The following is a 72,089-nucleotide window of genomic DNA, read 5'->3' on the forward strand; positions in this document are numbered from 1 at the left end:
TTTCCTCCATGCCCTACATCACCTCACTTATATCAGATGACGCACAGCACACCCTAAAAACACTGAAAATGTAAATGCGTCAAAAGAGGACAGCAGATGCCAATCCAACCACTCTTTTAGCATGGGGGGTCCAACTGCTGCGCTCTTGCTGTCAGCCGAGCGGCCTAAAGTGCAGTAATAATCTCATCAGTGCCATTTAAAAATCACAGCCTTTCATCATGAAACACAGTTCATGTCCATCAAATGCTTTTTTGGACGTCTGAAGTTATTTAGACAGTCCCAAATGTGAGTGGCATGCCAAAACAAACAATGAAATAAATAAATAAACACAGGCACCAGTAGCAATAGCATTAGAACATTTGTTACGTCAAAGACCTCTGACAGCAAGTCTCATGGACATTGGGTGGAAGGTAAACAAAACAACTGGCATGCCGCTGCCAACCTCAGGCCCCAAGGCAGGTCTGTACTTACTTAGCGGCTGCTGACAGCAAGGGAAATCTCAGGCAGTATGCTCTTCCATCCTGTGCCTGAAAACACGGCAAAGGAATACTGCTCATTTCACACAAGCGGGGGGAAATACTTTTTTCATGTGACTCAAAAACTGGGTGATTTAAAAAATGTTTATCCTTTTGCCCCTATTTTATTTCCTGTCTCATGATGTTCTCAAGATGTTGCCGCTGGCACCAATCAGAGCTGTAGCTTTGAATTCATGGAGGATTCATCTTTGTTGGCTTATTATTCAAATAATCACCACTTTCTAACGAAGACCAATAAACAGTCGATCAGAAAGAGCAAAGTCTTCCAGAATAAACATATATGCCAGAATCTTGTCATCCTACACTTGGGAGGTGGGGGGGCTTCTGATAGGCTCAATGGATTTCAGATGGACAGGAAGTGTAGGCTTTGAAAGCTCTGTAATTCCAGGTGGCCAGGGAGTGTTTTGGCAGGCCGACCTGCGCGAGGCCCACTGATCGCCAAGAAAGGGGACCTGGAGTAGGTGGAATGTTAATCATGGAGAGAAGAGAACATGTGCGACAAAGGGAGAGGATGGAAAACACATGTCCCATTTCACACTTATTTACCTTCGACTGCCAAACCCCTGCCAGATTAAAGGAAGAAGAGGTTTGTGTGTGTGTGTGGGGGGGGGGGGCAACTGCAAAGGTGGAACCCTTTAAAGTTTACCTCTTTGATGAAGACGCCAACTCTTTGATAGCATTTCAAACATTCCGGGGAGGAAAAGGGAAACCTTGGCGGGATTGAAACTTTGGCCTTGGTGGTGCAACGGTCCACTGACAAAGGGCTATGTGTAAAGACAAAGGGAGGGGATACTGATAAACTACTATTCAGGACAGAGAGGCATTGTACTGAATGCACATTTTACAAAAAATAATAAGACACCAAGGAAAAGAAAAGAAACAGATGCATTTTCTGTAAAAGGTACGAGCATATTGTTGTGTATACTTGAGATGAAGATTGTCTTTTTATGTTTGTGCCTGAATGTGATCAAAGCAAAACTTTCTACATGGGAATGTAATATATTGACATAAAATTAACTTCACTATTATTTGAAACATTTTGCAAAAATAGAATGATATATATATGAAAATGTTAATAAATCATAGTGACATGTATAGCAAAAATATTTTATATTCAATTTTCTTTAAAATATGTAAATATATGCTTGTATAGAATGGGATTTGCTCACGCCTGTAAATGTGGGTCCCATTTGCGTTATATAATCTGAATACAAGGTTATAAACTATTTTTAATCAATGATAATAAGCAACAGTGTTCTTAGGCAGCTTCATCTCATCTTATAAGTTGTTTGAAGCACATCTTCTGTTGTATTTTTAATGGCCGCTGCGAGGCTAGTTTCCCCTGCAGGGAGAATGAAGTAAAGTGAAGAAAAGTATGGCATGAAAGTACTTTGTCCTAGCTAAAAATAATAAGACAAAGTCCGTTCATACTGTACAGTTTTATAGTATGATAAAAGTGTATTGTACTGACTATATTAATGAGGAGTAAATGTATTGTGAATGCCACTGCACTTTATTGATCGGCAGAGTTTTGCATGCATAAAATTTTGTGTGTAAATCCCCCTCATTACCCTCACTTTTGTCATTTGGATGTTTTGACCTCAAATAAACGACATTAAGTATAAAAATAACCCCTCAGTTACTGAAATGCTCACATTCAGAAGACAAGTTTTTTTATCAAACAACTACAGACAGAGGAGGTGTTTAAATTGACCTGACACATTTGAAATATGTAATACCAGAGTGAGACATTATAGGTCTTAGGTGGACTGCTTCTCTTCTAGTTCTGCTGGACAGAAAATGAAATGCCCCACTGACAAACCTCATCCAGTGGAGACTCAACAGAGAGGGTTACCAGTTTTAGATTTTCAGAGCAGCTTTTTTTCTGACATGCCATCTTAAACTGGAGGACATAAGCGCGGTTTGAAAAGACTGTTAAAAAGCGAGAGTGTGATTGGAGTTGAAAAGTTTGCAGCTGTAATGGTGGCTGTTTGAGATAAGTGTAACTTATTTCATTTGTCGGCGGTGTCACATGCTCTCGCTGCTTTGAAGTGGCAAATTAATGACAAGTGAGAACAGTAGCCATTCTGCAAAGAGAATGACCCCTTTTCTAATGGCTGTGTGGCACAGTGAGAGAGTCATCTGTTGGCCCCATCTAATTATGTGAATCGAGCAGTTTGAAAAGTGTCTTAAGGCTGTTTAGGAATAAAAGGGACATTTAAATGCAGAGCACTTTGAAAATTACAGATCCTTCAAAATACTTTCCACGGACACATTGCTTCTCCGCCACTGAGTCCTATTTTTTCTTCGTCTCGTTAATTCTGTGCTTTGAGTGTACAGCCGGCATTCAGGCAGAAGAATTTGGAGATAGCCTCCCTCTCCAACCCCCCCAACGCTTCCCAGTTTCCACTTTTCTATCGTAAACAGGATTCTCCGAAACTTTTCCCTCTCCCCCTGCTTCTATAAAAAATTACATTCACGCAGGAAACAATGCATCTCTTGTTCTAGATGTATAACTTCAGTGTGATGTTCATATGCTACTGTCCACAGGCTGTGTTTCTAAGGACCCCTTGGGAAATTTCTGTGCATTTATATAATTTATCGATTAAGTCATGAATTTGACTTAATTCTGTATTGAACCTGCCCCTACTAACTACTCTATATTTAAATGTGAGTGCCATTCCAGGAAATAGAGGATGTGTATATTTGCATCTCACTAAGCCAGAAAATGCTCTCAAACATTTTATCTTATTTACTGTCAGAAACTTGGAATGAATGCATACAATTAGAAAGGAAAATGTGATTTTATGCCACAGCTTTCAGATTTGTTCTGCAACTGTGGACAGGGAGGAGTCCTCCATAAGAGCACAGGTGGACGTCACTTACTGGCTCATATCTGACACATACAATATATTTTATTCATAAAATGTGCTGATTTTATAGACAAAAAGTAAAGTAAGGATACTTTGGTTTACCACAATCTGTGGTAGCAAACAGACTCTTCCCTGACACGAAGGATAGTGACCTCAACCTTCAAAGATGATCATAAACCAAGAGAAGCTACCTGTACATCAGAGCATCTTATACTGCTTTAACTTTTAATATTTACTCTTTCAGGTCTTTTTAAATAAATGATTTGTTATGTAAATGAGGTTCAACATAAGGAGCCAATTAAAAAGGTTTTTAACTATGCCTGTGCAAATTTTACATTATTTATTTATTTATTTTTGTCATTTTATAGTTTGTAATAATGGTTATACATTAGCATGAATGTGTCAAACAATTATGCAGATACACAGTCGAAATGTATCAGCTATACTAACAAAGTCTCAAAACATCTTGTCCTGTCATTTTACTCTTAAAAGTCACAACTATTTTTTCCTTAGTGCACCTGTAAGGAGCTTATCTCAACATCCTGGAAAGCACTAGGTTTGATGAATGTTTAAAATGTCCTTTCCCAAGTTAATTTCGAGGTTAACCTGAACATCTTTTATTCAAAGCCTCGCTCTTTTTACTCTGCTTTGATTTTCCTAATTATTATTTGATTGCTCATTAGGCGCCGTGTTCGCCGTGCATGCATCTGCTCATGAAACCTTTTTTCGTGTGTGTGATTTTTCATATGTGAGAGGCACAGCCCTCTCCCTTTAATTACACCGCCTCGCCAACATTTGTAAACACTCCTTCGAGGACGCATGTGGACGTCTGCAAATAAAAGACAGGGCAGTTTACAGGATGTGTCTCAATGTAAACTTACTAACAGACGTACTGTATATAGAATATTTGGCAGAAAGAATCAGGGAAACAGAATCATTCTTTTCATTAAACCAAACCCGACCCTCTCATTTCTAGCAGCTGTCCCTGTGGATACACACCCTGCTTCCCTTCTCTTACGGGGTATGATGTGTGGATGAAGGCTCTTTCTCGTGCCATAATGACTGTACACTGAGATTTTCAAGGGCCCGCTCATGACAATCCCATTTTCTGTGTAATTTCATGGTTGTCTTCTTGAATGAAGATATTGGCTGCTCTGAAGCACGAGGTCAGAGTCTCCCTGCTCCGTTTTCTGGATTGTTCCGGAGTATGTTTCCCTTCACTTGATGAAAAGTAATTCATCATTTACACCCCTGAATTCTGCCACTTTTTTCCCTTTCCCCCCCTCATCATGCTACCGTCTCCCTCTTCAGTAAGAACTTTCTTCACCTCCCCTCCCCTTCGCTTTCAGATTCCCCTGTGATACCTATGGTGGTGTTGAGAGATAGATAGGTTCAATACGATGGCAGGTCAGCCATCCCCAGAACAGGTTAGCCCTCCCAGGCCTCTGCGCTGCCCTCTACCCGTGATAGAGTTTGTCACCTCTCTACCTCTGGAAGTCAAATCCTGTCAACTCAGGCATCCTTCAGTATCCCCGAAGTGGCGTTGGCACCCAGTGGGGCATGTGAGCTTAAAATTGATTTCCCCCCCCTTCTGTGTTTTTTTCTTCTGCCAGTTTCCCTTAAGGGAGGTGTTTGACAGCCAGTGGAAGCCCTCAGCCAATCACAAGGCTGCAGTGGTGTAAAAGACACCTCGGGAAACTTTCGCTGCGCCTCCTGGAGCCAGAGGGGGGCAAAGGTTTCTGACATGTTCAGGAGGAGGCAGAGGGTTGGGAAAGGGGGATGCTGTTGCTAAGAGACCGGTGATGTTTTTCCTTCAGTCCTACCTCTCCTCCTGCGTGGCCTCCTGACTGCTCTGCCAAAATTAATTGACAAACAGGGCCTCCAAACTCATTTTTAATTGTTTTCATTTCATCACAGGCCTTCCTGCCCAGAGAAAGTACAAACATGTTTCCTCAAAGCCCTTCTACTTTTGCAAATATTGTTTCTTCATGCAAAGTGATGTGATTCTTTTAATCATTGTACCATTTGGTGGACGATGAAACAACTGTGTGTATGTAGACTCCTTTGTAATCGTGTGCATGTGTGCACCCACGTTTATTAGTAGTTTTAAAGCGACTAGTGAGGCACGATGAGGGCTCACGTGACTTCCCTTTTTGCCAGCTGGTAACATCTGCAGGGTGTCCAGAGTCCAATCAGGGAGTCTTTAATACTGAGAAGAGAGGAAACCCTTGAGACTTAGGAGAGACAGAACCTGATCATCCCGTCTCATCAAGGCTCTGGCTCTCCTGTGACCCTTCCACGCTGAATAAAACCTCCCTGCACAGTTCCTCGGAAACTAATTCCTGGGTACTTAAGGAAATACAATGAGGTCAGATTGGTATCATCAGTAAATTACACCTACAGCTCAGGCACCACTGTCGGAATTAGACTCATTCACGAAATGGAAGCTCCTTCACAATGGCAGGACATTGTGTTAAGGTCCATAAGTTAAAGACATGATATTGCACTTCCAATCTCTGCAAAATGGGACCTTTGAACAAGTCACTTTAAAGTCTGTTTTTCAGATGCATTCAGAGGTCTGAACCACGTGCACGCAAGATTATTATTGCTGATTTCTTTGCTCTGCAGGAGTTAAATTGAACAGCAACTACAGAAGCAGTCATGGAGTATTAAGTTGTTTTTACCTGGAAAATGTGAAATAAACATAACCTTTTAGCTAAAAAGGTGTGAAGAAAATGCTTAATGCTTTTAATGTTTGTTGAAGAAGTAAACCTTTAATAGAGAGAAAAAGGCATATCTTCAATTATGGTTAATTACCATACTGATGAAGGTTATTATAAGTTTTTATTATTAAGTTATTTATCTGGAATTTACCTGTTTATTTTGCATATATTTTCAAATAGGGGAAATTCGATTTTTTTAAAATACCAATTTACCTATACCATAAACATGCATATTTATTTATCATTTTATGTCTTTTTTTTTTTTTAATTAATTTGTTTTTGTTTCCCAAAAATAAATGAAAACATACAAAAACAGACAGCAAAAATATCAAAACTGCACTGCACAATGTGCTAATAACAAAATAAAATGCGGGGGAAAAAATTGTTTTTTATATAGCTTTGAGGGTCTATGCTTCATTTTTCATCTTCCTGCTGTGGGAAACAGAAAGCGTTAAACTGATCTGCTTTTTAAAAATAATGGTGATTTTATGGTGGTTGATGGGCTAAGAAAATTTGATGACAACTAGACTCTAAAGACTGCACTACTGAATTTCCTTCCTTCCTTTTCACTTCCTGATAAGGTGACAGTTTTCAAAATGTTTCACTTTTTTACCCACTTTGACGTTCTTATAAAACACAGGGCGGCTTCAGCTCTTTCTGTGTTTTGATGAAAATATGACTCATGCCCTCAGCAGACAAACAAACTGACACACACACACACACACACACACACATCCACACACAGTTTGCGCACATCCTGCACATCTTCGCCTTGGAGCCACTAGAGCACCCAGGTGGCACAGAGGAGGCAAAGCAAGGCATCAGGAGAAGGGGAATAGCCAGAGATCTGTGCGTGTTTGCCATGGCTGAATGAACGGAGTGTGGCTGTGCGTTAAGAGAAAGAAAAAAAAAACATGCCCAGATGGATTTTCAGGGTTGGGAGGGGTTGTAAACAGGGGAAGAATCACATATCCTTCAGCAATGTTAAAGATAGCTGTCAGAGGGATTTGTGACTGCCTTCATGCAACGCCTGCTTCAGTCAGGTGCCACTCAGGTGATACATGGTGACATTTGTAGCTAGTGGAAAATAAATCACAAAGCATCAGATCAGAGTATTTTTATTTAATGGCCTTCATTGTTTTTTGGCATATTCTTTTATGGAGCGTTATTTTTTATATTGTAATTAGTTTCTTCTACATAAATGTACACTTCATTTTTAACTTCCTTTTTCACTTTTTTTGAGACAAACTGTTTGTACACTTAAAGAAAATACATTTATGTTTTGCAAATTTCATTAGGGGCATGAATCATAGATTAACTCTGTTATGATATAATCATAACATGTCATCTGTAATCTATAAAGCATCAATGTATCTGTGCAACAGAAAAAAGAAACACAAAAATTAACACACTCACCATACAAAGTGCTTTCGTTTTCACAAGATATGAACTGAACTGAAACTATACTCAGAGTGTAGAGGGACACAAAGAGTTAAAAAGTAGCCAGTGTATCACAAGAGATGAAGCCATATTGACTAGTGACCTGCTGTAATCATTATTCAACATTGGGCAACAGTTATATAAGGAAAGCCAGTATATATACAGCCAGTATAATTTCTTAAGAACCCCAACACAAACACTGCTCATCTGCTGGAGAAAAAAAGAACCCTGAAAAAGAGATTATTTTTGAGAGATTCTGGTCTTACAGGGCACACAAGCTGCCCGGGGTCAGAAAACAGTCTCTACAACTGCTTATCAGCACTTTGAAATTTGGTTTCAAATGCATTAGGTCTGTGTATGGGGACGACTGATGCCTTGACCTTCATTAATAGTTTCCCAGCAGTCAGCTGATCCAGCAACACTGCCAGCTGTGGCAGTTCAGACTTCACTGCTTTCCTCCCATTTTTGGATGCAAGCCCACCGTCTCTACCTTGAACAGAGAGTTTACATGATCATTTGAGTATTGTGCAAGTTCCCTGGTCTTTCAAAACACCATATCTGAATTCTGTTCATGACTGCCTTTCCCGTTTTCCAGTTTATATCCAGCAGATTTGTTCCACAGCTGTGGACTCTACCTGTTTTGAGCACCAAGAAGACGCAGGTAAATTATCTTCCCCTGCATGACTAAAGGAGCCCTTCTCTAGAGACTTTCACAGAGTCTCAGTGTCCATTACCCCCCTGCCACCCGGCCAGCCACTTCTGCAATACTACCTCATTTCATACATTAAATGCTTTACCTTCAGCAGTGTGAAAGCTGCTGGGTTATCTGTCCTTCCCTCCGTCTTTCCTGCTCTCTCACCTCACCCTCATGTATGCCTCATTTTAACCGCTGTGAACAGGCTTGTTGGTTTCCGGCCCCTCAAATGAGATTGTACAAGAGTCATATTCTGAAAAATGATCCTTAACCCTGGAGTTTATGGTTAACGCGGCTTGCAGGTGCAGCACCTTCCTTATCCCTTTAGTGCTAGTGGTGCTGAAGTGTCGCTGTACTGCCATCAGCACCAGTCCTGCAATGATTTACTGCATGTAAGGTAAAGCTAACACTACCAGTATTACTCTATCTCAGTTGACATATAAAATGAGTGTGTTTTGATTCACTGTATTCACTGTAAAGATGTGAACATAAAATGAAACATTATTTTCTAACAAATATTTTTTCACATGAAAAAAAAACTGCTGTGTTTACAATGATCCCAAACCTATTTCATTTATGACACTAAAACTAATGAAGCAACTGTGAAATAGACCAAATAAAAACATTATTTTGTGTTCTTTTTATGCTCTTCTTTTAAATGTTTATTCTTCAGAGTGAAATAAGCCATGGGGGAGAAGAGAAGACTGTTTAATCTTCTTGTAAACATCACTGCAAACTTGGATGGATCTGAAATGAAAACAAATGATTAACAGTGGCTCAAAGCAGGTCTTTCAACAAAGTCACATGAGAAACTGCCACATCAACTTTTGTTGTCACTATTTTGCTAAACAATTTGTGCAAAAATTAAGTTTCCAGAAGACTTCCTTTATTACACTGACCACAACTCCAAGTCTGCTCCTGCACAAACTCAGAAAATTGCAATAGGAACTGTTTTAAGAAAGTATAGTTTCCAGTTAGTCTGCTACTAACTTCTTCCTTTTCCTCCAAAGTAAAAGAGAAATGTGTTAATATCACCTAAGCTGTAACTCTACGCATTTTGTCAGCTTAAAAGCCTTGACAGTTCTCACCTGTTTATTCACATTCAAACAAAAATTCAGACCTCCAGATTGAACCAACAATACTGTCACTGTGACACTGAGCCTGTATCACCAGCACTGCTGCATCCATGGCTTGCACAATTCTTTCACTTCAGTCTTACCATTCCAGTAGGAAAAGCTCTTCCTCCCTCCTCCCCTCTTGGTTGAGGTGAATGGGGTGTGGGGGTGATACATGGCATAGGAGGCACATGCGAATGATAAGGTAAACCTCGTGGGACGACATGAAGTTGTTCACAGTGGTACGCTGCTTTCCTGCAGCCACTGATGAGCCTGATACGTTTAATTGGGGTGGTCCATTTCCCAACCAGCCTCCCCCCTACACCTCCTCCCACCACTCTTTGGATCCACTCCTCCTTGTCATTTATACCAGAACTATGACTGTAGGGTGGGTGGGTGGGTGGGGGGGGAGTGAAAGGGGAGAGAACAAGATCCATCCACAAAACAGAGATAAAGAAAAAATGTAATACTTCCACATTTTCCAGTGCTCCTTTCATCATTATTCAAAAATTAGTTTTTAATGCAATGAGTAGCTCCAATCATGTTAAGGTCTGCATGATTCTGATAGTATCATAATTACAATTAGATTACATTACCGCAATCAGAGAAAGGGGGGATCGTTAAGAGAAGTAATATAAATTGCTTTAGTTTTACAAGTACTGAGCAAGCAGAAATTTGAATTAATCTCCACTTAAACATCTTCCCCCTTACAGAACTGCAAAGCATGCTGGTTTCTTCCAGGGCCATCAATACAAATTAAGGGAGAAGTATGATTTTTTCCCCTCTGTCTGAGGGTCTTAACATTTGAAGTTTTACACTGAGAGCTAATGTTCACTTCACACTACAGTGGCGGTTTGGGTTCAAAACTTTCTCAGCAGGAAAGGTAACTCCTTTGCTTTCAAGAACGAACATTTGTGGATTTACATGTCAGCCTGCTTGTCTTTGTAGTAATGTGTATGTTTACAACAGGGTACCCCCAAGTTAAATTTAAGACTTTTTAAGACCTTTTTAGTACCACCTAGGATGAAATTTTATACCAACTTCACGGCTGTATAATGGAAAATCTGTATGAATTCTAAGCCCGAGAAAATTATTTTCAAAGTTACGTAAATTTAATAAAATATTTTATTATAATACATTCATATTTAACACACTATAGCTTTTTGTGGTTTGTTTGTACTTTGACAAGATAAAATTAATCAAGGACGTCACTGCGTCACAAGGACACACTTAATTTCCTGCATTCTGGAGACATTTTCTGCACCAATTTATGGTAGAATTGTCTTTATTTATATAAAGTTATTCAGGTGACAATTCAAAGAATATACTAGAAAGAATATAATGCACTACTCAGCAACTTGTTTTTTTAGCTTAAGAAACTTTTTTTGAACAATGTACATTTGTTTCTTCTATTGCATTGCATGTTTTCTTATTGTGCAAATAAATCTTTCTCAAAGTATTTTCATTTGTTTTTTTAACATTTCTTGTTGCAAGCCATTTTCAGAACATATTTAACAAACACTTTAAAAAAAAGTTCTGGAGACATGTCCCCAGTATCCCCAGTGTAAATGACAACTATGAAATGAATACAATATTTGTGCACCAAGAGTTCTTAAGGGGTGAAATCAAAAATACCAACAAATTGTGTAGTATGAGTTGTTGCAATTAGTTACACCTTGGCTAGATAAGGTAATGTAATATAATGTGCCAATTGCTTCAGTGATTTTTAATTATATTCTGTGTTTGCATCTAAAGGCTTGAAATACAGTATTATATGGTATTGGCTTGAAGGCAGCGGGAATAAGGGCTCTGGTTTGGGTGATGTAAGTTTAATGTGTGTTAACGTTAGCTGGATGTTTCTATTCACATAACTTTACTCTACAACAGCGGCGCAACGCCGACACACAGACACAATCCTCGTCTTATACAAACCAGCCTCTCCGTTGCTGTTGTAACATTAACTGACCAGTAACCTGCAGAGGGTCTTCCAGCTCCACTGTTCCATTAGCGCTCGCCAAAGTGTGACTGGCTCGCACTCTGACTCACTTGTTGTGCTAACCTCAGCGGTACTGCCCGGATGCCAGGGCTGGATGCCAGAGGTCTTGCACCGCAAACCCTCCACAGTCCAGAGCATAAAGCTAAACACTGACGTAAACAGGAACATTACCTGTACTGCCGTATAACATCAGAGTCACACCAAACGGAATAAATTATGAAGTCTCTCACACACAAAGTATTTATTTATGACGTTACGGCCTTAATTTAATCCTGCGACAAAAAATTAAGACCTTGGTAAGCAAAATTTAATTAATTTAATTAAATTTAATACTAAGGCCTTATTTTTGGAATATGAAATTTAAGACATTACAGCCATGTGCTACTGCATGTGCATAGGTAAGCATGTGTGCTATTAAATACTGAATACAGCCTGATAAAATATGTAATAATCACAAACTCATGCACACAGATTATTTTATTATTTTTATATATTGTGGAGTTAAAAGTACTCTGTGATAACATTTCCAAATTAACAATGGACAATTGTAAAAGATAAAGGTTGCAGCACAAACAGACATATTGTCTTTTTAATTCCAGTTGACAAAACCTGGTGCCTATATTACCCACAATGGAACTCATTTGCAGACAGTTTGGTCAAAGATCCGGGTGTGTTAGCTAGTAGCGGCTAATGTGGCATCTCGATGATAGAGGCAGATGAGGAGAGACTGCAGAGGTCTGGAAAACTCACTTCTTTATAACACCACACCCCCAGATTTTTTTCATTTTCAAACAATGATAAAACTTAACTTTACAAGTGCTGCGTTCACATTTTACTTTCGTAAAAATATGGGTGGTACTAACAGCAAAATGTACTTCAGCATCAAAAGTACTTGTGAGGAAAAATTGCCCCTTTCAGAGTGTTTAATCAGTATATATACATTGCATTATAGGATTAGTATTACTGATGCATTAGCATGTAAGCAGTCTTTAAATGTTGCAGCTGGTGAAGGTTATAAGCTGATCATGTTTCATATAGTATGTAAAATTATAATCTGTAATGAAGTGGAGTAAAAGGTACAACATTCCCCTCTGAAATAAAGTAACTGAGTAAATGCACCAGTGGTTACCTTCCATCACTCTGTTCACTGAGTTGGTTGAAGGTTTGGTCCTGGTTAAGTAAGAAAAACCTTCTATTAAAAATTACATAAAAGACATACACATTACATTTGCATATTGTTTACGTTCACAGAAAGAGTATGGACATGCATGTCTGTGGCAGTTAGCTCGTGTCAGTGAATGCCTGTCTGCAGCAGCACATCTACGTGGACACATCACAACAGCAGAAGCGACAGCTACTGTCCTCACTGTCCTCTACAACTGAGAGAGTGTCTCAAAACCCATTTGGTCACATTGTGCAGGATTATCCCCAACTGCAGAATACAATAAAATACAAATCATACAGAGACAGAAATATAAACCATCAAAGGAACACTGGGTGGATGATTAAGACTGAAGTTAGCAAATCCCTGATCCGCTAATGAATTAAGACTCCAGTCAAGAGCAGCATTCCTTTCTTGATGACAGCTGACAATTTCTCTGAGCCATTCCTTTCAGTTTCCCAAAACAACAGTTTTACTTAATCGCAATTAAAGAATGAATGAAGAATTAAAACAAAGCACTCTTTCCTGTTCTGCTCACATATTGCAGTTTGTACAATTAATAACGCAGATGATCTCCTTAGTTATATCTGCATAACTTTTTTAGGGGGTCTGCCCATTTGCTGGATATCAATTACCTTTTTTCTGCTTCCTATTTGTTCCCTTCTTAGGCTAGGATTGGAGATTAATGTGTGCTTCTAAATTACCACACATGCTGGCCATTTATCAGCTCCGAGAACAATCCTGCAGATTCATCCCAACGCTAAGTGGCAGAATATTCATGAAATAGGGAAAAAAGGAGTAATTTTGTACACCCTTTAATGATAAAGAGAAAAAAAGGAATTTCTCAGTCTTGCTCATTTACTTTGTGGATTTTTTGTCATTGTTTTCTTGTGCGGCCACTCAGAAAAGGACAGGCTTCATTGTGGAGGAAAATCCTTCTTAATTTAGCTGAAAACATGGACTTATATTTATGGGTGGAAAACAGCGCGATACATTACGGTCATACAATGTGATAATGGTGATAGCATGGTGCATTGTGCTTGTTTGTAAAGCCGTGGTGCAGAGGCCCATTATAGACCAGCATTCAATCCCTGACTTCAGTAATGAGTTGGGTAAACAGAGCTTTCAAAATGAGTTTCTAAATCAGTGCATGGAGGCAGAGGAGAGGGAGGAAAAGAGAAAAAAAAAGGGGCTGGGGGCTTTTGGTCCTCGACACTCCGGCTTTAATCAGGCATTAGGAAAAGGGAGTGAAGATGTTATGAAAATGCGGCTCTGGCCTTTGTTCAGCGTCTGTCATGGCATTGACTTCCCTGACACAATGCTACAATGCATGACGGATCAAAGTAATTAAAGTTCCAATAATTTACCTTCCTCTGTTGCGTGTCAAGTCTGCCAGACCGGCTGCTCTCAGGCCCTTCATTGATTTCCTCACCACTATCAGAGCACAATCCTTAAAGACGGAGAGACACGAGGGCAGGGTGTGTGTGTGTGTGTGCTTGTGTGTGCGTTTTAATAACTTTCCATGCTGATATAATAGCAACGCTTCAGATGTTTAACCATTAATGATCACAGACAGATGACTGAGATAGAGAGACGAGTGCGTCTGAACCCTCCTCACCCATTCCCTCCTTGTCAAATCACACTGCTTCTATTCCTGTTTGTGAAGGCGCCTGTCAAGCGTGCAGCAGTGTTTGAGCGGGCATTAACTTTCCTCACCGGCTCAGAGTGGTCAAATGGGAGCTCGTCTACTTCACCTTGTTAAACTTTGGAATCCAGGAGAAAACTCGGCTTTATCCGCAAATCCGCGGGAGATTCAGACTCTGGTATGTGAGGATTGTGAAATCATTATCGGTACACAGAAGAGTAATTCTGTCTGCCGTCTAGGCCTGGGATTGATGTGTAATGCTTAGGAAAGACTCCCTGCGTCGCCGTGTGCGTTCACCATAACAGTCAGAATAAAAACTTCCCTCACTCATGCACTGGAGGTGTCTCTGTCGTCCTCCCTCCCTCGTTTTCCCTCTCTAAGGCACAACAATGTGTCATTGTCATTGTGGTTTTGCAGCAGGTTTCTGCGGTATGAGGTGGCAGTGGAAGGAGGGAAGGGGGTCTCTTTTGAAGGCTTACTCCCCCCAAAAACGTCTCTCCTCCCTTGACGAAAGTTAAATGGTTGAAGTATTCCTGTTCTGAGATGTGATTAGCATGTCACACATTAAAAATGCCATATTAAATAATCCCATCCTTCAGGCTTTACTTCCTCACCAGGTATTAGCTTAGATGGAGAATTATCCTAAGCTATTTGGAAGTAGGGAATCCACATAAAGATCTTGGCACTCGGTGTTTGAATTTTCTATCTGCCTGGTAGGTGCGATACTCAACTAACGACTTACAGCGCAGACAGCGGCAGAGGAAGTCGGGCTCGGGCGCTTATAGCTCACCACAGCAACGCCAGGTTCTCCGTTTCTAATCTCATCTCTCCTCTCCCTCTCACTCAAAAATTTTCACCACAACTTGAGGTTCAAGATGATGCAGGAATCAAAACTAGAGGAGCTGTGTTTCCATAGTTGTTTCCATGTTGTTTAGAGGTTTGTTTGGTTATAATTGATGTAAGTCCATTTTAAAGCTTTCTTGATTTAGCATGACATCGCTTAGGTCAAGAATAATGTTCCTTATGTTAAATAGTAAAAAGTTAATCTGCCTACATAAAAAAACAATAAACCTTTAAAAAGTCAAAAATTTTAGTCTTTCCGTTTAAGTAGTTAAATCTTTCCAACAGGAACAAAAATCTATGTTTTGAGGTCTGTGTAACCACATATCAGATTTTGCCTCAAGGTTTGAAGAGATGTTCAGATGAAAAAATGAAATTACTTTTTCTAATCTGCTGTTTCACTCTACTATGAGAGAATTTCCATTTGACGATTATACATTTGAAGTCAGGGATCACACAGGCTTGTTAAGGTTTCTATCATCACTGTAAATGGGAGCTGCTGGTGAAGTGATTTAAAATCTGATAAGTTCAGAGTTCGTGTGACTTTATGGAGAACCCATTTACATCTGATGGAGGAATAAACAGATTACACAACTGCAGCTAAAAAATTAATCAGAGCAGGACAGAAGTCTTTATCTTCTGTCGCGTGTCGAACCTCGCCTGGAGGAGAGCTGAAATGATGTCGCAATCAAAAAGTAGAAATAATGTTCTCCTTATGTTGTTTTGATTTGCGATGATGTTAAATCTGATCACAAAGGGCCCTTAAGGTTGATTTTGTTACAGCTAATGCAAACTTATTGGTACGATGATTTGAAATTTGTCAAGGTCTGACATTGTGGAAGCACACAAAGAGTCGTTTCAACTTAGACACTGGAAACAATTCATGCACAAAGTATATCTATATACAAATGGGTGACAAATTAAAGGAAAAACCAACATGAAGTTTCTCAGTACGGAGTCAGGCCACCACGATCCTCCAGAACAGTTTCAGTGCTCCTTCCAAGTCTGTGGACTTCTACTGGAAGGATGAACCCCATTCCCTCACAAGATATTTCCTCATTTATATATACAACCTTTATTTAATCAGGTCATCTCAGTGAGATCAGGACAGACCTGAGTACAGCAGATAGAAAGAAAAACAAACATAGACAGAGATAACAAAAGGACATATAGCATCAGAGACAGTCACAGACGTCACTAAATAAATCTGAACAAAAGTTTATTAGGGGTTCACAGATCAAGGGTTTATTTAATGCTCCTTTTACTTTGTGTAACGAAATTTCACGAAACGGTTCGGTGAGCCCTGATGCATGGAAGCATCTGCATTTGATAAGTTTCTCCGCTCTTTATCCAGCTCTTCCTTTTAATCTGTCCCCCATCTGTATATATGTATAGTAAATATATTTATACATATTACACAATGCAGAGTCTGAGCAAGTCTCCTAGCTTTTTAGATGTCAGTATTTTCTCCTACATGACAAAGAGAGTTTTAAATCTGTGGGTTTGTTTTCATCCCTGCTTGGAGGTCAGCGCCCTGTGGCTGTGGATGGCTAATTATCATCATGCAAATGGGTCACAGTTGTCATTACTTCTGGTCACATGAGTGTATTCATCCAACATGTTTTTCACTCTTTTTGTACCCGCGATGACAATGGAGCTTCAGTCTTGGAGTAACTTCCTCGGAATTTCTCCCTTTAGTTAAACATTTGTTACACGGTCACAAGTCATTTGAATTGAGAAGTATATATAGCACATGCACTAGGTCATAACCTCCCTTGCTGGTTTAAAAATACTTTGTTTCCGGTCTGTTTAGTCCTCTATGTACACTGTTTGATTTTCTAAATAAAAGAAATAATTATCAAACATTTCATAAGCCATCAAGTACCCTTAACTATTTTAATCTGGACTTTCCAAAAAAAGTTGTGTCAAATTATGTGAAATAGTCCCACCAGAAGTTTTGAGAATACATTTTACAGAACAAACATGCATTAAAAGACAAAGGACTAAGCAGGTTTGATTTCCACTTCCATGATGTCTGTTCAAGTCTCTGTGTGAAAGGCCAACAACTGCTGTGTCACTGCGTTGCCCTTGAGCAACACACTTAAAGGAAAAGTAATCTCTATTAATGGCCACGTCTAGACAGTCTAAACAAACTAATGTATTTGTCACAGTCATATGCTGATACACTTCCATTTATACTTCTAGACTGTTGCTACAGCTACTGTGATGAAGCTAACATAAAGCTAACATGAAGCTAACATGCAGAGAGGACGAGACGGTTCCACAGCCAGCACACTTCAGAGTGCGATACTCACAGCTCTCCTGTTACTAAATGTTCATGGGTAAGTCATTTAACATTACTTGACACTCAAATCATGTCTGGAATGGCTTGAATATTGTTATTTGGCTCACTTTGTTTGTTTGCTATTTACAGAGACAGGGGTGAGTACTAACACCATATTTTCAGCACACACTAGCAGCTAGCAGACCGTGAGGAGATATTCGCTGAAATTTTCAAAAAGGACATTAACTGGATTAGTATCATGTAAGTCCGCCCCCCCCCCCCCTTTTTCACAAACAAAAATATTGTGTATCACAATTTTTCAACACATACCTCCATTATGCAGCTAATTATTGTATTTATGGGATTATTTCCTCATGATCTATTAGCGCAGACTTGACATTAAGTCAACTTTTGAACAGAGTTAGAGGCAAGCACGAACAATGACTTTCCCACATTTGCACAACTTTTGTTGCAAGGGCACACATGGTTACATAAAAGTCATGTCACATGATGGGTAACAGTTTTCAATGATGCCGTTTCTATTTTTGTGAAATGTCTTTTTGGAGCCAAGGGGAGACTATGACCTTAAAGAGGCAGGAGAAGGAGAGACAGCAGAAGCATTATACTGTTGTTGTTGTTGTTGTTGTTGTTGTAGTAATTAATTATTATTTCACCATTGGCTCCTGTGGTTGTATTGCAACAATCTCCAAGATTTACCTTCTACTGCTGTACTATTCTTCAGCTTATGATCCTCCAAAGCTGTTATGGGAGCGTGATCTGGGGGTAATATTGAGTTCTCCAGATTGAATTGGATCAAGATTTGCAATGGGATCATTCCGAAATGTAAATCAAGTTCTATACATGAACAACTTTTTACATTTTTCCATAGGACTGACAGCTGTCACCTCCAGGAAATGTTCCCAGGCAGCTCAAACCTCTGTTATAAATATAAAACACAAACGTACGTTCATCCATTTGTTTTGGTAATGTGATCTCATCCAGACAATCTGAAAAGACATCCATTCTCTGATCCAGGAGGATACAGTTTTACCTGTTATGCCACACTTGATCTTGAAATCTTGATACGGACAGCAAATCCACATAAAATTATTTTATTTCTTGCTAGAGTGTACCTTTCTGCAGTGGTCTTCTCCGTAGGTCCCCACGGGAAGTGGTATTTTCACACATATCATCTCTCTAAAGAAATTACTGTATGATGTCCATCACAAATTCGGACAAGTTCTATAGACTCTGGAAACCCTGTCACTGGAAGGAAATGGCTGATTGCTTCATCTGTATGTGTATAGTCATATTTCTGTATAATATCTGTATATACATACATATATATTATGGGCTGTACAATTAATCAAAGTTTAATCATGATTTCGATTTTGGCTTCAAACGATTACAAAATTGATGAAATTAAAACGATTATTGTGCCGCATGCTGTTTCGCAATGATAGTTGTTTTGCCTAAAAGCCTGAACTCCCTCTCATTCATGTTTGTGATGTTTACTTCAGCTCGAGCCGACGTAAAGGGTTATAACTGCTACAACTTGCTAGTTACAAATATTAGCTTAAGCCTATGGCATTTTACACTGCATAAATTAGCATAGCAAATTTCTACTCATAGCTTTACAAATTACATATTATTTATTCTTATACAATGTTAAAGAGGTGGTATTATGCTCATTTTCAGGTTCAAAATCTTAATTAGGGGTTGTACCAGAACAGGTTTACATGGTTTAATTTTCAAAAAACACCATATTTTTCTCATACTGCACATTGCTGCAGCTCTTCTTTTCACCCTAATGAGTGTAGTACGCTCCACTGTTGAACTACAGAGTGATGCATCTTACTTGTACAAAATCTTTGTTGGGAATTGCACATGCGCAGTTCCCAGGTAAGGACTACTAGCCAATCAGAAGCAGAGAAGGGCGGGTCGTAAGAAACAAGGTAGTGTGATCCAAATCAAAGCCACTTCAGACTGCGACCATAACCTAGCAGATGGTATAAGTTACTCTCAAGTCCACAACCACACAACATCATTGTTCCACATCTTACCATCAGGACTAAACGTTGAACTGTTGCCGGTGTTCTGACGATCTAAGCTGCCTTGCCGAAAAATGCTACCAATGCGCAAATCGATAGACTCGACTCTACTCAGCCCGGCTCCGTTTTCCATTGCAGTACCCAGAGATAGTGCGTAGCTTCTCGTTATAGTGATGCCACATACAACTGCCGCGATGTAATGTTCAATGCGACACACACACCAGCGATCCACACAGCTTTCTCTTTTTTAAGTTAAAACGTTTCAACATTACTCAGAACGTGAAGACACATAAGCGGTATGAAAACCTTCCAGCTGTTTTTTCCTCTGCCGTTGTTGCCACTTGCGGAGCTCCTCAACTCCGACAATATTCAAGCACATTTTTGTTCCGCCATCACTTCTTGTAAAACTGTCAATATTCGAAATCTACATAACTGTTTTCTCACCTCAAAACTTCTCAGAAGTGGATTTAGTGATGAAATTACATACGAAAACTGTAAAATATAAAACTTTCTGTTGCTGGCCTCTGTCTGGTGCACGCAATCATGATGCAGTGAATAGTGAATATTCTCTCTGACCAATCAGCAGTCTGTCGTGTTTTCACGTTACATTTTAGTGTCCCTCAGCTTGCTTGGAACCTCGACGGAGGTGAGGTGATATGAAAAAAAGTACCTGGAAGCAGGTACAGGTACAACATTTCTACAATGGAAAACCAAACAAAGGCGAATCGAGCCAAAGGGCCTCTGCTCAGACTAGCTTGGTTTGAGGGCGTGCCTGACCCCGCTAGCCGCTTGGCAAGCCTTATGACGTGTTTTCATTGTGACGTCACAAGTAAAGGAAGTGAAGGGCTGGACTACAAACGAGCTGTTTTCAAACGGTTCAGAGCAGAGCTTTCTGTGGGAGATGGGAACTCCCTTTGGGCTGGACTTTGGGCTTTTTCACTTTGCAAACCTGTTACATGCACAAAAAAGATATATAACTCAATAAAGGAGAGGGAAAAAGCCAAAAAGCATAATTCCTGACTGTTGCCCTGTCTCTATTAACGGATTTATACTTTCCTCACCGTTGGTTTAAGTAACTGCACCTACACTTCACTCCATTCTGTGTGCGCACACACACCCACACCCACACCCACACACACACACACACACACACACACACACACAGCTTTGCTGTCTTCCTCTTTAGTTAAAGTTAAATGGGCTATTTCGGATAATGCATTATCATTAAAAAAAATAAAGCATTACATTTTAACATTTAAATAGATGCATGATGTTTCCTAAGTCAATCAATATTCGTGTTAATAACTGTGATTTCAATTATGTCCAAAATAATTGTGATTATTATTTTTGCCATAATCAAGCAGCTATAATATATATTAATATATTTCTCTTTTTGTATTGGGGTGGGACCTTTTCTGTTGTTGTAATTGATATTGAAAAGGGTTTTTGTGTACCTTTTCTTAAAAGAAAAGTAAATCTTTATTCATGTTACTGAGTTCTGATGAAAAGTTATTAGTTGAATGGGAATTATTTTTAATGTCTGTACTGTTTGTATGAATACTCTCAGGAATAATCATGGCTGTATTCATAACTAAAGCCAGGTGGCAGATGATGCTCGGAGGAAAGCAAATACCCATTTATGTTTGTTGCATCGGTGAACATTGTCCATCAAATGTAGGCCTGTTGTGATGTGACCGGGGGCAGCGAAAGTGCAAAAAGCTCCATGTGTTCTTTCACTGTATCTTTAAATGGCACCAATGCAGACTGGGTTTTTGGGGATTGGATTCTAAATGGAGCCAAACAACATTAAAGAGGTGCTTTTATAAAAGCATTCCCAGACAAGACCATGTTCCACACATAACTGTAGAGTTTGGATTTCATGCACTTGTATTTGTGTAATTTGAGAGGCGTGTAATGCCACTAATACAGTTTATTGTGGTAAGTGTTTATGCACAAAGGCAGCTGAAGCTGAACACAGAGGAAATGATGCTTTCCTTCTATTTGTCTTTGACAATGCACGGATGGATTACGCCCAGAAACCATGAGTTATTCAATTTCCACCTGGAAAAGCTTAGCTCGCATTCATCATATTATGAGCGTATCTGCTCGATTGGATATAATTCACACCTCAACGGAAGCTTACACCTGCTTGAGGGAATTAGGGCTGAGGCCTTTAATAAACGTTTAAACCTGTCAGACAAATGAGATAAGTGCATTCATGACCTGTTCCTCCCGTTCACCGCCTTAATTCCATCTGAGGGGATCCCTTTCCATACCTGCGTAAAGTGGGATATCCTGCATCACTCTGTGATGTTCGAAAAGGGAACCTTTGGACCAGCAGGGTGCCAATTCACCGTCAAAAGCAATTAGAAATATATTTGACGAAGGTCACTAAGTGCCATGCACAGAGACAGGAGTGACGGTATTTGGAGAGGAGCAAGAGAGGGAGGTAAATGCTTGATTTTTTCCTCATCATCCATTATGAAAGCCTCCTCTGGAGTGTGTATGTGTGTGTGTATGTGGAGAGAGAGGGAGGGGTGAGGGGCCATGTGTGGGGCCCCGCCGAAAAAGACAGTAAGCGGATGCTAACTTCCCACTGAGAGAATTTCTCCAGGTCGAATGCAAAACGTTCCCAACTAATCATCCGCGCCGCGGAAACGCCAGCTGTGGCCCGTGGTAGGATTATCATTCTCATAGACCTCTTACCGAGCTTTTAGCTAAATGAAAAATCTGCTCCATAGCCTAGGGAGAAGGCAGCGTGCAGATAAGAAGGAAGAGTGTTTACCGAGAGGCAGCGCCGGTGAAAAACAGAACAGGTTTTCCTTTCCTCTGCAATGTAAAAATGATAGGGGAAGAAATCATTAAATTGGCAAGGAGTGAGGAAAAAACAGCAAAGCAAAAGAAGAAAATAGACTACAGAGGAGAGAAATCAATGTATTTACATGATTCATCTGTGACAAAGTTCTTATGGGCTCATTAATTTAATGTTTCTGTCTACCTTCTGTCCTGAGGGCAACATGCATTTGTTATTCTATTGTTCACTCTCTTCCTGCTTCCTCTCTCTCTGATATTTTCCATTACAAAGCTGACATATAATCCTGAATCGCAAACGACGGCAGAGGATAATCAAATCACCGTCTTCATCAACCCAGTGCCGGACCCGCCACCACCTTTGGGCTTGATCAAATGAAATAATCAGTTTTAGAGGGAGGCAGAGGTCATCCACGAGTGTAGTAATCTTATGGGGCTCTTTGCCCTCCCCCAGACACACACACACACACACCCAACCTAAGGGTAATGGATCTCTATTAGCGCTCTATTACCGACATCTGTAACAACGGAGCAGTGCGCCAAACATTGCTAACAAGGGCAATGTATTTGGAAGTCACTGGCCTGCTCCCTCCGGACACTGCCTCTCATTACAAAGCTATCAGGACCATTCTGTTTGCCCGGACACCGCGGTGGGGGAGGAGTGGTGAAGATGGGGCGGGGGTGCTGAAATAACAATTAAAGGCCTCTGTGGCGGTCCCACCGCAGAGCTGTTAGGGGTTTTGGGGTAGTCCCTGGGGTGCCCTAGAGGTCCAGTTGCTCTTGACCCTCTTCCTCTGATCTGACAAGAGACAATGCCCAAGCATGAGGTTAGTTTATTATTACGAGGTCTAATTTGCGCTTGACTCTGAGATTTGGAGTCAAACGTGAGTGGGAAAGTGCATAAATGATTTACAAGCCAAGGGATTGGTATAAATATTACTGAGGAATGCCAGTGAAGTCCCCCTCCTTGATTTCTCATGCTTCGCTCCAGTCTTAATCAAATAAACCTCAGTCTTAAAGGAGACCAAACCAATTTTGCTTCGGAAAATAAAGTGCCTTTCTAGTTCAAAGTGATAACTCTGATTATAGCTCAGTGTAGAGGCATTAGATACAGTCTCTGTCAGTAATATTTTAATATTGACTTTTTTGAACCGGGGGATCGGGTTGACAAGAGCACTGATATTAAAGACAGACCCGAGGGAGAAAAATGGGTCCTATCTTAGGAACAGAAGGTTAATATCGCTTCCCAGCACTGAAGATGGCAGGCTGAAGGTGCCGGCCCTACACAGTAAGCACATCAGTGTGCATAAAAACTGCTCGACCCTGCTGACATTGTCGGTCACAATGTGTTTAGATAAACACACAAAAAGGAAGGATTTAGCATAAGTCCATCACAGTTGTGCTCTATGCCTGATGCTGACCGTACGCAGACAGTCAAACAATGTGGAAATACCCCCAGCATGATGAGGCTTAATCCAATTGGCATTGGAGCCAAACTTGTAAACTAATCTATGCATTAGCCCAGCTGGCACAGTGCGCCCAAACGCTCCTGTGGAACCTGGAGTTTGGAGCTGTTTGTCGCCTGCCAGCGATAAGAGCCTATGCAAGCCCTCTGAAGAAGTGGGCTTAGCTCCTATTCTTTTCAACTGGAATCACTTTAGTCCATTTATCACTCTACCTGTCTCTGAGACCTATTTAAGATTAAGGTCAGTGGGGGAAAAAGGCTCCCCCCTCTCAGTTCTTTGGATACTTTTAAAATTCATAAGTCAAGAGGCTTAGGCTTTCTCAGCACAAGTCTTCATAACAATGAGAATTCTAATATTTTATGTAAGAATAGCTGACAGGAGATTTTTTTCCTCCCCTCTTGCTCCATTTTGCCCTATCAAAGTATAAATACACTTGTGGTTTGACAAGAGGGGAGACTAGCTCGCTCATTCCTGACTGGCGCTGATGGACACAAATCCAACCCAATCACATCATGCATATTCTGAAGATGTAGAAAAAGAGGTGCATTCTGCCTGCACATCTGTACTCTCACATCTTCCAAATTAAAGTAGGAATAAACCTCTTCAATATGCGTCCAGATTCCCTGTCTGCCGCTTTCTTAGACTTTCAGCTGAAGTACTGCTCTTCTTTTTTATCTGTTGTGCCAAGTTGTACAATCTTTTAGGTCTAACTTACAGTGCAGCAGCTGCCATATCTTCTGTTGCTATTCCTAGTGTTTTTTAACTGCTGAATTCATTATAGTTGAGCTCACAGCACAGATACAGTGATAAGTAGAGACTGATGCCACCATTCCTCATTATTATGCCCCCGTTCAAACTTCAAAAGTTAAGAGTGACAATTAAATCATGCCAACACACAACACTAACTGAATGCTAAAACCATCAGTTTCAATTATTTCCTTTTCCCATTGTGCTATGTCATGAAATATTCAATATATTGTCTATTGCTCTTAAAATTAGAGAGATTAGGGAGGTTTAAAAAGAGACCCAAACTGATAAAGTGAAAGGAAATACTAGAATTGCAGCTTGTGTGATCCAGAAAATGGTTTGTAGTAAAGAGGGTCTACTGAAGGAAAAATCATGGATATTTCATATTTGTGATGTGTGTCAGCCATCATTACGCCATATTTGGATTGATTTACATTTGAAAAAACACAACAGGCATTGTTGACATATACTCCACAGTCATATCATATGGTTTGTCTTGAGGATTTACAGAAATCTCATTTTGGTTATTGTTGTTTTATCTGTGGTGCCAAACAAAGCTTTTTTAGATTTGACAGTATAATTTTACAAAGATCAAGATGTTGTTCTCATTTGTAAACTGCCAAGGGAATTTAATGCATATATAAAGTACTTTTAACAATGTACTAAATACTGTACAGAGAACCAACAAGATGCAAATTAAACCAAAAAAAGAGAGCAAAAAAGGATGAAAAGAGCAAGTACAACACAAACTCTAAGGAAAAAGGGGCCTAGCTTGTGCGCCCACACACTCGTCCTGTTAATAATCTATACTGCAGTCCATTTCTATAATGCAGAGCAAATCCCAAAGCAGTTCAGCAGTGCAGTTAGCCTACAAGTAAAAGCAAATGCCTTGCAGTCTTGGCTGCTCGCCACCAGCTGGTGCTCCAGTCAGCTGTAGGTAAAGAAAAGAGGGGGAAAAGAACATGTTTTACATACTCTTAAAGCCAGGGGATTGGTTTTGGACCAATGTCAAATTTCTCCAAAAATTCAGGGAATCTCTGAGTGCTTCTCGCAACTTGGATGGTGGTAGATGTCTGCCACGGGGTCAGATACAGCTTGGAGTGCAGATCAGCATTACAGTACATGGCTGTACTGTGGTTTGGTTGCACATTAAAAGGGTTGGTACAGTAGCTGTGTTGCAAGTTACAAAGGTATTATTGTGGTATTTTCTAACAGATACCTCTAAACATGTAAATAGCCTTGACTGCAGGTGTTTTGGGGGTCCTTCTGGGTGAGAAACAAATTTGGGGAAACATATTTAACCTGCATCAACCTATCAACACATAAGGTTTAACAGTTACTATATATAATTTTTTTTAAAACACAATCTCAAATCACTTTTGGTACACTGTCTATTGAGAAGTGCTACATAAATAACATCTGATTAAACAATAAAGCTGAAAGACAATAAGCAGAATTGAGTGACTCATGCTAAATATAATGCATCTTTCCCAGGAGGCTGAAAAGCAACGGGAATATGTTTATGTTAAATACCTGACGCTGATATTGAGCCACAGGGCAGAGAGGATCCCCTTTAGAAAACCATGGCAGGACCCTCCATCCCTCCTACTGTATTTGGGTCATTGTATTTGTGTGAGGGATTCGGGGGCGATAGGAGATGGGGGTGGGGGGTGCAGTATCTGGGAAGGGGGTAGAGGCTCAGTACGACTCACCAATAAATATGCCAAGCTGCTTTCTTTTTTTAAGGAAGAAAAGAGAGATTTACATGAGCAATATAATATTCTTGTGTGTAAGTGATATTTGGGCCGGGTGTGAAAGAAAATGCCTTTAAGATGAGTAGAATAATGGACTGCCCCCTATTGAAGCTAAATAAGAAAATTGAAAGCACAAATGTAGAAATTAATTTCTTCTCTCTGCATTTTCGGCTAAGAGTGGGTGGAACAGAGATTCACTGTTAAGCATATTTTGTCTTTTGTCTGTTTTTCTAAAAGCTCATTTAAGAGTCAGGGCAGCAGAGGGGCCTTCACAGGGCAAACTTTTTCTTTCTTATACGTATTTCCTTTCAGTTCCACACGCTTATTACCTCTAATTCAAATCTTTATTTTTTTCCTGTTGTAGCCATAGAGTAACCCTCTGACCAAGGGCCAAAAGTTGATATTGTGCATCATTACGCCTGGGTACACACTTGGCAAGGAGACGTTAGGAGACGTTTGCTGAATCGTATACATCAAAGTGCTTGCGTCAAATCCCTGCAGTCTTTTATGTGAACAGTTCATACCGAAAAATTTCTAATTTTATGTCTAATGATGCCTATTGAGGCAGCCGGCATGCAATTTTCTTAGAACACTGAACAACACTCTACCCCTCCACCCCCTAACCCCCGGCTTCAGTATCTTCTCCGGTGCAGTGTGTAGGTACAGGGGCCGGCCTCGTCTCATTTCAACATATAATATGTTAATGTAATGAATGCCACTTCAATTAGCGCAATCACTTCATGTTCCAAATGGAAATGCTCGCCGGCAAATGACAGGCTAATCTCGTCCACGCTGGATTTTCCCTCCTGCCGGAGGAAAAAGGGGGAGAAAAGTTCATTTGAGTACAGTAGTTAACAATACCTCCTCATCACCTTGAGGCCATATTTAAATTTGCCATTGAAAAGTAAACCCTCTTTCCCCTCTTTTTTTTCTTTTTTAACCCCGTCTTTCTCCCTTTCTCTTACTCCCCCAATCAAAATGAAACAACCTAGGCCCCGGCTAATTAAGTGTGTGAATATCTGGACCCTAATTAACATATTTGTGAGACAAGCAGACGCAGGGAGGGCCTAGCCGGAACTCCCGTGTTTGCTCACAGCTTGAGCAGCGTCACTCTGTCTTCAGTTAAAAAGGAAACCAAGGCGCATTCAGGCTCCAGGTCTGCCCAGGCCCCTCCAAACAGGGGGAGAAAATGCCAGTAATTGGATGACCGTCTTATTATCCCTTTGTTGGTTGCATTTCCCTGATTAGCATTTTGGAATATTTTAAATTATAATCCAGGAATTAGGGGATTTTACTGTTTTTTTTTTACTCTAACCTCCCCCACGCTCCAATTAGCCTTGACGCTAAGCAGGAGGATGAGTCCACTGAGATTTTTACAAATGTAGCCAGGTAGAAATTCACGTTATTTTCAATGAAGGTGTTAAACAGGATGAGTCATGTTCATGATTACAGAACATTTAGGGACATCTTGGCCTGTTTTACCTTAAAAACCTATTTTAACTCATCTGCCTCTGTCTCTTGTGTGAACACTTAGATCTGAAAAAGAAATCAATAATAGTTAGAGGCTTTTACCTGGATTTACCTCATCAGTGAGCGCAGTACTTGTATTTGTATTTCACATAGTCGACATAAACCCATTTGAAAAAGGTTATTTTTTTCCACATAGCCCTATAAAAGTCCCACACCCTCTGCTCCATCAAATATTTACTTATTAAATTGTGCATTTCACAAAGTCTCCATTGTTGTTGAGAGCTGTGATTATCTCCACTGATTTTTGACTTTTTTGTATTTCTGGATGCTTCCTGTTTATTTAGGTCAATGGAAAGCTCAAAACTGTGACGTCTTGCAGTAAACTGACTACTCTGAAATCTTTTCTTCCAATTGTTTCAGTGACCCCAGGCATTGTGGATGTGTGGCTGAAGTTTCGTGACTAGGGTATGTGGTTGAGGGGGGTGGTGTGCATTCCTGTTTGGCTCACGTGGATGTAAATACAGATGTATATGCGCGTAAGCAAGCTTTTGCAGAGTGTGTTTGTGTGTGCATGTCTGCATGTAAGAAAGAAAGAAAACTGTGTGTGTGGGTGTGTGGGTGTGTGGGGTGTGTGGGGTGTGTGGGGTGTGTGGGGTGGGGTGGGGGTGGGGGGGGGGGGCAGCGGCCCATGTCGTCCCAGGCCTCCTTCAGTTAATTGGAAAAGATTGTTGAGTCAGCGTCAGGGCTCTAATCAGAGGCCTGTTTCTGAAACTACGGGGACTTTATTGAAATAAATTTAAATCAGAGGCGACCAAAACTGTTTGTGCAGATCATTTAAAAGAGGACCTGTGTGTTGTGAAGGACATGAGTCAATTCAAGGGACGGAGTATATACCATACTGACAAGCTTTCAGCACTGTAAAAGACGGCTGTTCAATAGCTTTCAGCCTTGTGGAAAGGAACCACAGTGTCTAAAAATAGCTTCCATGGACAAAAAGTATAAGAAATTTGTTTCTCCACCAGTAATAGATTAGTGAATCAGGCACAATGCCCAACTCATGACAACAGGTTTTCAAGTTTGTCCTAATTTTTTCAGGACCATTTAACCAGGACTACTAAAATAAGCTGAACTAAACAGCTGCTAAGTGGAATAGTTAGCCAATTTACTCATGAGACAGTGAGACTATAGATACAACTAAAGTTGTTCTAACATCTATTATGTGTGTTTGTTGTTATCATGAATTAAACGGTGATCAAAGTAGCACCATTTCTTCATTACCACCCAGTCTGAACACCGACCTCTGTTCAATATTAACGTATGTGCTACTTTTTAGATCATGAACTCAGTACATGTTGACTCTGAACTTGCTGTTTACAATGCAGACATACATATAGTATATGGCTAATGATATACTGTACATGACACACATGAACATTCCTGTTGTACATTCACCTATTGCAAGAAAATGTGATCCTTTCACAACAGGACTCATCACCACACTGATATCCACAATCCCCTGACAGTACTGACATGTATTGTTCAGTGTGTTAAGATGCAAGAAATGTCATGTGACATTTTAAACAATGGGAGCATATTTCAAAGAGTCAGCTAATCCAAGGTTAAGGCCTTTTGACACAAGGCCAAGCTATCACGCTTCTGCAGGAAAGCAAAGGAAAGTGACTGCTTTGTCTTTCAGGAACAACACAAAGAATGAATCAGAGTTAGTCCCCTACATTTTTTTCGAATTTAAAATACATATCTGAAAACCTACATATTCACACATATTTAGGGACTTTCACAGCTACAAAAAAATAACTGGAGAAACCACTCCGCCTAGCCACTCACTAAACTCTGCACCAGCATTCCTATAAACCTCTGAAGACATGTTGCAAACAACAAGGGCACATGATTATCACATGGCGCTTACCACACGTGATTTATTACAATCACCTAATACGAAAAAATGTCAGCCTTTTATGCCGAGACACCTTGTGACAATAGCATTCACAATGCTTTGAATCGTACGCCTTCTTTTGTCCCAATCTCAATGCCAAATTGCATTTGTTCCAAGTGTCACGATAATGTATGAAAAGTTTAAGATGTCACTGGCTTAATCTGACAGCAGAGGTTTTAGTTAAAGCAAACGTGTCATATTGTACTTCTATTAGAAGGTCGCCATTGCACTATTAGTGACATCCCCAAGTCACTGGCGTGTCACCTTAATTTAAAGTTAAGCACTGTGACAGTTTAATATGCCAGGGAGATGAAAGCCCCCTCTGTTTCGGCGCCACGTCAAACCTTTTTCAAATGGGCGATAAATAGGGCTTATTGTTTCAGCAATTCAGAGGAACTGTCTGTCTAATGTGCCTTTATTCCAACCCCCTCTCTTCTGTCTTCTTCCACCTCCTCTCTCATGGAGATTTTGTTTTCAAGCTTGAGCAGCGCTACCTAGAGGTTGAAGATTACGCTTTGAACACAGGCTGAGTGTCTGTCAGCCAAGGGTCGGGCTGAGCTAAGTTGAGGGAGACTTTAAACACTGAAACTAGAAGACAAATCACGGTGTTGTCTCTAAGCCTTTCCTGTCTTTCTCCCTTCTTTTCGTTCCACAACCATCAAGCCACAAACATAATCCGCCCCCCTGAACTTTGACTCAATTTACAGAGGACAATGGCCACTTATGGTAGCAAATACAGATCAGTCCTTCAAACGGAAAGACGCTCACATGAAACTGACCCGGGTTGATTATTCTGCTGCTCGGCCTGTATGTGCCGAGAGCTTAAGGCGAGGAAAAACTGAGCCTTGCCTCTATCTTTTACCTACTACTGCGAGGGTCTTGCACCTCCCTGAAGGCCACTTCCTTCCCTGTGACTACCGAACCATATATACAAATTGACATCAATAATTTTAGTGGTGGCAACAGACAACCTTGCCTTGTTGGAATGTAAAGACAAGGGCCCTTCGCCGTGGGTGTCCTCTGACAAGTCATTAGTGATGGGGGAGGTGGAAGTGACACAGGTTGCTTGCTCAACAGAAACCATCTCCCATTAAAATAAAACACACAAAAGACTATCCTTGAGTCCCACCTCCCCTTATGTCCTCCGGCTACAGGTGGGCAATTTTGATGGCTACACAAAAAGGGGCCTGGGGGATCCTGGCGTCGAGATAAGGAGGACTATTAGACCAGGGAAGGGTGGTGGAGGTGTTGGGCGGCGAGGGGGGGAGGGGGGGTCTCACCACGTCAGGCAAGTCCGTTTGTTTTTCCACACTCCCTCCTTCCCTTCATCCCCCAATCTTTTATGCGGGGAGGAGGAAAAACGAGGTGCCGTGAAGCTTGAAAGAGTGCCTGACATCTGAAGTCTTCTGATAGCTCCCCGCGATGCTCGGGAAAAAATTAACTCTGACGCCCAGATCAAGCCTCAGGAGCTTAATTACATCAAAGAGAAAAGGATCCTTGTTAGATTCAATCCAAACAAAAAAAAAAGAAGCAAAAAAAATGATCAGTAGTTTTCAAGGCTTTGTTTGACATTGAGAAGACGTGAATGTAAAAATAAGTGTGTGTGAGGAGGGGATAGAAAAGGAGAGAGGAAGTTTGTCGTGCAGAGAGGCTCTGAGGAAGAGAAGAAGAGCGAGGATTATCAAAAGAAGTGGGGTAATTCGAGGGTGGCATGTCAGAAAATCAGGTTTGTGCATGATGTCACTGCAAGGACGCATCGAGTTGAAATAAAGTCACCAAAGTGACCAACATAATTGTCCGGAGAACACAATGCAGTGCTTCTTGCACGGCTACATAAAAAAAAGGTAGCTTCACAGGACACCCTCCCCCTCGGCCATCCTATTGACAGGGATGACAACGGTCCCACGACGCACCATTATCCTTGACCGTCAAGTCAACATCAAATGGACAGGGAGCTGTTCCTGTCAAGACAGAGAAAGAAAGGCCTCTCAAAAAGTACAGAGCTGCAGAGAGAGGAAGAAGAGACAGGGAGAACGAGAGATGAGCTTGTTATATACGTTGTTCTCCACCTTGCTTTGTCAAAACAGGCTTATTTAGTGTGTATATAAGCCTTGAGAGATGTTTCTTTCAAAAGAAAGGGAAAGAAAGGCAAGAGACAGGATAAAGAATCAGACATACAGACATGAATCCAGTGACTTGTTTTCTCTTCAAGGGGGCGAAGCTCTGCATATATTTACGCAAACCTTTACTTTGCACTTGAAATGGAAGAGGGAAAAAAGAGCAAAAAATAAAAGTGCGGTGGGTGTTGATGGGGGGGGGCTTTGAAGCGAGATAAAACAAACTGTTTCTCTGCAATGCACGTCATCTCATCTTTGTGATGTTAAAAGCAAATTTATAAACAAGGGCTCTTGCTTTCAAGGGGTCCTGTCACAAATTCAGTGTGTAGAGGCTTCTCACTTTCATCAGCGGAGGAGTCCCACACGAGTAAACTCTCACTTTGCTACGGCGCAACTTTCCTTGTTCTGATGTTGCTCATAATCATATAGCATTTTGCCTCAAATCAAAAAGGTCTCACTGGCTCCAGGCAGGCCCTTCATAGCCATAATCAATCACCTTTGCAAATATTAGCACTGGTTTCATTGAGGCTCTTGTGGAAAATGAGTCTCTGTGCCCCTTTAGAAAGAGAGGATAACTGAGAGGCTTCTGTGAGCATGATGATGTGTGTCAAGGACCTGAGGCTGCTGCAACATGCAGGCGAGAAATTATAAAACATGAAATTATTTGGTGTCTAAATTAAGTGATTCCAACAATATAGCCATACATTTAAATGTGTTCTGTGAAGGATAATTCACTCTTCTGATGACTGATAAAAATGATTCAGTGAAACTCAATTAGAATAAGGTAATTAATACAAACACACTCTGCTTTAGATATTTTACCTTGCTTATCATGGAGAACACTTATAATTCTGCCTGCACTCCTTCACACACCTCCCTTTAGCCTACTCACCTCCGCCTCTGGCGGAGGCACCATTGCAGGATGCATTTTTAATTTATGTCGTGGTATGGCGAGTCCTAACTCTCCTAATAGAAGATTATCCACCACTGCAAGGTGAAAATCAATCAAACTAGTACACAGGAAGAAGTGCATGCAGGGCCCACTGTACTGTACATTGATTATTTTCAAACAGCAACCTATTTAGTGAAATGCAGTCATGCTCAGTTGTGTCAGACATCGAAATAGCTGAGTTAGTTGTCAGAACGTGAAAATGATGCAATCATGTCAGTAATCTTTTTAGTTACTTCTTTGAAGATCAAAAGAAGTAACTAAAAAGATTACTGATCCACATTAAATAAAAGTTTATCTAAACAGCTGCTTTCAGAAAAACACAAATGCTTTATAAACTCATTACATTTAAAATGCCACATTCCTAATACAATGTAATGTGTTCTTGAACATTTTAACTTTTCCTTGTTATAATCAATGATATAGGGCTACATACACATAGGGACCTCCACATGTATTCTAAATAAAAATGTTACAGGTTTTATTTTTCAAACTGTTTATGCCAAGTTCAAAGTTGATAAATTCAGTCCTTATGTCTAGAACTACTTTATATGCTGCATAAGGCCTGTATACATTGGGAGCAATGGGATATGTAAATCAGAGAAAGCTCATCTGTCATGACTCAAAATGTGACTAATAAGAATACGGACAAACAATGCCAGTTTTCACTGCTGGGCACAAGTTATGTGCCAGACCTGGCTCCAAATACAATCTGAAAAGCATCCAATTACATTTATTAAGACTGCCTGACTTGAGTCGTAATGTGTCAGCGATGCAAACCATTTGGGTATCCAGACAGCCTGAAGCAAATGCTCTGAGTAATTAAGTGTTTCGATTTTAATATGGCCCAGGGCTGAGACGACTGAAGCCGTCTGCTCCCGATCTGGACATCGAGGCCAAAACCCAGGATGAGTCAACATCACAGTTTGAAGAGTGCAGCAAGGATGATGATGGCAGTTCAAGACGCTCAACTTTATGTGACTAAGGAATGTATTTTAAGTGGTGTGAAAGTGTCGCCTAAATTTGTGCATTTGCACATTTTTAGTTAATAATAATTATATTGCAGAGACGGAGAAAATGCCAGTATATTTATTTACTTACATCATTTAAATTTTGTTTTATTGAATTTCAGTTTTGTTTTAGGTGACACTTCAAAAACAGCCTCAAAAACAGCATAACGGCAACAAAAGAGTTCACAGGTGGACTTTAGCTAACAATGTGAGCAGACAACAGAATCCTGAGCCAAGCCTAAATATAGAGACACAGATAGCTCCTTACTGAGTCAGCCTTAAGGTCTTTAATGTTAAAGTATCAAGGCTGATTCCTGTTGTTAAATGAGATATTTGGATACACATTCGCCCACTTACATTAGCTGTCTGCAGCAATGCATCAAACATTACAAGCAAGATTCAGAACATTTCCATCAATCCTTACTAGTTACAAAATTTACAAAAATTACAACAGTTCACAAAAGTGCAACATTGGCTAGTTTAGCTTTAAGGAAAAGAGGAAATATGGCTCTTCTTCCACGGACAGGCAAAATGTAGCCTCATGGGAAATAACATGGCTCCTCCAGGTCATCATAAAGTGTTAGTGTACCACAACTAAACCAAACAGAGCCAATGAAATGTTGTAATTTGTTTATCATAATTAAATGTATAAAGATTCAGCAACCATTCACACTGTTACAAACAAAAGTAATTTATAAAACAACCTAACTACTCATTAAAGTCAGAAATTAATTTAATTTCTTTAACAGATGACTGATTAACTACAAATGCTGTCAAATGATGAAGGAACCAGCACCAGTCAGAAATAGATGTGCGCTACCTATACAGCGACTGCAACATATTGTGCTCTGAGAGTGAGTTTCCACTAACAACCTCGTTGGCATTCAGCTCTCAAAAATTCATGAGTGGGGCAGTCAGAGGGGCCAGTCTAATCATGACGAAACCACCACAGGCCATCAGCCCAGCTCGCAGTTGCTGAATTCAGTGAGACGGCCATAATAGTGTGCTTAACCTTTGAACGAGACATGTGTGAGGCCAATTCCTGCCGACCAAGACGTCTCGTCAGGGTCCCGTCTAGCCACAAGACCTCAGTCATCGCTTGAGCTTAAACCATCAGTAGCCAGATCAACCATTGGCCCGGGGGTGAACAGTTACCCCTACTGGGTGTCACACTGGACCCCCTCCTGCTTACTGAAGCCTTCATCCCTCTACAGATGATGGAAAAGAGGAGCAGTGGGTTGTAGTTGCATTGGTCTCTTGGGGAATTTCACAGCTCCCCGCCCCCCAGCAACAGCCTCTTGTACTTACATACATCCAAAGAATGGTGAGCTGATCCAGACACAACCACTGCAGGAGTGTATGTAAGTCATGTAAAAATGAACACTACTGTGCAAGTGTAATTCATAAATTGATTATCTGGAACTTCTAGTATCAGCTATGGTAAGGTCTTCGTCCAAAGGTAGACATGAATTATTACACAGAAGGGAAGTAGTGAAGCACACACTTGGTGCAGTTAGCAAGTGCTCCATTCAGAGAAGGCTGGAGACATTAAAATCCCAGTAAGCACTGATTAGGTCATTTGCAGATGTCTGGACATCTATGTTAAAATTGGGCCAAATTACGTTGGGATGTCAGAATTTGAGACATCCAGGGTATTCATGACCATTCTTTCAACAGTATTTTAACACCTATACTTCAACGTGAAGCAGGTTCATCTACATATAGAAATATAGTCATTTAAAGGCTGTTGAAACAGCAGTAATATGATCCCCATCGACCTTAAAACTACCAGATCAGTGCTGGGGAGAGATAGATTTTCCTTTCGTGCCCTTATGTTTACATTTTGATTCTTAATTGCCAATTGTTAACAATCAGTGTGCAGTTCGCCCGTGCCATTCATGCTTGCACTGATGACACTTCGCTGTGTCCTTAAGACTCTTTTGTGAAAGTACCCTTTGTTACTTGAGTTAACACCACCCCAACCTGTGTGTTCCAAGATTCCCACATAATGAAAATGTGTTTAATAATGCGTTTAAAACCTCCCTCTACACATTACACCACTGCGCCCAAGTTTCATAATAGACAGAAAAAGAAAAACTGTGTGTCAAAAAGAAAACATTCGACACACACAGACTTTAGAGCTGAATAAACAGGTTTGATCCAGGATCTGTGTCATCAGGTGACATCTCTGTTTACTAAAATACAATACAAATAAATTGCTGGAGGCCATTGACCAGATCTATGGAGCTGTCTGTAACAACACTGTAATTGTTTCATGTTGGGGGAGCATATACTGTACTGTAACATCCCCAGACCCCACAAGCAAATCCATTTTCTGCATGTACATGTTGAAAAAGCTGGTGTTATTTGCCCTTCAGCAGCCCTGACTGAAGAGTGCAGTGTCTCGCAATTACTGATGAACTTTTCAAAGTATTCATAATTGGATTGGACGCAGAATAAAGTTTAGATAGTTATTTTTGTTGTGCATATTCAAGGAACAGGCTGTGGGAAAATGATGTTTATGGCTTCTGAAGAAACATTTGGCAGCCAATGGTCATTAAGAGGAGTCCCGCCAAGTGAAAAGTTGCACTCTTTACCAAAATACACACAAAATCAAGACATAAATACTCAGAGGGGAAATGCTGCACGCTTGCCTGAACTAACTCCAGCTCTCTATCATAATTTCATTAATTGCTCCTGAAGTCTATGATATAACGAGCAGCAATGCACCAACTGTGAAGAGAGCAAGCATATTTCCTGGGCCAAATGTGCAAGGAAAAACAGTTTTATTTTGAATATATCCCATCATATTATATCCTGTTTCATATATTGAGTTAATAAAACCAGCAGAGAAATATCACTATTATCAGACTAAACTCTCTTTATTTTTCAAATTATTCATTTAGCGAGTCACAAAAGCAGCTCAACGCTGAAAATATTACATTCATTTGAAACAAAACCAATGTAATAAAAGTCTTATGTCCTTTTATTTTATTTGCTTCTCATTATTTTAAGAGCACTGTCCAAAATGTGTCATAAGATGGTACAGAACTCTTTAATTCTTCTGTTTTTAGTTTTGTAACTTTAATCCTAATTTTGAAAATGTATTGGACTGTATTTTATTCAGGCATGTTCTTGTACAGTTGCTTGTTAACTGATGCATTTGAGACATTTAGTTTATTTTGTTGAATGAAAAAGGTTTGGTGTTTGTTCATATTGCTCAAAGAATGGCAGTGAAAATATTTTGGTATCAGTACTGAAAACACTGTCTTTTGTAATTTCTTCAAAATGAACGTGGATAGATGGGTCAACAAATTGTGTTATTTTGAAGGGGAGAACCACTTTCAACCAAATGTTGATGTTTTTTTAACTATGAGTACACCCCTTCCCTAACCATATGCAAGTGCTTTTTTGTGACTAACATAATTGATCCTTAATCACAAAGGTGGCAGACGTGTGGCAGACGTAAAGCACTGACAAGCTGCCACCCTGTATAGAGGCATCAGATCAGAAAATCCTGATATGTGTTGTTTCAGAAAGCAAACTACATATTGTTATTACATATTGTTAAAGTTTAGGTTCATGAAACTTGGGTGGAACATTTTGAAATTTAATAAAGGTCCAACAACAGAGAGCCATATATGGACTTACTGTGCAGTGTCTGTGCTCATTTGCATGTTGCATGTAGCAGAGCAGCTCCAGCCGGTCCACTCAGAAGGAGTTGGTGTGATGCATGCTAGGGGACAGGGAGGATCAAACAAACAAAAGAGAAGAAGGAGAAACATTTTCAACACAAAACCCCTCAAAATAAAAAAAAAAGAGAGAGACATGCGCTGACACTGGCTCCATTCTGTACCCGTCCAATTTGCTTTGTTCCCAGTTACCTGCCCTTGCCATCAGAGGGGGAGCCACTGGGGGCCATATTGGGGCCATCTTCGCTCCCATGGCCCTGTTTCTTGCCACAGCCTTTAAAGTCCTGCACTGCGATGTGCATGGCCTTGATGTTTGCCTTGTACCCTACATGCAAAGCTATCATTATCCATGCCTCTTGACAATCGCAGGCCCTGTCTTTGTTACATCTGCAGCTCTTTGCCTTGGGCTATGAGATGACTGTACGGTTGATCTCTTCTCTTTTACATATTGCTCCCTGTGTCTCTCTTTCTCTCTGTTTTTTTGCACTCAGACTGTGTATCATGTTTGAATCTAACTTTGATTTGACGACTTGGAAAATCTTTTACCTCTCAGCCTGTGTGACACCTCTATTGCTTTGATGTGTTGGGTAGTTTTCCATCTAACTCTCACTACAGTAGGACGCAAATGTGCATTGATGTTCAACACACTGTAGTGCTCAGGTTTGCTTTGTGCCGTAGTGTCTTTTACATCATTTCTCAGGGCATTTCAGACAGTAAAAATCTTAACCACAAGGATTCTGTGAAACAATGAAATAAGTTATTCATTATCTGTAAAATCTAATCAAAGAACCAAGCATTTTGGGAATTTACAAATGTTATAAACCCTAGAACTACTGTTTATTTAAGAATCTGTGTTGCAAAGCCATATTTTTTGTCTTAGAATAAATATGGGTCAAGGAAAACTGAAATGTGTTACTAGGAAAAAAGTAATGTTGTTAAATGCCCTCCCCTAACACAGACAAATACATAAAAATGAGGAAATTCCCATTTGTGTCACACACTGTGTGTCACGCACTGTGTGTCATGCACTGTGTCTGCTAACCAAAACAAAGCTTTGGAAATTTTTACATCTGAAAACAATGTTTCCAGGTTAAAAACACACTGAAAAGACAACAAAAACAGCATTATCCAAATGGACTGCAAGAACTCAGTGCATCATCACAAGCTTGCAGTACTACTGCAGCATTGTTGGGCTGGAAGATTTCAATTGTATACTCTATTCAGGCATCCAATTTCCACGGCAGACATCTGTAGCTCTACTTTACAAGATTATAGTTATGGATAGTACTTCAATATTTCTATTTTAGCACTAAAGTTTGAGACAACAGGCTACAGTACAAAGGCTGCTACATTGCTAGAGTATGATGGCTGCTAAATGCTAAATTATTTTAATGACAAATGTCAATAGTAAAACACTACTATCATCATCTGTTACGTTTTGAAATAAGAAATGTCTCATTTGCTTATTTATCATGTGTTTGAATTAACATACCACAGCACCACTGATGCACCTATAAAATACAGGTTTGCTCTCCAGTACCGCAATGATGAAAAAAGAATAGAGCAGCATGAGCAGCAATTAAGAGTCCAACACAAACTTAAAATTTGTGTCTGATTGAAAGGTTTATTTAGTTATTTAGTTTATTAAATGAAGACTAGATTAACACAATGAGGATCTTAGTTTGCTGATTATGGCTTTAATTGTTGTTTTCTCTATTATAGAAGTCACAGGGTGCACCATGTACTACAAAGTCAATTCCAATCAATTAAACACATCTTCAAAATCTAACTGTATCCCAGCGTGCTGTCATTTACATTTGTATTTCAGTCCAAACTCAAGAGCTGTTAATTAGTTAAGCCTACAGTCTGCCAAAGCTCAGTTGACCTTCACTCTCCTCCTCTGCTTGATGTCTGGTTTGTATTTTTGTTCCTCAAAATTCCTCAGAACACACACACACACAAGATGACATGCAGACACACAGTCTGACCATAGGTTTTTAACTATTAATTCTTCTCTAAAGTATTATGTGATCCATACACAACTTTTTAACATTTTTTTCAAAAATAATCTGTCTTGATGCCTTCACTGTTTCTACCTTTTGCACCACAAGATAACCTCCAGAATGGGAGAAAAATTATATATGTGCGGCTAAGTCTGAAAGGTATCCTTGCTCTTGAAAGATGCCGTCAAGATAAGAAGGTTCTAGGTTAACAGCAGGAGAGGACAGACATGAAACAGAACATGCAGTTTCACAAGGAGATCAGAGAGAGAGTTTTTTGGCAGAATGCACACCCAAAGCTGCACAGAGAGAAAGACAGAGACAGGGAACACTTTGAATTCAAAGTACGTTGATTAACTTGCATTGTGTTTCAGTATTGTTTTGCTAACACTGTGCACTGCATTCAAATGAAGTCCAAGACAGGGTGAGAGAGTCAACGCCACAGAGCCTCTAATTCAACCTCACAGCTCTGACACTCAAACTCACTCTGTCCAATGTCTATTTCAATACCCCCAACCCCCAACCCGAGAAATTAATAATGAATGCATCCTGTCCAATTTAATTTGGCACTAATTAGGTCAGGAAAGTTTGGGAGCGAAAGGTACGGTCCAGGCCACGTGGTCGGGTCTCTCAGTGGACAGCCACTTTCATGTAGCAAGAAAAAGTTGAGCGTCGAACAGAGGGATGGCAGGGGCAAGGCCAGTGCCAACAGTGCCAGCACAGGCACGAAGGGCCAGGGCTGGAGACAAAGATAATAAAACCAAGAAGTGGCAGCTTCAGAAAGCCACTGAAAAAAAACAAAGCCACCAGGGAGATATCAACTGTGGGCCTTCGCCGAATGGAAAAAAGAGAGAGAGCTGTCAGTCTGTTTGTTTGGACTGCGACTGCTGAGAAATAATTATTCCCTTTTAATTACAATTTGGAGAAAAGAAATGCAGCGCTCAGGCTCACAAGGCCTCCTCTGTCTCCAGACGGGGAAGCTGGTGTGGGGCAAACAGCGCTGCCCAGACCGCAGAGCAAAGCGCCAGAGGACTTGCAAAGCAATGTTATCACCTTTCGCACGCCGCCGAGCCAAAGAATAAACGACTTTGATCCGGCTGTGAGTGCACTTTGGCCAACTTGGGTGGCACTGTGCGGTTTAAGCAGAAACTCTCTGGCAGGAACAGTTCAGAGCACAGGGAAGAGGAGGAGGAGAGGGGGGACAGATGAAGGTGACAGCTATAGAGGTTAACCTCGATTTGAAGCCCCAACGGGGTTGGAAAATCCCGCAAGGCTAGATATCACTCTGATCTTTCACATCTAGCTCACAGATATTGTACCAGACAGTGCCAATAATATCTCTTCAGGATAGACTGACAGACCTAAAATGTACTTCAAAGGTCCCCCAATATTCACTGCATGACTCTGTTTTCATATATATTTCCCTCAGAGTTTGAACAATGTGCTTTACTTCTGATGTATTTTAGGTAATAAAATAAGTCTTGAATAAATTTGAATAACAAGTTCTCCTTACGTATGAAGATTGGCAGCCAGTAGCAGCTCCCCTGATTCAAATGATGCCAACCTGCTTAGTGGAGGCGATCCAGATGGAGTATCAGTTCAAGTACTGTAAATCTGCCTGATTGGAAGGGCTCAGACATTTGTTGAAGAGGGACGACTCAAAATCAAGCCCAGCTGTGATGCTTTACCTGAAAATAACCTGAAAACCTGCCTGTAAAAATTATTCTTCCTTTGAAAATCAAAATTAGTACAGTATATAGTATTAGTACGGTATAACTCTCAGTCCCCTTCTAATCATTTACTCTGTTTCTCTCTACCATCTACACTCTAAAAAAGACAAAAATGACAACAAATCATTTGCGGTAACTAAACTGTAATTTAGGGAGAGAGCAACCTACATATGTGTAGGCTTTGTTGTTTGTTTAATTCACATGTTCGGGCCACCCTTGATACCCACTAATTTACTTGGGCAAGAAAGAGAGAGAGATGAATTCATATTTCCTCCATTCATCATGGAAAAATCTTTACCAATGTATTACGAATATATTACCCAACAAAACTGACAACAGGCAACAACATTAAAACAACAAAAAAAAGCAACTGCTACAGCTACTGTAGCTGGTTTGCTGTAACAAATAAAGGCAAGACTATAAAAATGTAAGGCTGATGTCTTCCTTAGGCAAAGGTAAACTGGGGCAGGTTTAACAAACTTTGATTTTAACCCTGAAATCTGGACAGACTGACCCTGTGATGGGAAACTCTTGATTCCAGAATAGCTGATCAGAGTTAGTTCAATCGATCAACTGAATGTGTTCACTCTGAGTTAAGCACATGCGTGAGGAACAAAAAAAGGCATCATCAGTGGAGCTCTGATACTACTATTCAGCATCACAATGGGTAACTGTGAGAGAGCAGAGCATTTCTATTTTATTTCAGTGGAGCTAGAAATATGAATCCATGCCAAAGAAGAGTACAGAAAGCAGGCAACAAATTAACACTACTACATTTTATTCAGTGTAGTTTCCGCTCATTCATCATTTACCTGAACTGAATTTCCTTAATGGATGACCAAGTGCTGGTATCCTACTGTGTGTTACATTTGACTTTTAAATATATTTAATCAGCTGTAACCTACAGGGACAAAATGCAGGTGGCAGCAAATGAAGAGGAAAATGTGAATCAAACATGGACCTATGATTGTGAAGTCATAGTATCCAGTAATAATGACTGTGGTAATTTGCAGTTAAAAAGGTGTCTGTACACTGACTGTACATTTTTAGACATCTGTTTTACGTTTAAAAAGATCTTGCTCAACAGCATTTAATGACTAGCTATATTTCAACATGTGTAAATATTTCATTTTGAAATGTGGTCACAACACATTAAAACTATAGGCAGACCATATTCAGAAAGTCAAATTTTAAATTACATTTAGTCCAGTGTGGGAATCTTAAAGTCTTTTCAACTGCACCACAAACATCGTCACTCACAAATATTTACATCATCTCCAACAAAGTAACTTTGTTAGAAATGTCAGTGCAACCAATAACAACATGGTAAATGACTGTTCACTGATAAATGTCTTTTGTGTCTAAAGCTTCATAGAGATGTGTTTTATTCAAAAAGGGATTACTACAGTAGTGTACAGCAAACGTTTCAGTGCAGGGGAACTGGTTCACAACATGACAGCTGCCTTAATGTCCACAGAGTGTACAGATTTTATTCAGTTGATCATGAAGGCTGTCATGTTAATAGTCCTTGGGTAACAAACTTATATCTAACCGGGATTTAGGTGTTTCTAAAGATGTAAGCTTCTACAAATGAATGCAATGTGTGCTTTGATATCAACTGTGTGAATGGGGATTGAAGTATAAAGTTTGTTTTTGGGATGTGCAGTGTGGGTGCGGGGCAGGGCTGTGCTCCAGTTTATTCTGGGCTTGTGCCTGGAGTTCTCGGCCCTTGACGGGTGGGTGGGTTGGTGGTGGCATACAGCTGAGCTAGTTGATTTTTCCTCGTTGCTGGTTTGGCTGGCGTTGCACGGCGGTCTGGGGGCGTGCTGTGCATGGGGGATGTCGGCTGGCGCGGGTGGCCTTATTTTTTCCGGCGGTTGGGGGACAGCGGACTTTTATTGGAGGTGCACGGTGGCCTACGCAGCGCATTTGCTGACGGGCTGGGACTTGCTGCTGGTGTTTTGCCCAACCTCGAACGCGGGATTCGCGGGGGGCTGCCGGGCATTGGGTGTCGCCGTGCTCGCGCAGTGCGCACGTTGGGCTTGCCACTTGCGCATTAATGTTGATGACTGCGTCTGCGACGTCAAATTTCTGCTGTGCCTTCTAAAGGCATTGACGATGAAAAGTTGTGCTATTTGCGAGTTTTCGTCGATGATTCGCCATGAAACAGGAAGTTGTTGTAACTTCAGTGTACATGCTCACATCTGGACCAAAGTGTACATGTAGGATGAGAGTCCCACCCTGAACACATGTACATGCCGACATTCACCCACAGTCATAGCGCCACCTGCTGGCAACAGGAAGTGACCTTTAACGAAGCAGCCCCCGCCGCACGTTTCACCTACGCGCACAAATTTTCTGTGGTACGTGTATCTTGTCCAGACGCACAAAAAAGCCTCTTGGAGCGATGCCCTAAAACCAACAGGAAGTCGGCCATTTTGAATTTTACGGCCATTTTTGGATGATTTACACACTTTGTACTTTAACGAACTCCTCCTAGGGATTTTGTCCGACCGACCTCAAATTTCTGCTGTGCCTTCTAAAGGCATTGAAGATGAAAAGTTGTGCTATTTGCGAGTTTTCGTCAATGGGCGTGTCCGTGGCGTGGCGTCAAAGATCAACTCTTTGCCATGACACAGGAAGTTGTTGTAACTTCAGTGTATATGCTCACATCTGCACCAAACTGTACATGTCGGATGAGAGTCCCGCCCTGAACACATGTACATGCCGACATTCACCCACAGTCATAGCGCCACCTGCTGGCAACAGGAAGTGTCTTTTATTGACGCAGCCCCCGCATCACGTTTAACCTACGTGTATAAATTTTCTGTGGTACATGTATCTTGTCCAGACGCACAAAAAAGCCTCTTGGAGCGATGCCCTAAAACCAACAGGAAGTCGGCCATTTTGAATTTTACGTCAAATTTTGGATGATTTACACACTCCGTACTTTGACAAACTCCTCCTAGGGATTTTGTCCGACCGACTTAAAATTTCTGCTGTGCCTTCTAAAGGTATTGAAGATGAAAAGTTGTGCTATCTGTGAGTTTTCGTCAATGGGCATGTCCGTGGCGTGGCGTCAAAGATCAACTCTTCGCCATGACACAGGAAGTTGTTGTAACTTCACTGTACATGCTCACATCTGAACCAAACTTTACATGCTTGATAACTCTCCCACCGATTTATATTCATAGCGGCAAGTGCTATGTAGCTCCACATAGGGGACACAGGAAGTGACATATAGCACCTTCATGCGGCGTCGGAACCGCGTAGCAAATTCACAGCCGCACCGGCAGAGCTCCAGAATGTGCAACTCGGCCGGCTCACACCCGGACGCGCTACAAGTGCGAGGGCCCGCCCAACGCTGCTTGCAGCTTTAATTTATTTTATTGTTTGGGGGTTATTTGTTGCTCTCCTTCTTCTTTTCCTCTGAAGAATATGGTTATGTTTTGAATGGCGTTTTTGTTGAAACAGCAGCTGAAAACAGCAGAGCAAGGAGCTGCTCCGTGTGGGAGCATTTACTGTAAATACACGAATAGGAGTGCACTCCAGATTTAGCTGCGGCTAACTGATGTGGCTCTCAGAATCAACAGCTCACTTTCCTGCAGTTCTGTGAACGTATAAGTCGCTAATTGAAAACTCTGTAGGTCAGAGTGTCCACATGAAAAGAGAAGGAAGACATGGCTGGTAGTGTCTTCAAACAGAGTTGCTAAACACCTCAGCGCACTGAAGGAAGCCATCTGACTGTGTGAAGAGCAGCTCGTTGATGTGTGCAAGCAGAGAAGGCCTAGAGCTCTCCCGTCGGACTGGTCCACCAATGGGCAGAGAAGATGACCCCTTGAGACACAGCCCCTCCTCATTTGTATAATGAGGCAGAAATGCATACAGAAATGTAAAAAGGACAGGCAGAAATAAATACCATGGGTGAAAATAAATAATGTAAAAAAATACAAAGGAAGAATAAAACAGACAAAAATATTAAAACACACACATAAATAAATACATTTAAAAAATAAGTAATTAATAAATAAAGTTGAAGATTATAACGGAGAATAAATAAATAAGGTAATTATTACAAAGGTGAATAAGTAAAGGCGCTAATTAAAATATATACATTTATGTCTCCTTGTATAATTTAATTACTACCTACATTTATTTATTTACTTTATTTTTTTTGTGTATTTAATTGGATGCTTATTTATTTATTGAGCATTTACTTATTTCTGTATTTATTTCTGACTGTGTCAGGATCGGTCCTCCATACCCCGCAGACATCTACACACCAATACCGATTTATATTCATAGCGGTGCTATGTAGCTCCACATAGGGGACACAGGAAGTGACATATAGCACCTTCATGCGGCGTCGGAACTGTGTAGCAAATTCACAGCTGCACCGGCAGAGCTCCAGAATATGCAACTCGGCCGGCTCACACGCGGATGCGCTACAAGTGCGAGGGCCCGCCCAACGCTGCTTGCAGCTTTAATTATTATTTTTATTGTTTGTTTGTGTTTGTTTGTTGTTGTTTTTCTCCTCCCCAAGCCCCCCTCCCCGTTCTATTGCAGGTTTCGTTGCTTTCTGCAATTGGTGTTTCCCTCTGTTATTCCCTGTTGTCCCCACCTTCCATCCCCGTTCTCTTGCAGGTGTTGTCCTTTCTCTGTGCTGTCTGTTTGTGCGATGTTTGTGCTCCCCCATCCCCATGTCTGCCCCCCTGTCCAGCCCGGTGGACAAATCAATATATAATTAAATAAATAATAAAACAGACAAAGGAGTATATTAATACTTTCTTGTTAAAGTAAAATATGTCTGGCACAATATGGTATCCAGCTCATCATACTCTATACCAAGCTGTCGGGCAAGACAGGTTTAAAAAAATATATATATAAAAATACTGTGTGAATGAGGAAATGAAACGGCGTGTCAGACAGCAGCTGTATATTGTTTATTGTTTATTTCGGAATCAGCTTTTTTGCCAAGCAGTTTTTTACACATACAAGGTATTTACTTTGGTGACTAGGTGCATAACAATAGGCAGAATATATAAATACAAAAATATGAAATTGACAAAATATACAAGATATAGAAGAATAATGAAGACTATGTGCAAAATGGCAATATATAAGGAGCTCAAGCGTTAAAGACGACCATAGTTAGTGGCAGATGCAGTGTAAGTAAGGAAATAATAGCTATAGAGAATAAATTAGATAAAAGGAAGAGTCAAGAATGTGTTTTAATGTCCTTCTGCTTTGATATCCTGCCAGCTCAAAAAGAACCGGATGTGAGCAGCAGAATATCAGTTAGTGCCTGGGAAACCTCTCCCTTTACTGCCAGCCAAACAACACTTCTGTTTACTGTTGCACTAAAATAGACGGAAACCGAGGAGGTAAGCAAAAAGTACAGTAAGGAGAAGATAAAATTCAAATATGCCTGACAAACTCAGTTTTTTAATCTGATAAAACATGCTGAACTTGTTTTTACTTTACACTGTAAAAATGTTTTCAGCTTCGGGAAGAAAAAAACAAAATATTCCTTGATATACAAAAGTGTTGATACTCATCTGTACTTTCCTCCCAAGTCAAATGAACCCTTTGTGATTTGTGATTGTGAATTTAAACAAGAGCCAAAAGGAAACTGACCTCTTTATGGGAGCAATTTTGAATGAATGACTCCAGTTTCAATCAAGTGTATAGTAAAGCTAAAATAAGCAGGAAATGGCTTTAAGAGTTGTGGCACGAAACAAAGTTGACAGTTCAACCTTTGCCTTTTACTTTCTGGAGTTATTCAGGCCCAAACCTGCTCACAGGATTTTAATACCACTAGACCTTTCCCCATCCTTTGGGAGCAGAAAAAGTAGAAAGATATAATCCTTTTCCCTGTAGAAAATGCCTGCAGGAGAAAAGACTAGTGCAGAATCAAATTATTCTCATAAGATGGTATGACCTTAGCTACACTTTATTCAAGGCTTCTTACCTCCACAATTTAACTGGTGTTCTTTTTTTCCCTCGACAACTTCTTGCCATGCATGAATCACAGGTTAAATGCATTCCATTCAATGGCTGCGCACCCCGGCGACAGAAATATAATTATGTTTTACAAGTCGACTCTTATCTGTAGCCTCCTTCATTTCCCCGCCGACTCTCGGCATATTTTGAGGGCTTTTCAGAAGTACTTTACGGTGTGTCAGGTTGCTGTTCCTCCATGTAAATGCACTATTGTATCACTCAAAAGGTCTCTAGTCTCCATATCAGGGAAGGAAAAAGAACATGGTGTAAATAACCTCTATGGTTCACTTTACTTCTTTGTAAGTGCAACATAACACAGTATGAACAAACTGCTACATAATAGAATATAAGTGGTTTCCTTGCTTTACTATACAACAGCTCCTGGGTTCAATAATAACCTCTATGATATGATAAAAACACAGAAAACTAGAGTTAACTTTGTGTGTTTTGCATTCTTTACTTTGCAATGTTAAACGACTACACTGACCCTTGTTGAAGTTTTGTAACTTAGTCCATCCAGCCAACATGTAACGACAGGATTGACTTCAAAATCAAGATCCAGCTTTCTGATATGTATGTTAACATTTACCATGAGGTGTGTTAAAGGGAGACTAGCATTATCTAAAGAATGAGAATAAACCCTTTTATAATCCAAATGTGGTTCAGCTTTCATTTCGTGGCCAGATTTATAATAAATAGACAGAGAACTAAATCTCAGTCTTCATCACTAGTCAAGAAGATCTAAAATGCAACATGATGAATTGGATTATAAAATGACATCCTCATTCATGGCACACTGCACTATTTTTTTTTATTTGCTTGCTGTTTTGACATTAACAGTTTTCAGTTCCAGTTGTAAAAAATAAACCAAAAGATTGACGGGCTGAAACTGGATGTAGCACAAAAAAAGGCTCCGGTCAATCAATCTTTCAGTTGGTTGATATAAATAAAATAACATTTTTAAAAACCTATTATCAAGTCATTTATCAAAATAAATGTCAAACATTCTGTTTCTCACATGTAAACATTTGCAGCTCCTCTCAGGTTTTCATAGTGATTTGAATCTCTTTGGGCACTAGGGATGGTTATTTGTCATTAGTTTGTCACACGTTATAGCCTACTTGAAAGAACTGTTATATATATATTGATCAGAAAAAAAGCCTAAAACTCAATACCAACTGACCCTGGGCCACAAAGCCCAAACTAAAATCTGCCTTCCTAAAAACAACTGTAATCTATGTCTACCACAGGGTCTAAGAACTAAAGCTGTGTGGTGTCATTGATAATAGTCACACCCATTAATGCTGCCCAACAACACAGGATCCGCTTACACAAAACCACCTCCTCACAGTCATGGTGTTTTTTTGGTTTCACTGCTCATGTAGGTGCTGCTGCTTGTCTTTACAGGGCTGCATTGTCTTCTTGCAGGGCAATATGTCAAACATATCAATACATCCAGGCCTTTTGATAAACGACTGAATGCTCCCAAATGGCTCCAATTCAGCTCCCAGTGGCCAGCAGTAGAGGGCGGTTGATATACTGAGCAGCTCCCAGGTGTAAAGACTGAAGCAATATAAGCATGAAAGAGATCTTCTCTGGATAAATAAAGATTTTAAAATGAGATAGGGTCAGTTTGAGTGAGATAACTCCAGACTGGATCTGACATGTGGAGAAAAAATACAGTGTGGTCCACACATCTGTACTCACATCTCCATGTGTGACATGAACATTATTCATTTTCAAAGCCTGAATAAAAACACTTGTTTTACTGCATCACTGCATGCAGCAGAGTTGTGACTGTGTTATGACTGCTCAACAAAACACAGAAAAATAAGAATAATTTATAGGAAATCATGATTTACTGCCAGAAAGCTGCCAAGAACAAAAAAAACACATCAAAGAGACAAAGGATGTGATGACTTAGCTACAATTATAACAATTATGCTCTAAGTACTTGCCTCTCTGTATGTGGTAAAAAACAGACAGGTGTCTTCAGGTAGAGGAACCCAGACTGTGAGCTCTCCGCTAAGCTTTATCAGCCTGTCTTTGTCTAATCAGCTTCTATTGTTAATACTGTTGTATTTCTCATTAGCTGCCATTGTTAACAAGCACGTTTAATTATGCTAGTAACAAGACCATTGGCGGAGCTAAAAACAAAATAATAATAAAATCCCCCTCCAACCCATCTTATTAATATGGGAGGAAGAGAGAAGGGCTAGAAAGACAGAAAAAGAGAAAAAATGCAGAAAGGAGAAAATAGACAAAGAATAAAAGGAAATTATGACACGAGCAAACAAACAGGAATACTGAGTAAAACAAAAAAGAAGAAAGAAACAAAGATAGACAGACAAAAATAGTCTTTGTGAAACAAAATAAACACTCTTTGTGTGGTAAAATACCTGCCAGGCTGCTGCAACTGCCGCAGTTAGTTACCGTTAATCCCCAGAGAGGGAGTCTCCTGGGTTTCCTAAAACATGACAGCAAAGGAAGGAAACAAAACACGGGCATCAGGAGTCTCAAAGCACAAAACAAATTATCCCCCAACTGTTACATAACCTGTTCAAAAGGCTCACAAACAAGGTGAGGAGAATATTACACACACATACGACAAAGTCTTTCAAGTCTTTCTGCTACCATTTTAGTCACAGACAAATTTAAGAGTTCATCCTTAAAGAAAGCTTAGCATTTTGGCTACTAAAGGCTCTAACACTATGTCATAGCAGCATTGCACACTGTGTGAGACTAAACAACATATACAATCCTGTTCACAATCTGTGTGATTCTGTGACTGTATGATAGCAATTTGGAGGCATGTCAGATTGAGTCAGGTGATTCTTAGCATTAGGGCTGCAGCTAATGATAATTTTAGTACCCGAAGCTTCTACAGATTATTTCATTGATTCATCGATGCATCGTTTAAGAAGTACCTTTGCTTGGGGGCGGTAACGGGATTAGCCGTGTACGTTGATAGATATTTATTAGTCCTTTCGGAAATTCATAGTTTGTCATACAGCAAACATCAGACCAACAACATCAACAGACCAAAAACCAGACAGCTGTTTTACCAACACAAACACCACCCAAGAGGTATACAAGTTATACTAAGGCGCAGGTCCCACACACCCAGTTAACTCATGACTGTGACGTTAGAACCCAAACTCACGGCCCAACCAGGAGAACAACAAATACACGTGTGTAGTTTTTCAGCTAAGGACTGCGGCTTACTTTGGCTAGCCTTCAACTCAAAAATCAATCATGATTTCAGTTAATTGCAAAAAGTTGTGTCTGTGGTCCACTTGGAAAACACCGGGTGCTTTCTGATCAGTTGCCGTCGTGCTGTTGCGGTAACATTAGGGGACATAGGTTTCATTTTACGGTGGACGATCTGTGACATTACAGAGTTGTTGTTTTCTTTAGTTTGAAATAATGCCATAGTTTGGACACTTTCTTCTTCGTCCCTCGCTATTTTCTCTCTCTTCCTACACTTTGCAAACAGCGCCATCATAATCACGTCATGTTCACACAGGTAAGCGCGATGTGCGACAGTAATAAATGTCCGTGCAAAACAGTGTGCTGTATAGTATGGATTAAACGAAGCGTCGATGCAAAGAATTTGCGTCGATGCATTTTAGTAATCAGTTAAATCTATTTAATTGTTTCAGCCCTACTTAGCATTACGATATAAACCACAAAAGAGTCAGTCTTCCACGTGTCAAGTTAAAAATGGTTGGCTTACACCATACTAGAGCTGACCCCGAATAGTTGAAGATTCGAAGCTTCGATAAGAGGAGCCTGATTTGACTGCCAATATATGGGGGTGCTCAATGTCTGATTTTACATAGAACTACCAGTTTTCTCCCAATAAGTTAATATACAGCCTCTTATGATATCATAACAGGCCTCCCCCCACGCCCACACACACATGATTTGACGATCAGTTGACTGACAATTCTTGACCATTCTGATTCGAGTATGTACACCCCTACATCATACCCATGTTGTTACTAAAAGTTACTTTTAAAAAAAGGAGTTTAGTACAACTAATAAGAGACAAAGCTGCTCTAAAGCCAGACAAAGTATTAGCTAAATTAAAAGTTAATAGATTACATTCATTAATTACATTCATCTTCAGTCTAAAATTATGAGGACTAAATCGTAAGCTACACCCACTGAGAATAACCAATGGGGTTACTCCATCCTCTGAGAAGTATTTTTAAAACTGCAGGTCCAATATGTGAGGGCAAGACATGGTTTGCTGTTGGGGGGGCAAGTAGTAGGTGTGAATTATGCAAATTAATGCCGTGAAACAAACTTGGACGGGGATTCAGTAAAGGAGGAATTGGCTGCATACGGCGTGGCAGTGGCGGAAGTGGTGGTGGCAGCCCCCCCATTCCTTTACCTTATGGCAGGAGCTTATCTTATTTGCCGCTTTTAAAACAAGTGTCAGGATTAACATAAGCACCTCCACCATTGTGCTCCCACTCAAATAATTTTATCTGCCTGCGCTCTTAGGGGTAGACAATCGTCATTTTATCAGGTAAGCAAAAACCTCCCTCAAGCCCCCGATAACACATGAAATGTGCTTTTGAGGGCCGCCGCCACCACCCCTCTGTTTGCCAGTTTATATTTAGCAGTGCACCACTTCATTTTCTCAGTAGGGAGGATGACACAGAAAGGGCCTTGGGTGGGTGATGGGGGGGATATGTTTTCCACATAAATACCAGCTGGTTGAAAAGGTACAAGTGAGGATGAAAGGCAACTCTTTCGGATTATCTTGCTGCAGTGAAAATGAAACTGCTCGGGTGCAACTGTGTCAGAAATACCTATGTTTGGCCTTTCCTTTTTTACCTTTAACTTTTTTCCCACCAGATGTCCGCTCACTCCCATCGCTGCCCTTTTCCCATCCCGGTATAAAAGAAGTTTAAACGCTCCCTCTTGGTTTACACCCTTTGCCCTGTGGAAATTGCCCATTAAAGGGATTTTTTTCCTCTCTCTTTTGGCAGCTGAGGTCGACGGGAAACAGAACAGGAAATGATATAATGGTTGCAGACTGGAGTGCTTCTCCCATGCCCAGCTGCTCCTCGTGTGACCTCTGCGGCTGGAGGAGGAGGAGCTGGCATGGCTGGCATCACTGTATACTCTAAGTATCGGAGGGTTAAATCCTTTATTGTCATTTCTTTGGCTGAGGCAGGGTGTTCTGTGTGAGTGCCTGTTTGAGCATGTAATGCGTATGTCAGTATAACTACACTGAGTGTTGTACCAGTGAGAGTTTATTTAAAAGAATGACTGCAGTGCTGTAAGGTTACAGTACACCACTAGAAAGTCCCAGTTTATTTTTCCCCACTTCTTATTGATTAATTACTTTACTGATAATAGACAATGAAGACAACTCATTACTGTTTCTGCTATTGTAGCTTTACCTGCATTGACTTAATTCACTTGACTAACCTCACATTAGCAGCAGAAGTTGTCTGAATCCTTGATATCTTTGTATGAGGACAGCATTCACATTTTCCGATCCTTCGAAGACCTGAATTTGAGGTTAACAAGGGTGTTTTTCATTGTTATTACAAACTGATTGTTTAGGAATGTAAAAAGCTGCAGTTTGACTGTGCTATAATTACAGAATATGGAACAGTAATACCTTACTTGCAACTTCTCCATAACAGAAAAAAGAATTTATCAGTGATGCATTACATCCAACACACAGTTGCTGTGTGTGTGTGTGTGTGTGTGTGTGTGTGTGTGTGTGTGTTTTCGTATACCTGTATGGGAGTTTTTCCTCTGCCTGGACTACTAATATCCAGTAGGAAACACAGGAAGTAGCATTACTTTCTGTCCTTCAAAGCAAAGAAGCAGAAAAGGCGTACAGCATGCACACCCAGGTATCAAACAGAGAGGGTATTTTGTTGTTTTTGTTGTTGCTCTTAAACTTTGATACAGTAACTGTGTGACCTCAATCAGCCCAGCCCAGTTCCTCTAATGCAGGGGTATTCAATTAAAATTCTAAGAGGTACAGTTAGAGAAAATTTCCCAAAGCAAAGGTCCAGAACATCATAACGACTAATTGTCAAATCAAATATTTCAACAATATTTAGGCTACTCTCAGTTTTCACATCATGGAGGGATAATAAATAATAACTTCTCTAATAATAAATTCAAATTTTTTTTTTAGAATAAAGTGCTTAATTTCAGAAAAAATAAAAAGTATAGCTTGAAGTGACTTAAGTGTAGTCTCAACCAACACATCTTAACAAATGAACAGCTTTAATACCTCCTCCGCTCTTTCATTCCCTCTTATATAACAATTCCCTTCTTTCTCTTGTTCAGTGAGAAACGTGAGCTCTGGCTTGTCCTGCCAGCTAGGATTGTAGATATAAATTCTGGTTTTGAACTGTCCGTGGGAAGAATGTACATGTAAGAATCTGTACATACTAGGTTAAAGTCATGTGAAATCTCTTTTCTCTTACGTCTCCTCTCTCCCTCTGTGTTTCCAAAACGTCTGGTGTATCCCATTCGCGGACTTGATTTACAATGCTTATCGGAATGCACAGATTTGATTGGCTGAGTAGCATCACATGAGATGATTGGAACACATGTTTTCTGGACCGCTAAATCAATACAGTAAATGCTAGAAAAGCTTTGTGGTTTAAAATAGAAATGCTCCGTCAAGAGGTAGTAATTCTCAATAATAAATATTGGTCCGGAGAAGATGGAGGCTGGGTCCGGATCTGGACCGCAGTCCACCAATTAGTGACCTCTGCTCTAATGTCTCTAGTTTATTAGACTTTCAAGATAAATGATTAATTTGCACTTCAGACATCATCACTGGAATTTGTGTAATGTCAAATGTTTTGTGTGCAGTGTTAACTTAGAACAGCTTGCTTTGTCAAGAACCATTTACAGACCAAATGAAGCCGATCTTGATACTTTATTTATTATTTAAATGTATCCATTTTTTAGAACATAAAAATGTTTTATTAACTTGATATTGGTTAAACCTAACTGCTAAAAAACATCAACCAAAATTGTATTACACATTTACTATAACTTCCTATAGGATAATGTGCATTAATGAGCTGAAAATAAAATGGGTTTCAAATCATGTCTGCATTTTCTGCTTTAACATTTTCCAAAACACCTCAGCTATTATAAATTTTAAACAGACAAAAAGTCTAACGGCTCAAAGGTGTTTTTAAAAAGTAAAAAACACATATAAATTGATTTTAAATTTGTTCTCTGTGACGTTACGCTCACATTTTAGTTAAACATGATAAATATTAGTGGACTTTCTGTTTTGGATGTGAGGGATAGACACAGAGATGTTTTCGAAGGGTTCCTCAGCTAATTAGGCGCACGGTTTGCCATCTCATCCAAATTTCTCTTGACTGGGGCAATGAGAGAGAAACCTCTGAGCTAAAGTATAATATGAAAGTTTTGCCCCCCTCCATCTGCTAAATTTGCGCACAGAGGCTTAATTGGGGCCAAATCTTGTCAAAGCCTCTTCTAGTGAACATCCACGATTACTTTGGAGCACATTAACATGAGATCACCACAAGGATCCAAACTTTTAACAAACTTTTGTTTGTTGTCAAAGCCTTGATAACACCTCTCAGTGTAATAACATAAAATCCAAGAGCACCACAAACTACATCCTCCAAAAAACACAGTTCCAACAAAACCTCTATAAACCTTCTGACCTTCGGTAGGGTAGCATTTATTGCATGGCTGTTCTTTTTTAGTGCAATATTTTTAATTAGCTCTAATAAACTGGCAACTGAGTGTATATTACTAATGAATGAAAACTCAACACTTTCTCCATGTTCAACTGTTGTCTAAAGAGATTTAGGATAATGTACATTTACAATACTATGCGACAATGAAGTCATTTCATGCCACTGTCAATAAAATGTAACAATCCCGGGACAGACGTTTCACATTAAAGGCCATCCAGTAGCTCAAAAAGCATAGTCGCTCCCTTTCCTGGAAGGCTTTTAATGTGAAACATCTGCAGGAAGTGTTAAGTTTTACTGACAATAGCTTAACACCCTAAAAGACAATATTTGGTAAAAAGGAAAAGAGCGTGACATTAGAGACCAGTAAAAAGTATATTGATTTAACTCTTTATTTGAGAATTCATCAGTGTCCAACCTTCAGAGGTGGGGGTGTTTCCTGTCGTCACATAAAGCTGTTTCCCACAACTTCTACTAAGATTTCTTCTTACATGGACGTGTTATAGAGAAACTGATGCTATCTTTCACCTTCACTAATAAACACTTATTCCATTTCAGAACGGCTTGTACAAAAAAAATTTACAACTCGTATTTGGGTTTGTTTTACTCAACGGAATAAGTAATTTGTTTTGTTCAGGGCAACTCTCAGCTGTCATGGTTTGAAACGTGTCCTCCTGGGGTTCAGCAACACTTACATGCTCACCATGATAGCTGTGCATTAATGTCACTCACTCACTGCCTTCTGCTCTCACACATACACACACTTAAGTTGCCTGTATGCTCCAACATGCACACACGCAGAGACAAATATAGTGCAGACTATTTTTGTCACACAAACATGTTATCAGACATACAGGAAGCTATAGGACGCACACACACCCACATAACGTATATTTATTCATGTATGTGTACTTACACACATACATGGCTATCTGCACACTAATGACCATGCACACACTTAACACTTGACATCATCTTTTACATCTGCGTGTGTGTACACACAATGATTCACACACAGACATTTTTACAAGGCACACACACGGCTGACTTCACACCCTCAGCTACATACACAAACCCTGTCTCACACACACATATTTACACATGCTACACACATACACTTGGTCATATACACACACACATATACATTTATTAAAATGATTCACACTCTGCATGCATAACCACATTTGTTTGTCCATTATAGTTTGTTTGTATATTGACATACAAATGCACTTTTTCCAAACGCACACACATATCTGTACCTTTTCAGACACACAACACGTACACACGCAGGGTTTTTTAAAGCATCATATTTACGTCTGCGATGTTGCCATGTCAGTCAGCAGCGTTATAATCTCCGACACATTTACATAACATATATTACCCTGCTGTGTTGACGGCCAAGTAAGTACTCAAGCTCATCCCGGTCCCTTTTCATATTTACGGCGTGACTGATTTAAGATGGACTGATTGTGGGGATTTAATTACGGGGGACACAATGGCCACACAATTCTGTTTTCTTCTCTACCCTTCTTGCGAGGCGCTGACACGCCGCACACTCGGCTGCACACTGCCGAGGAATGTTTTACACTCCAAATGAGCTGTGCTTGCAGAAGAATTTAATTTGATCTGCCGCTGTAATTGTGCTCTCAAAAAAAAAAGAAGGAAAGAAAAAGGGGTGATGGTGGTGGAGGGTAGGGGGGGTTGAAGCATGCTGGGGTGGGAGGGGTCGCAGTGCACGCAACTTTAAAATGTAATATGCACAAAAAGTAAATTAACTCAAGAGGAGAGGCCCTTGTGATGTGTTGACACTTGCACTGAGCTCTCTTACAGGGAAGAGTGGAAGGAGGAGGAGGGAGGATGCAGGGAAGGAAAGGGGGTTAAAAAAAAAAAGAAAGGGGGGGCCATGATAAAACACCACAAAGAAAAGCGTTATGAATTTTATTAATGACTTGCAAGACAGTATGCAAAACATCAAAGGTCCACGGGAAAGATTAATGACCCTGTGTGAGACTGTTTAATTACCTCCAGCTAATTAGATTCTTGACCAAATTTTTAATATCTGCGTTCGTGCCCGACGCCTAATTGAGATTCCACCATATTTATCAATCTTTAAAAAAAAAAGAAACCCTTGGTGGGTTTTTTTGGTTGCTTTAAGGCTTTCCCATGCTCCTCTTGACATTTTGTCGCCATTTAAAGAGCGATTATGTATCTCACCCAGGTTGGAGAGAGGTTTCCAAAAAGTAGAGCCATGAAGGAGGACTGATGCTTATTTACTCACTAACAGAAGGAAGGGGGGAGGGGTGGTTATCAACCTGATCTGGATTTCTAATGAAGTGCACTTCCTAATAAACAGACTTAGCGAGCTCTGTCAACTCTCCTTGTCGTGCCATAATTCTCTTATCTGGACCTGAGGAGAGTGGAGCTCTCCGAGGAACCACTCTCCATCTACGTCTCGTTTCGCCTCTCCTTCCATTTTCCTCCTCCGGATAATCCGGGTGCTGTTTACCAGCACACACACAGTTTCATCTAAATCGTTGCCTTTGAACTTCCAGTGCATATTATCTGTTCTGTGACCCTGTTGTTGTTGTTGTTGCGGCTGCTGCAATAATTGCGCTTGGATTATTGCAGTGAAGTCAGACACAGCTCTTCCTCTGTGTTCTCAGTTTTGGTATCCACCTCAACGGTAATTTGTTGAGCCATTTCAACATCTCCAAGTTTTATCAAGACCGTAACTTCAAGTTCATTATTGAATCTTTTAAGAGCAGAGCTTCTCTACATGGAGGTCACACGATTATTAACAGGAAAGGAAATAAGAAAATACTGAAATCTGTACATGAACTTGAAGTCCTTTTCCATCACTTGTGAAATATTTATTTTTACCTTTTCAGGCCCCGAAAATTATTCAAAAAGTGTGAGAAGGGATCTTTGAATTGCTCATAACTCTGACATGCAGTCAGAAACATGGGGTGACATTTCTCCATAATAAGGGGTCACAAGCAATGCACCCTGTATAAGCACTTTAAATTTGTTGTTGTTTTGTTTAATAAAGTTACAATATCACTACATATTTCAATGCATTTTATGCAATTCAGAGCTTTAGATTCAACATTAAATATATTAATTAAAAAGAGGTCTAAAATTAATCCATCAAGACCTAAGGTGGACATTTGCATTTCCTGATTTTTTTTCCCCAGTCAAGAGATAAAACTTAATTATTCTTATATTTCTCTGTTACATGGCTTCTTCCTCTCCAGTGTTTTCATTACTTGAGAAGCATTTCAGAAGAGGAGGTGCCACACACTGGGAGAAACATTTTGGAAAGAGACCTCATGAAGCAGAATCTTGTCTGCACTGTGGTGTATAGTGTTGCAGACTGGCGGGGCCATGCACAGCACCATCTGCTGTCCAAACATCTCTATTACAACTGTAACCCACATCCGAAACTAACAACATGCACAAACAGCTAGGCAGCCCTGCAGCACTTCTTCACTGTGAAATCATATCACTGTGTCAAGTTTCACAACACTAGTTTGAGAGGGGTTTAAGCCTTAATTAGCATGCATTCGCTATGAAGATGTATCTAAGAAGGCCTCATTTCCCCTTGATACTTAATTTTCCCTCAACCCTTCTTCATTTCTTTTACTTAACTCTGCCCGTTTTCCCCTCTGTCTCAAAATCGGGGTGTTCTCAGCACTCATTCTTTGGCTCCCTCCAACTCTTTTCTCACCATCTATTCATTTCCATCTGTCGCTCTGTCTCTCTTTAAAGGCTGAGATCTAAATAGGAGTAGATCACCTCCCTCGCTGGCGTTTCATTAGAGGCAATTAGAAAGCCGACGCTGCAGCGTCCCATAAGGCTCGACGGGGAGAGGCAAGACGCAGGCAGCATTAGCTCGTTGAGATGAAGTATGTATGACAACGCTTTCATCAATGAGCAACAATTCCTGCCGACATCTCCGAGCCGAGTGTCAGAGGTACCATTCTGACAATTATGACAATTAACACTGTCAAAATAAAGCCATTAGCTTAGCAAGAGGGCAAACCAATACACTTAATTACAGGGTTTTCTGTCAAAATGGATTCCCTTCAGACCGCTTTCAAAATGGAAAAAAATGAAATAAGTTGAATGTATGATGGAAGCCGGACTGAAATAGCCAAAATCTGCCCTTGTATTCACTAGCCTTAGTGTACATGTGAGCTGGTAGATGATAACACCATAAACACCCCCACACACACTTAAGATTCAAGCTTATTTCAAATACAGATGCTTAAACATTCAAAATAATAAGATAAGTAACAACTTTTCTGTGGTTATTCTTTCCTAAAAGTCCTGTATGTTGGATTGTTTGTATTGTGAAGGTCATTCAGGTTTGTGGTGTCAGTCTGTGTTTTAATGTAACATATGCACCTAAATATTTCCTGTACGGGTAATTAGTTTTTAGAGGACAAGTTGATTCCTTTTAATTACATTTTAGTGAGAAAGCTACCCTGGCTTATATCTGTTAATCAAAACTGCAAAACAACAAAAACGGCCTTTTTTAAATTAACTCAATGATCGAAATAGCTGTTCTGCAGTCCCCTTTTCCCTCTTATCTTACATTCAGGGGCAAAGCTTCTTATGTGTTCATTAATGCCTCATATATCTTCTTCATAAATGAGATTTGGCATCTGAAATGATTAAACTAAAGGGTATAAATCACAATTTCTAAGAATGCTGATCCTGCATTGTTGTGATGCTGGCTGTGTACACTGTGTCTCAGCTACTGTATAACCACATCTACTGTATTACGCACACAGTGAACTTAACTTTGTACCATCCAAACTCAATAAGGAACAAAAGAGGGATCTGAGCAGTTTGTTGAAACCATACTGAACTGAGAGGGGAACAGCACTGAAGCAAGATGTGAAGGAATTATAAGAAAGTAGATGGGGGGGGGATAGAAAAATACTGTAAAACGAGGTAAGACTGAGTTTTGTCACCTTTAAAATATGCAGTACTACCCATCTGTCTGCAGATCCTTCGGGGGAATCTGCTCAACTTTGACGTGACAATGTGAAAATACAATTACACAATCTCAAGGGAAACTCTGGCCTGTCACATCATATAGGTCAAAGCAAATGTGTACTCGCTTCTCTGTCTATCTATCCATCTATCCAACATCTTCTCTGTGTGAATGAGGTTATTTTTCACACAGAAGATAAAGCGTCTGCTTTGTGTGTTGCTTTAGACTACAAAGCAGTAAGACCAGATGTCTTTAAATGACTATCTGGTCTTGTTTATGGCATGTACCTGTTTTCAGACATCCAAAGCAAATCAAGCTTGCTTCTCAGCATTTCAGCAGGGCTTGGCCCCCAGTGGGAATCATATGATACTATTAGTGTCATGCACATGCAACTGAAGGAGCCCAGGGTGTGTGTGATTCGAGTCAAAACCGACCCATGTTTTGTGCATGATGGAATGGATGCAGAGTGACAGCACTGTTCTGCGGTACTGAAGCCTGCTAAAGTCAGTTTCAGATCCTGCCGAATTCTTAGCCAACAGACCAAACGTGTACTCTAAGTGATAATTATTTAGTTAAGAGGCTTGTGGTTTTCAATCTCGTCATGTTTCTTCTTTGTCCTGTGGCACACGTTTATGTCTCTAAATGGTCTCGAGGTTAACTTGAATACATGACTTTTTAATTTTTTTGTACATTTAAAGTGGAGTCTTACATTTCCAGGTGTTTTGCGAAAATGTGGGCTGATATTTGGTTTTATATCTTGGTTTACATCTAGAAAATGTTATCGCTTCATATATTACATGAGATACTGTTTGACGAACTATGTAAAAAACTGAAAAGTGAAACTACTCCATTTGCATTTCTTACGGGGTTTCAGTGAACAGTTTCATGTTGGTCCATGCTGGTCTGAATGACCTGCATTTTTTTGTGGTTGAATGAAAACAAACCTAATACTGGCAGCTGACAAAAACAGTTGTTTCAAGATCCATATAATCTATACGTATGAGATTTTGACATGGAATATTGGCTAGTTATACAATATTCTATTTTTTGACCCTGCAAATAATCTCTGTTTTGGAAATCAAGTACATCCAAAACACATTCCCATTCACCCATTCCTAAAATAAACCCTCATTACCAAACTGAATTCCAGCCATCAAGGCCCAAAGTCACAGTAGTTTACTGAAGGCTGTGACCCTAAAACAACCTCTGGCTTTCAGACGTGTTCCGGATCAAATTGCAGTCACGGTGCAGGTCAAAAGTTTAGTCCAAAACCTCTCTTCTGTTGCAATCGCCATTCACTGACCAACAGAAAGCCGTTCCGGGTCAGTGAGGACTTTATTTGTTTGCAATTAATGAACTCAAACAAACAAAGCGACAAAAATTAGGGGAAATAATTGATTGGATCTTTAAATGCATCTGTGATTAGCAAATGGGAAACATTCAAGAGCCTGGGGGACATGTGGTAAAGTTGGGGTGATGACCACAAATGTCAACAAGCTCATGTCCTTTATAAAATACATCAGGCAGCAGCAGTTAGTCTGCTGTTGCTTTACAATATGAAACCAAATCAATGTGTTAAAACATGTGCCCAATGGGAATTTAGCTATCTATGGCTACTACAGCCAGTAATTAAGTGCATGTTTATTTCTTTTCTTTGCATACATGCTTCCACGTAGACAGATATCATGTTGTTGAGCACTACAGTTTGTTACAAGAGTTTCAAACTTAAAACCAACAGCAAAAATAAGTGTAATAAATAACTTTGTTCTGGAGTAACTCTTACAAGTAAATCCAAACAAGTTCAGACAAACTGAATAAAATGAGCCATTCTATCAGTTATGCTCAATAAAAAGTGCATCTGTATGTTACAATTAAAAATAAATAAATCATACTATTTCCTCAATCTTATTTCCGGAGTTAATCCACATCTTGATGAAATCAGAGAGTCCGTAAGTCAAAGCACTTTGGGATCGCCGTCACTGCCGGTGCTTCTCCACTTTTTGGTTTTTATCAAAAGGGAAGCTGATGAGTCCCTTCAGATAAGGATGGGAGCTCTTTGCTTAAAGCTCCATACTAATAAATGAATATGTTCTCCATCACGCCAACCACTTATTGTATTTCACAGGGGCAAAATGCAATTTGTATCATTTCTGTGCCGCACATCAAAAGGAAGTGGGCCACGCGTGATGACTCACTGCACCGAAAACGCTCTGTTTCCAATCGAAGAAAATCAGATCTGTACTCTGTTTGTTCATTTCTTTTACATCTCCATTTGTGTGATAAGGCTGTGAGCAGTGACAGTAAATGGGTGGATAAGTCGAGGCAAAAAACATGGTCCTTCTGTTGGCGGATAGGCCGTCAGCTTATCAATAAATGACATCATCTGCCCCCCAGACGTCTCTGCCTGTCACATCGGCAGCACTTGAACTAAAAAAGAAGACCAAAAAAATAATGTCTATTTCTCCCATTAGGGCTGTCTCGACAGATGCTGGAGTCAGAGACACTGGGGACAGTTTGTCTGTCTGTGGAGACGGAAACTTCAAAATGCACTGACTGCTCAGTCCAACTACTGAGCATACAGTTAGAGAAGAATAGATTACAATAGAATAGATGAGGAGGCATAAGTGCATTAGAATACACTTGACAATGAGACTCATTTTAATGTGCCTTACTTCCCCTAAATTGACATGAAAAGAGAATAGTAGATTAGGATATAAAAGATTAAACTCTGAAAGTCAGGATGTAAATTAAAGTGAAAAGTACACTAAACTTTAATTAACAGTTACTTCACTTGATTTTGCTAGACTTGAGTAAACCAGACCAGTATAACAGACTACAATAAACTGACTACATTACATACTACAATAGACACGTACAATAAAATAAACAGACTGGACTAAAATTAACTAAACTACAACTTTGCATGAATAAATGACACTTGACTAAAAATAGTGGAGAAAACTAAATCTGAGTAAAGTATGAGACATGAATAGAGAAGAAAAAATAACGCAAGAGATACAAGTCGAAAGTTCAGGAGGACAGATTTTCAAGTTAATATATCATTTCTATTATTGTATGTATTTTACTTGCTTTTAACTGACTGAACTAGAAAGGAATAAACTAGTAGAGACTTGTAGTTCTGTATGATACTTCTGCAGTCTGCTTCAGTTCTGCTTCCTTTCTGTCTTACTATTTTGTTCTTCGGTCACTTTGTTTCAATTGATCAAATAAATCATCATGTGTTTCTCTATTTTGCGTTTCTAAATGATTGAAATTGCACCAGTTTTTAACTCTTTTCTTGTTTTATTGGTGTGGAAAGAAACTCAGATGCAAACCGAATAGTGTTGCTCCATCGCAGCATAATCAGCATGCTATCACTGGTCTTTCTTTATGTCTGGTAAAACCATCCCCATGACCAACCACTTGGCAGTGCTGGACAGCTTTGACAGTGCCACTTCACCAAAAAAGATGCTCTTTTGTGTTTAGTTTGGATTTGGCAACTGTGTACAGATCCGTCTGTTATTATTTGAGGAGCATCATCCATATCCCAGTATTGTTCTGGAAAGCTGGAGAGGTGATTGTGCCGTGCTAACATGTCACCTGAACTGGTTTTCATAGTAAGATGATGCCGGAGTGAGACACATTTTATTAGTTAAGTTTAAGCAACTAAAAGTTTGACTAACATCTCACATTAAGGGAATGGTTTCCACACACTGACTTTCAATGTCCAACTGTTTCTTTTTCAACTTTCCTACTAGTCCGCTCTAATCCTTTAGTAACAGAATCACTGTTTCATGATTTCCATTTAAGACAACATTATTTGTTAAGACTTAAGTCTTCTCATTCTTTGCAACTATGCAATTACCTCAAGTTGCAAAATGCTGAAATGTAGAGCCGGTGCAGCTACACGACCTCTTCTTGACATTCTAAGACATGGTGATGATGGTCGAGCTCATTAGCTGTCAGCTGTTAGCCTGTGTGTGTATGTGAGCTCTTTCTAATGTATTTTCAGAAACAGCAGGGGTACATGACTCTGAGCAAACCTGAAGCAAATCACACAGTTGGAGTTTTTTTTCCGACTATGACTAACTTATGTGATTTTGACTCAGAAATTGGAAAAAAAACATAAACACTACAACTAGTGTGTTGCCATACTGTGAATGAAATCAATCAGATTCAGTAAACTAAGTATAGTAAATCTTGATGCCAGCCTAGTAATCTTTTGAAACTCACCTGTTAACCGTGAACTACGAGGATGCAGTAACATAACAAGGGAGGGCACTTCTACATAGTGACATGTTTTAAACAGACTTAAGAGCATTTTCTTGACTTGTAAGCACACGTATAATATACCAAAAAAGTTTTGGAAAAACTGGGCTTAGCGGGATTAGTGAAAATTCTGAGTATGTTAAGCCTGAGATGGGGAAACTCTGGGTTTTCAGTTTCAGAGACCAAGATCACTCTACAACTTGTTGTATTGTGACAATAAAATATACCTACCTACCTACCTACAATAAACCCTCCTCGGGAGGAGGTTAGGCTCACAGGATAAGTTGGAGAACCGTCAGTTTCTCTCTGACTCCTCCTCTGCTGCGAAGCCTGAGGCGGCTGTCTGACACACCATTTCATTTCCTCATTCATGCTGTTGATATCAAAGCACATATCTGAATGCATTTACATCTTTAAAAACTTTAAAATCCCAGTTGGATAGGCAATTAGTTTTTCATCCAAACATGATCTTGAACATGATCACTTTTATGATCAATCTGTCATTGATGCAAGGAGAGATCTGCACATCGTAGATTTATCCTATCCTATATGTCCGTCTTTAGGTATAACACTGTGAGAGTTGCACTGAAAACACTTACTGTGGGCTACATTAGGCCACTGCAGTAATCACTGTAATATGTTGTGGTCGACCACGACATATTACTAGACAGACTTGAAAACTGGGTTGGACTTTCTGGCACAGTACTAAAATGGTTTGAATCCTACTTAAAGGACAGGGACTACTTTGTGTCTATAGGTAATCACACAACTGAGATGACAAAAATGACATGTGGAGTTCCCCAAGGCTCCATTCTGGGACCTCTTTTGTTTAACATTTACATGCTTCCACTGGCTCAGATTATGAAAAACAACAAAATATGTTACCATAATTATGCAGATGACACACAGATTTACATAACCATATCACCAGGGGACTATGATCCCATACGGGTGCTGAGTAACTGTATTGAGCAGGTCAACGATTGGATGTGCCAGAATTTCCTTCAATTGAACAGAGATAAAACTGAAGTTATTGTTTTTGGAGCCAGGGAGGAACGATCGAAAGTCAGTACCTGCCACTGCCTTTAACTAGTAGATTGATAACTTACACTGCACTGTAACATTTACTGTATTGTTTTCTTTTTCTTTGTTTTTAGCTTTTTACCATTGCTTTTAATTAAATATTTACACGGTGAGAAATGAGTAGGTAATTGAGTGAAAAGATAATGAGAGTGAGATTGAACAGAGTGGTCTTAAATCTTGCGCCTGAGTGATTTGCAGGAACCTCTGTCCACCTGTAAACGCACAGGTGGGTCCAGAGTATAACTGGATCAAAGCGGCCTGCGGACATGTCCTGGTTTCTCTGTAGTGTCTGAGGGTTTTTGGAGTTTCAGTGGACTCAAAGATTGCTATGGACCCGAGTACAGACTAGCTAGAGAGAGAAGATTAAGTGTACTTCTCTGTTTATTCTCTTTTCAAAATAATTGTAACTCAATTATTTGCTCAACCCCTCAGCCTGTTTTTATTTTCCATTTAACTCTTTTAACCCTGATTGTACACTACACCGTAACTTTTATTATATTTTAATGTGTATTTTTTCAATTTCCCTATGTTGCTTTTATGTTTAATGTAAAGCACTTTGAATTACCTTGTTGTTGAAATGTGCTATACAAATAAACTTGCCTTGCCTTGCCTAAACTAATCTGTAACCTAGAAAACTGATCAGTGAACAGTATTTTTCATATTATCCTGGCACTGACTGGAACATTCCTATCTTAGTTATCTTGTTGGAGATAATGTGACTATCTGAGTGAGGATGACTGTGGTGCAGCTGAAACAAATAGGCCTATGTAGTTTAAAGTGAGTTTTTATTAGCTGCATATATTCTGAATGTGTTTTGACAGCATTCATAAAATATGCTACAAAATTAGCAAGATGTTATTATGTAAAATAGACGTCTAAAATGTTAGTTAGTTTGAACCCATAGATGCATTTTCCACTGCAAAAAAAAAAAGGCTAACCTACTGGGTGTAACTGTGACTTTACAATCACAGGTTTAGGAGTAAACTGTGTCTTATGCTACCTATTTTCATAATCAGGCAGATGATTTTTTTTTTGTCCCGTCAGGTTAGGCCTAGGCTACAGCTTAATAAATATAGCCTTCCTATTTAAAATCAAATGTAATGGGTTGTAGGATAATTCGAGCACTTTATAATTTATTAAGGAAATTCCAGCAGTCTGGTAAATGATGAATGAGCAACGCTGTATAAATACTATTGTTAACGTATTGATCCTTCCTCCACTCCTGCATTTTAGAGCCAATCATGGTCCGCGTTGGCACGCATTCATATTTCTAGCTCCACCCAATTAAAATGGAGGCTCTGCCTTTATTTACCCGTTGCCATGGTGAATCGTAGTATCGGAGCTCCTTTGATGATGGCTTTTTTTCGTCCACATGCACGTGCTTCCATCAGGTTCAAAATTACTCAGAGTTGATTGAACTAATTCTGATCAGGTGTTCTGGAATCGAAAATTCAGAGTTTCACATCTCAGACTCAATCAACTCAGAGCTCAGCGTTAAGCTCAGATTTTGTTACGCCTGCTTTCTAAAACAGGGCCCAGATCTCAATACTGGAACAATATGCATCTTCGGCACCAGGTCTCTGCCTTCCGTGCAGCAAATCTATTTTTCACTCTCTGTGACCTCTCCTGATCAGCGTCATCAATCATTCAGTCAGAGCAGGCAGCTCGACGAGAGCATCTGAGACTGAAAAGAAACTTCAAAGGCAGGTCGGGCCCAGCCTACGATGCTGTCAGAGTGGCATGGCCGAAACATTATTGTGTTTTCACAACAATGGAGAGCCATTACAGTGGAGACTGTTATCAGCCAAAGGCTACCAGGGACGGTTCCTGTCTCATTGTGAGCCATCGGAGCAGATTGTGTTCAGGAGCGAGTTCAGACTAAACATATTAGGGCGTAAGAAGACACACCTGAGTCTTATCTGATGAGAAATGGAACCCAGCTACAATGTCCAGAAAAAAATGCATCCTGCCGAGTCGTTACATTGGAAGATGGTGTTTTTGTGTGTGTGTGTGTGTGTGTGTGTGTGTGTATGTGTGTGTACACGCAGTGTTTTCTATTTGTGTGTTTTCAGACCTGGTAAGTGTGTCAAAATGTCATGTATTTTTCTTCTGGTATTGTGCAACGTGTGCATGTGATCACATAAGCTATGTGTTTCTGTGTGTGTGTGTGTCAGGATGCACATGTAGATCAGTTATGTGTGTTTGTGTTTGTCACTGTTGCGTTTGCTTCAATGAGTGTGTCAGTGTGTGTGCATGTGCCTTTTATACTTTAAAAGACTGAACACAACATGTGGACCAAAATCCAAGAGTATCTTTCATGAAAAGTCAGTGTGACATCTTTTAATGATAAAGCCGCGGATGAATTGTTTATGGTGCTTTTACGGGTGCGTGTTTGGTCGTGTGTCTTTGTGCATGTGTGTGTTGGGGGGGGGTAGCTGGAGTGAATAATTCAGAGAAAAAGCCGTTTGTTTTCAGGGGGTGAAGGCAAAGACACATCTGAAACATATGGGAGGAAATCACATTGAAAGCAGTGAGCAGTAAATTAATGGTAACAGATGCCAAGATGTCTGGCTAGTGCTTTTTTCTCCTCCTTGCTTGCTTTTGTTTTCTCTGGGAGCTCTTGCATTTATAATGTTGGAAATAATACAATTAAGACTTCCTTCTCACATGTGAAGTTCAGTGGCGTCACTTCTTTGCCACAGCAGTGTCGTAACACCAGAATCTGTTTGGAAAAATCTGTCCTACCTGGCTCGGGACTTCCTTTTCCACGCCATCGTTTAATTGATTTTAATTCACTGCAGTAATAGGTTTTCAGCTGCGGATGACAGCTCGACAATGACGCCATAAATTATTTATGTTACCTTGATGATGCAGGCCTGTTCTACTGATGAGATAAAACAGATCCGTGGTCTCTGTTTTCTCTGTTCCCCCCCCCCAAGGAGAATATCTTGGCATATTAGAAATATGTCTAAGCTTCAACAGTGTGTGTGTGTGTGTGTGTGTGTGTGTGTGTGTGTGTGTGTGTGTGTGTCGAGGGGGCTGGCCTATGTCCAAGCATGAGCTGCAACAAAGACAACCTTGCTCTTAATGGCACATATCTAGAAGATGGAGGAGCCCGATACATGAAAGCACTGTGATCATTACACTGATAGCAATTATCCTTCAGGAGGCTCTAATGGTGGCGGCCTCACTTGCGCACACACCGACAAGCTTGCAATCAAGGGTGGCTGGCAATTAAATGCAATGCTTTTTGGTGAACCTTTAACAGCGAACAAAGCCTGATGACAAGGACGGACAAGGAGATTTAATAAAGAAAAAAGGCTTAATTTTGGAGAACAAAAAGGGAAAAAGAATCAGGACAAGAGAGGAATGGAGGAGGAAAAAAGCTATTAATGTTGTTTATTAATCGATTCTTAATGTGTTGCAGTGGACTGGGGGGGAAGGGGGGTGTAAGAGGGGTCTCTGGAGTGGAGCAGTGGCTTTGGCAGCAGTATGATTGAGTGCAGGGGCCAGTGTGACGGAGGGACAAAAACAACAAGGTAATTAAAGCTTAAAGCGTGCAGTTTACGCTCTGCCATCCGTGACAGCGTAAGGTGTCTTCCATCCATCCCCCGCCGCACCCCTCCCCAAATGAAAAATAAGTCAGGTAATTGTCATTGCGCTCTGCATGTCATTATTTATTAAATGGGTAATTCATCTTCGTGGAGAAAGCAGAGCAAAGCAGGTAGGCTGGTTTATCAAATCAGGGTTTTACAGGAGAAATGACAAATATCCAAACATAAACAGAAAGAAATGATCTGCACTATTGAGCTTTCTTGGGGTATATGTGTGTGTCTGTGTGGTGGTGATGGAGAGAGGGGAAAGTCACCACATGGAGAGAAATCTTTGAGTTAAAGTTTTCGAAGGCATCAGCATCACCCCCGTCACCACACACACACACACACACACACACACACACACACACACAGACACACACAAACTCCTTTTCTACAGTATTTTTTTTTTTTCAAAGTGCGACGGGTTGACAAAAGAGATCGCTCCCTGTTGTTTTTCCTTGCGCGGTTACAAAGAGCCGCGTAAAATGTTACAAGGTTGTCCCCCGTGGGGTTAGATTTCAAACAGCACCTGTCAAAGCAGATGGGGCATTTAAATAAGAGTCTTTAAGAGGTATTTGTTACAGCGGAGCTCAGGAGTACCTGCTGTGCTCGCCGATGCTTTTCACGGCTGTCGTTGCTCTCACAGAATCTGTTTGCTGTGTTTGCAGGGATAAACATCACATTAAAAAAAACACAAGAAACCCACTGAGGCCACAAATTACAACGGAGAGGACTGCATTTATGTAACTGCTGAGGCAAGTGAAGCAAAGTCTGCTCGTATGACTTTGTGCATGTACACTATGTGTATATGAAAATATACTGCATGTGTTCATTTGCATGCATACATATTGTTATACATATATATAATAAGGTAAAATATCCAGATTTGGAAGACAAGTTAGAAGAGTTTCACCTGACCTAACAATAGGCTTGCATACAGGCATGTGTTCTTGCAAGTGTGCATGCAATGAGTCAACAGAAAATAGGAACGTTACATTTCCAAGGGCAAAGAAAAAGTCTTTTAGTACCTTGTTGATAAGACATAAACATCAAGGACATTTCTATACACAAAGTGGAGCAGGAAATCTTTTGCAGGAACATTAAATTTAAAAATCACCTCAACATGTATGTTTGCGCAGACAGCTAGCATCACGTAACACCCTGATCCCTCCTCTCTCACTGTACCCTTCAAACTCAAAACAGCATGCTGGTTTGAAGTCGCACACCGCAGGTCCTGCGGCACTCTGGGCCTCAGCCTCAGTGTGAGCTCACACCTGGGAAATCAGACATAGACTGTGACTAAACATCACCCTGGACAGATGTGTCCTCACAGCCAAATGTGTCCTCAAGACTAACAAACACAACTACCTATAAGACTCTTGGACGCCTTGAAAACTAGCCGTGGGCTAAAGGAGACCCAAGTAAACAAATAAACAAATCAATCCACAGTCTGTCTAGCTTAGAAGGGCCAAAGGTAAAGCTACACATACACCAGGCCTTTCATTACTTTACATTCAGCCTATGCACTGAGTAATCAATGTGTAATGGTATAAGAGGGCAAAAAGGCAAATCATTACATTTCTGAAGCTGGAACCAGCTCAAATCTCTCACCCAGGCTGTCCTACTGTCCACCCTTATTTGACAAAATTGACGACAACTTCAGGAAACAGAGGGGGGAGGAGGTCTGTTGAAATTGTGTCTGACAGGCCAGGAGTCGCCATGTTTGAGACTGATCTCCTCTTGAGATGGCTTTCCTGTCACTTTGGCAGCCTGCATGTTTCATCACTCTGCGCCCGCCGCTTTCCCGGGGCTGCAGCTACCAGGGGACCCAGGGGCATTTGCAGGAGGTCAGCACGCTATGCCCCGGGTTCCCCCTTTCCTCCCCCACCTATTGCCACAGCACCAGGCTTTCACACTGACAGGAAGGAGAATTCTCAAATACACTGGTGGGTTCGGCGACTGTCGCTCCTTCTGTCATTTCCGTCTCTCTCTCAGCATCTCTCTATGGCCCTTCCCATCTTTCCATCAGCAGCAAAATAAATAAAAAAAGGACGCCCTCTTGTTCTTTACATGCTAAACTTCATTCGGATTGTCAGACACTTAAGAACTGACAAAACGCTTTCTCTGACTCCCCGTCATTCCCTCTGCTGTCAGAGGAGATAATAAATAAAAATGACTCCTGCGTGGGCGGAGGGAGAAGGGCCAAGACACAGAACATCAAGAGATGGACAAAATGTTTCCAGAAGCCTGTAGGGAAACTCGGGTTAAAACCACAGAGCAACACACACATTGATGTATACACACATACACTTAGGATACAGGCGGGCGGCCTCCTGTTCCTCAAAGGCTACTAATGGGAATAGGCGATGTGACAGAGTTAAAGGCATGGCAGGCCAGTGTCCCAGATAATAGGACAAGCTGTCCAGAGTTCCCGCTTCTTGCTTTGGTGCGGTCAAACAAGGCCTAATGTGGTCACTTTGCAACCAACTGGGGTTTGAGAGAGGGTTGGGTGAGTAGATAAACTAAATACAGCCTCACCAGACAGGCCTCAACAGACACCGGCTGTATATAAATCTCTGCACATGATGGGAAAACATAAGCTTTACAAAAACTCAGATCATTCAGTGAAAGTCATCCACAAAAGATCAGGAATAAAGTAAATAAAAAGGTAAAAACAAGCACAAAAGTGAAAATCACTGGTAAATCCAGCAACAGCCAGATGAAAGAGACACAAACAACAGAATGCCCTTGCTTTGTGAGGGTTTGCAATACTTTGCGAGTGAAGGACAATTGGTCCTCGGTGTAAAGTAAGCGCTTGGCTTTTAACGGACCTCTGCATGCCAAGTCCTCGGCAGGCGAGGCTGGGGACACTACCTTCACTGTCATTCAGCCCCATCTCGTCGACTAATCTTCTTGGTGCAATGAAAGAGCTTAACAGCTTTGCAACACTATCCCTCCCCAAATGTCATTATCACAATGTACTGTGCCGACCGACCGCCTCAACCGGCTCCCTGCTTATCGTTTTCTTCATGGGAAGTTGAAGGCAGGCGTCCGCTGACATTCACCAATCTCTCGCCGCAGCGCTCGTCCTCAGTATGTCAGACAAACACATTCATGGAGCGTTATTCGGAAGTCAGCTCTGTAGTTTTGAGTTTATTGCTTGTGTGTCTGTCTTTGGTGTTTGTTCCACATCGAGTTGAGTGTTGATGTGTAGGGTCAGGCCTGAGAGAAACTGACGTCACTGTTGAAAATACTGATCTGAATCAAGAAGCTTACTTTGAAACATTAGGAGAGTGGCCATCAGCGGTGAGAGGGAACATCGTTTTTTTATATATATATAAAAT

The sequence above is a fragment of the Micropterus salmoides genome, unplaced genomic scaffold, assembly GCF_014851395.1.
Source record: "Micropterus salmoides isolate LMB-PRFRI ecotype aquatic unplaced genomic scaffold, ASM1485139v1 Ms_hic_scaffold_1, whole genome shotgun sequence".
NCBI classification, from domain to species: Eukaryota; Metazoa; Chordata; class Actinopteri; order Centrarchiformes; family Centrarchidae; genus Micropterus; species Micropterus salmoides.